The 72,089-nt window shown below is 44.4% G+C and overlaps 2 protein-coding genes across 5 annotated transcripts; both read left to right on the forward strand.

Annotated features, from left to right (window-relative positions):
• The first annotated feature begins 24,632 nt into the window (after positions 1–24,632).
• Positions 24,633–33,764, forward strand: LOC121581522 (aquaporin-4-like). The gene is made up of 5 exons (XM_041897020.2): positions 24,633–25,044; positions 25,327–25,491; positions 25,850–25,930; positions 27,504–27,581; positions 33,005–33,764. The coding sequence occupies exons 1-5, from the start codon at positions 24,661–24,663 to the stop codon at positions 33,200–33,202; spliced, it is 906 nt and encodes a 301-aa protein (XP_041752954.1). The 5' UTR covers positions 24,633–24,660; the 3' UTR covers positions 33,203–33,764.
• A 10,151-nt stretch (positions 33,765–43,915) lies between these two features.
• LOC121580996 (BTB/POZ domain-containing protein KCTD1) lies at positions 43,916–56,323 on the forward strand. 4 transcript variants are annotated; one of them, XM_041896271.2, is made up of 6 exons: positions 43,916–44,578; positions 45,194–45,345; positions 50,445–50,623; positions 52,107–52,251; positions 53,164–53,469; positions 54,530–56,323. In XM_041896271.2, exons 2-6 carry the CDS (start codon positions 45,316–45,318, stop codon positions 54,692–54,694), a joined length of 825 nt encoding a protein of 274 aa, XP_041752205.1. In that variant the 5' UTR covers positions 43,916–44,578; positions 45,194–45,315; the 3' UTR covers positions 54,695–56,323. The 4 variants fall into 4 exon arrangements, with proteins under 4 accessions (XP_041752205.1, XP_041752207.1, XP_041752206.1 ...); XM_041896272.2 differs by lacking the exon at positions 43,916–44,578 and adding an exon at positions 44,623–45,060; XM_041896273.2 differs by lacking the exon at positions 45,194–45,345.
• Positions 56,324–72,089: the final 15,766 nt, after the last annotated feature.

Consider the following 72,089-nt stretch of genomic DNA (forward strand, 5'->3'; position numbering starts at 1 on the left):
CTTGAAACCCCACCTCTTTAAGGAATAACTGGGATAGGATAAAGTAATCCTTCTACCCCCCCTTACCCCACCCCCAAAAAATAAAAAAATAAAAAATTTAAATTAAAAATAATAATTGTAAAGTGGTTGTCCCACTGGCTATCATAAGGTGAATGCACCAATTTGTAAGTCGCTCTGGATAAGAGCGTCTGCTAAATGACGAAAATGAAAATGTAATGTCAAAAATGTTATGAATTGATTTGCATTTTAATGAGGGAAATAAGTATTTGACCCCTCTGCAAAACATTACTTAGTACTTGGTGGCAAAACCCTTGTTGGCAATCACAGAGGTCAGACGTTTCTTGTAGTTGGCCACCAGGTTTCCACACATCTCAGGAGGGATTTTGTCCCACTCCTCTTTGCAGATCTTCTCCAAGTCATTAAGGTTTCGAGGCTGACGTTTGGCAACTCGAACCTTCAGCTCCCTCCACAGATTTTCTATGGGATTAAGGTCTGGAGACTGGCTAGGCCACTCCAGGACCTTAATGTGCTTCTTCTTGAGCCACTCCTTTGTTGCCTTGGCCGTGTGTTTTGGGTCATTGTCATGCTGGAATACCCATCCACGACCCATTTTCAATGTCCTGGCTGAGGGAAGGAGGTTCTCACCCAAGATTTGACGGTACATGGCCCCGTCCATCGTCCCTTTGATGCGGTGACAGGTTGTCCTATCCCCTTAGCAGAAAAACACCCCCAGAGCATAACGTTTCCACCTCCATGTTTGATGGTTGGGATGGTGTTCTTGGGGTCATAGGCAGCATTCCTCCTCCTCCAAACACGGCGAGTTGAGTTGATGCCAAAGAGCTGACCACAACACTTTCACCCAGTTCTCCTCTGAATCATTCAGATGTACATTGGCAAACTTCAGAAGGGCCTGTATATGTGCTTTCTTGAGCAGGGGGACCTTGCGGGCACTGCAGGATTTCAGTCCTTCACGGCGTAGTGTGTTACCAATTGTTTTCTTGGTGACTATGGTCCCAGCTGCCTTGAAATCATTGACAAGATCCTCCTGTGTAGTTCTGGGCTGATTCCTCACCGTTCTCATGATCATTGCAACTCCACGAGGTGAGATCTTGCATGGAGCCCCAGGCCGAGGGAGATTGACAGTTATTTTGTGTTTCTTCCATTTGCGAATAATCGCACCAACTGTTGTCACCTTCTCACCAAGCTGCATGGCGATGGTCTTGTAGCCCATTCCAGCCTTGTGTAGGTCTACAATCTTGTCCCTGACATCCTTGGAGAGCTCTTTGGTCTTGGCCATGGTGGAGAGTTTGGAATCTGATTGATTGATTGCTTCTGTGGACAGGTGTCTTTTATACAGGTAACAAGCTGAGATTAGGAGCACTCCCTTTAAGAGTGTGTTCCTAATCTCAGCTTGTTACCTGTATAAAAGACACCTGGGAGCCAGAAATCTTTCTGATTGAGAGGGGGTCAAATACTTATTTCCCTCATTAAAATGCAAATCAATTTATAACATTTTTGACATGCGTTTTTCTGGATTTTTTTGTTGTTATTCTGTCTCTCACTGTTCAAATAAACCTACCATTAAAATTATAGACTGATCACTTCTTTGTCAGTGGGCAAAGTACAAAATCAGCAGGGGATCAAATACTTTTTTCCCTCACTGTATTATATTTGTCACTGACTACTACCAATGTGCTATTGTGAGAATGATTATTGAGAGACTTCTTATTGACTAAATATATTCACTGTTCCTATCGATGTCCTACCAAAGGGTAGGTTTAACAGAGCCAATGAAATGTAACCATACTTTATAAGTCATATATCATCAATGATACTAGTTAGGCCTATAAAGCATTTACAAAGTCATCAACAGCTATTGTTTCAATTCAACCCAACGTTCAACAAAAAATAAACAATGCATATAGGCCTAAGGTTTCAAGCTTTGGTTGATTTCAAATGTAATCTTTAAGTTAATCATTAATATGTTGGATTCACGTGCCCATCTCAACCAAAGATCAAAGTTAAAGAATATGAATAAATCAAACTTAATTTAAAAGTGCATTTAAAGTTTTATTTGATTAGATTTAGTCATATTCTTTAACTTAGATTTTTGGTTGATATGAATCCAACATATCAATTATTAATTTGTAGACAACCTGTATATTGAATTGTGTTTGGTTGTCAACACAACCAAATATCAACATTTGAATGAGATGTATCTTCTGTTTGGATAGTTCTGTGTCACTGTCTTAGTAGACAAACCAGAATTAAAGCCAGATGTCAGTGGCACTAAAGAAAAAAAATAATATCTCCTTCAAATGTTGCACTGACAAGCAAACACAATTACATGATGTAATTTAATGCTAGTTAAAATTGGCTTGTGAAACTACCTCTAACTTCCTTCATACTGGACACAAACATAAAAATGGTATCCATGAGTTCATCTGACTCTGGAGAATTGGATAAAGGGCCTCATTGCCAAAATCCCAAAGTATTCCTTCAACTTTAGGCTATTTACTGTATTACAAAAGTAATGCAGCAGATACCCATAGACTTCTAGTGATTGCGCTAACGCTAGTTAGCAATTGCACTAGCGCTATTTAGCAATTGCACTAGCGCTATTTAGCAATTGCGCTAGCGCTATTTAGCAACTTCCTTCAAACTGCACGCAGACATAAAAATTGTATCCACAAGTTCATCTGACTCTGGGGAAGTATATTAAGGGCCTCATTGCCAAAATCCCGAAAGTATCCCTTTAAGTCTATCTTACAAACTAATGTAACAGTATTTATTCAACCTTAAAATGAGTAACACATCCATAGCCACATTTTGAGGTTAGCCTACTGTATGTCAAATGTAATCATAGAAAGCGTGCATGTTCAAGATTGCATGCAAAGGTCGCAGGTCTATGGAGATCTTCACGATTGCTGTAATAATCTGTGCAAAATCTCGAACAGCATTGATCACTTGCACTATATAATTTTTATGTAATCTCAACTGCAATCCAGGTCATTTGGTTGTGCTATTAGATGAAGCACAGTGATAACACATGAAGTTGTTGTATAAATACAAAATATCTGCCATTGTATTCCCACTGAACTTTGTTGTGCTTTTAAGTGGTTGAAAGTGCAGTGATAACACATTGGGAATTCAACAAACTTCTGGCTGTCTTTTTGAGTGGGTGAATAAAGGTTGAAATCTCATTGATTAATGTCTCAACCAAATATGACAAAATTTTCCACATTAAAATGATGTGGTGTGCCCAGTGGGATTGTACTATCATTGATTATCTCTAACCATAACTACAATCAACATTAATTCTCAGCAGATGTCTTGGTGTCTGTACTGTTTCAATATTAGGACAGAGTCACACTGGAACACCCATCAGTAAAGGAAGTGAGGATGTGCACTGATGATGCCAACAGAGAGCTGACAGCTGAAGACATCTCACATATTCCTGAGGGCCACTGGATCAATTTACGTATATTGTGCACACTTCAGCAGCACGCATCATCAATCTCCATCACTATCCCTCTAATGAGCCCATGCAAACTCAGACTGAACCTAGCCTACTGTATACAGTACATTGCTTCATACAACCTTTGAAAATAGATCACCACCCATTGACTATGATACAAAATTCGGTAACACTTTATTTGGATAGTCCATCTGTAGATGCTCTACAGACTATCAGTAACGTTTCAACTAACTATCTAGTAATCCTAGCCCTAACCCTAAGCCTAATTCTAAACCTAATCCTAACCGTAACTTTAGCAAGCAGTTGCTTATCAACAGATAATTTGTTGATAGAATGAGAATCTCTAAAGCATCTACAGATGGACGATCCGGACTATCCAAATAAAGTGTGACCTAAAATGCATTTTTTATGCTTCTCTGTAAGTAAATGTATTTTTTTCTTACATTACAATGCTAACATGGTTGCTATTCCCTGTGCTAGGGGAGATGAAGATGATGCTTTGCGACGGCCGCACCAGACTCCTGTGGGGGAGCAGCATGACAGCTTGTCTCTATGAAGGCTTGGTAATGAGAGAGAGTGTATGTTCACAATGCCTACATGTGTCAGGCAGACCCACTGATGGTTGCTCTTGTTTTTCTGAGCCTGTGTGTACGCTTTAGTTTTCCTTCATGACAGTCTGAAGAGCAAACAGTAAATAGAACAGCAGTTACAACAACTAGACATCACATCTACACCAGACATTTCACTTCTGGTTACAGTCTGGAAGTTCTATGTTTTCTCTATCTGCACAGTAATCTATTGTACGTTATTTTCACTTTACATACAATAAAACCATCTAGTTTTTATACACATTACCCTTTAGATATGTAGGAAAAAGATGTCCATCAACAATTTACATAGTCATAATGTCAGTCATACTTTGCTCTGTTAGTTATTTGCTTAGGAGACTTTGCTTGTGGTGTGGAGAGGATTAACCCAGGTAGTCACATGACTCGTGGAATGCAGGTTCAAATCTCAATAGGTCTAAAAGTAAATCTCTGAATCTCCTGCTGCCTACTGATACTTAGAAGCCATACAAATCACTATTAGGACTACATAAACTCATTAATGATACACTGCAACTACAAGACACTATGAAGCATCAGTTAAACTATCTGTTTGTGTAATATGTTGGATCTTGTGCTGTGTCTCTCCCAGCGGTTTGTCTCTATGTCCCAGTGCAGCCCAACAGGCAGGCTGAGTCTTTAATTACACCATGCTTCTCAGAGAACACAAAACACTAATTGCCTCACTAACGGCCCTAACTGCTTTGATGGGATCTGCTGAGAGGAGAGAGCAGTTTGTCATCATTGTGTGTATGTATGTGTGCGTGTGTCAGTAGCATCCCTCCCTCCACCCTACTTTACAGTACATCTCCCTTCAGGTAAACTGTTGCTTAGGAACAACTAAGTTAATGGAGTCATTGGTTGTGACCAATGGATCATGCCCTGAATCATGGTATGGGTCAGAGGCTCTGGAGGTTAGGTGCTGTGGTGAAGCCCTCTTGGGAGTACATGGTTAAGTGAATAAATGGTTAGCCAATGTTTTCGTCTTTATGGTAGTTCATGAACAACTCCATAACTCCAGAGATACAGTCTGAAAGCCTAACTATACACAAAATGATAGCCAGCATGCTCAGGACAAGGGGAAGTAACAATTTATCCACCTCTAATGTGCTTGTCCTGAACCAAAATGAGACATGGAAAGACAACAAAATGTGTATCTCTGTTAGTTACTATGATGGAGAGATATTTATGGTCTTTACTCACTGAGTGGTGAATTACATTAATACCCCAGAAGCACCGAGACATGCATGGTGCCACTGGTATTTCTCAGAACTGAGAGGGCAGCAAATATCACCCTTGGCTCTTGGATGAAGTATACCACGTAATAAAATACATAAAATATGGGTTGCATTGATGGAGTCTTTTTACTGACTGACCTTTACCCCAGATGGAGCAGCTGGCCCAATGTATGGGGATGGTTTACCTAAAAGGACATTACATTGTGGATACTACATTTAGATTACATCTACAACGTTCTGAAAATATTGGGTCAACCGGATGAAGTATAATGCACGTGCAAACAGAGACAGACCCTGGCTGGTCTTTAGAAGTGAGTCTTACGGAATGTGTGTCGAGTGAGCGTACGTGCTTGTGTGTGTGTGCATTTGTGTTATGGTGGGTGAAGGAGGGATAGTAGGACCACTCTTAAATCCCCAGCAGATGATGATACTTGATACACTGACAATGATGGTGATGAGATTTTCTCTGTCACATGAGTGCTTGAGCTGTCCAGTGTGATCGGGACCAGAGGAGGAGATCAGCCAGTTGAATACACATCCCTTTAACTATCCAAACACTGGTTGATGTCCAAGATTACATAGCCTCGAGGTAATCACAGGTTAAATAATTACTTAAATGTGATGTGACATACTGTATTGATCTATTGTTGATCGGCTATATTACTACAAATTAGAGGTCTTCACGGGTCCACCCGTACCCGAATACCCAACCCAGGACCCAAGCAGGTCCAGGTCCAAATTTCTAACATTTCCCTCGAGTCCGGGTCGGGTCCTGTTTGATTGTCAGCGGGTCACTACAACTGATAGACCCGAGTGGACCCGAATGAACCCGACCACAGCTCTGCATAGCCTATAGCATATTTATTTTACACTAATAAGGTGAATTTATTGACTTATACAAGGCCTAGAAACATATAAAAATATATTTCTTAACCAGAAGGCTTCTTAACCAGCTTGGCTGATAAACATGTTTTTTTTTATTCAGGTCCAATCGGGTCGGGTCTCGGTCTGGTTGTCATCGGGTTTATTCGGGTTCGACTCTGATTGTTCTCTGGTCCATTCGGGTCCGGGTCCAACTTTTTGGAGTCGAGAAGACCTCTACTAGAAATGTTTACAGGTGGAAAATAAATGTAGTGTCAGGAGTTGCTATGGTAGGTGTGGTGTGGAATCAGGCGCAGGAGGCAGAAGTAAAGTCCAACAAAAATACTTTAGTAGATATCACAATAAATATCCAAAACCAGCCCGGAGGCGAGAAAAGCGCGCACAGGCGTATACAAACGGGCGCAATCAACAAGTGCGTAATCTACTCCTAAAACACAAACAAGGAGGAAAGCACAAAATAGCGCACCAAAATACATGCAGCGCAGCAACACGACATGGAACAATTACACACAACACCTAACTAACAACAAGGAAACTAAATAGGGTGCTAATTGAGACATAACACAAAACAGGTGTGACAAACAGACAAAACCAATCAAACAAGAAACATAGAGCGGTGGCAGCTAGTACTCCGGAGACGACGACCGCCGAAACCTGCCCGAACAAGGAGGAGGGGGCCGCCTCGGCCGAAACCGTGACAGTACCCCCCCCTTGACGCGCGGCTCCAGCCGTGCGCCGCCCCCGGCCTCGGGGACGACCAGGAGGACGCGGAGCAGGGCGCGTAGGATGACCACGATGGAATTCGGTCAGCAGGGACGGATCCAGAATGTCCCTCCTCGGCACCCAGCACCGCTCCTCCGGACCGTACCCCTCCCACTCCACGAGATATTGGAGACCCCCCATCCGGCGTCTCGAATCCAGGATGGTCCGAACAGTGTACGCCGGAGCCCGCTCGATGTCCAACGGGGGCGGAGGAGTCTCCTCAATCTCAAAGTCCTGGAGTGGACCAGCTATCACCGGCCTGAGGAGAGACACATGGAACGAGGGGTTAATATTCTTGTAATCAATGGGCAGTTGTAACCTGTAACACACCTCGTTCAATCTCCTCAGGACTTTAAAAGGCCCCACAAACTGCCGACCCAGCTTCCGGCAGGGCAGGCGGAGGGGCAGGTTTCTGGTTGAGAGCCAGACTCGATCTCCAGGTGCGTACACTGGCCCCTCACTGCGGTGTAGGTCGGCGCTCGTCTTCTGTCGACGGATGGCTCGCTGCAGATGGACGTGTGCAGCGTTCCACGTCTCCTCCGAGCGCCGCACCCACTCATCCACAGCAGGGGCCTCGATCTGGCTCTCATGCCAAGGTGCCAGAACCGGCTGGTACCCTAACACACACTGGAAGGGGGTTAGTCTCGTGGAGGAGTGGCGGAGAGAGTTCTGTGCCATCTCGGCCCAGGGCACATATCTCGCCCACTCCTCCGGCCGGCCCTGACAATATGACCTCAGAAACCTACCCACATCCTGGTTGACTCGTTCGACCTGCCCATTACTCTCCGGGTGGTAACCCGAGGTAAGGCTCACCGAGACCCCCAACCGTTCCATAAAGGCTCTCCAGACTCTGGAGGTAAACTGGGGGCCTCGATCAGACACTATATCCTCGGGTACCCCGTAATGCCGGAAGACGTGAGTAAATAGAGCCTCAGCGGTCTGTAGGGCAGTAGGAAGACCCGGCATGGGAAGGAGACGACAGGCCTTCGAGAACCGATCCACAACGACCAGGATGGTGGTATTCCCTTGTGAGGAGGGAAGGTCGGTAACAAAATCCACCGAGAGGTGAGACCAGGGTCGTTGTGGAACGGGCAGGGGTTGTAATTTACCCCTGGGCAAGTGTCTGGGCGCCTTACACTGGGCACACACTGAGCAGGAGGAGACATAAACCCTCACATCCCTGGCTAACGTTGGCCACCAGTACTTCGTACTAAGGCAGTGCACTGTCCGGCCAATACCTGGATGTCCAGAGGAGGGGGACGTGTGAGCCCAATAAATCAGCCGATCCCGGACCTCGAGCGGGACGTACGTCCGACCCACCGGACACTGTGGAGGGCTAGGGTCGGTGCGTAATGCCCGCTCGACCTCCGCATCGACCTCCCACACCACCGGTGCCACCAGACAAGACTCCGGTAGTATGGGAATGGGCTCCACGCACCTCTCCTCCGTGTCATACCGCCGGGACAGGGCATCTGCCTTCCCGTTCTGGGACCCAGGGATGTAAGTGATCTTGAACACAAACCGGGCGAGAAACATAGTCCATCGAGCCTGGCGAGGATTCAGTCTCCTAGCTGCCCGAATGTATTCCAGGTTACGGTGGTCGGTCAGAATGAGGAAAGGGTGCTGAGCCCCCTCAAGCCAATGCCTCCACACCTTTAGGGCCTGTACTACGGCTAACAGCTCCCTGTCCCCTACGTCATAATTCCGCTCCGCCGGACTGAGCTTCTTAGAATAAAAAGCACAGGGGCGGAGCTTAGGTGGTGTGCCGGACCGTTGTGAAAGAACTGCCCCGATACCGGCCTCAGACGCGTCCACCTCTACTTGGAAGGGTAAAGTGGGATCCGGGTGCGCCAGCACCGGAGCCGAGGTAAACAGGTCCTTCAGTCTCCCAAAGGCCCTGTCCGCCTCAGCCGACCACTGCAAGCGCACCGGACCCCCCTTAAGAAGAGACGTTATGGGAGCTGCCACATGTCCAAAACCCCGGATAAACCTTCGGTAGTAATTCACAAAACCCAAGAACCGCTGCACCTCTTTAACCGTAGTTGGGGTTTGCCAATTACGCACGGCGGACACTCGGTCCACCTCCATTCTCACCCCTGACGCAGACAACTGGTAACCCAAAAAGGAGACTGACTCCTGAAAGAACAGACATTTCTCGGCACCCGGCACCATTGTGTACTGTCGAGTACCAACCCCTGACACCCGGCAGCGGTGCCGTCGTACGCCCTCGGGAGCGAGAGCCGAATCCCACTGGGTTCCGGTAGTTGGACGGGCGGGCTGTCCGATGGTGATGGTGCGATAGGTGGGGGTGTGGGTACCCCGCTGGTTTCCCATCGATGGAGGGTGTTCATTACGCGGTCCAAGGCGTGCCCGATCTGGTTGATTCGATCCTCTTGACCGCAAAGACGCTCCTCCATGATGTCGGTGGGTGCTCCTGCTGATTCCATAAGAGGTGTGTAATTCTGTCAGGAGTTGCTATGGTAGGTGTGGTGTGGAATCAGGCGCAGGAGGCAGAAGTAAAGTCCAACAAAAATACTTTAGTAGATATCACAATAAATATCCAAAACCAGCCCGGAGGCGAGAAAAGCGCGCACAGGCGTATACAAACGGGCGCAATCAACAAGTGCGTAATCTACTCCTAAAACACAAACAAGGAGGAAAGCACAAAATAGCGCACCAAAATACATGCAGCGCAGCAACACGACATGGAACAATTACACACAACACCTAACTAACAACAAGGAAACTAAATAGGGTGCTAATTGAGACATAACACAAAACAGGTGTGACAAACAGACAAAACCAATCAAACAAGAAACATAGAGCGGTGGCAGCTAGTACTCCGGAGACGACGACCGCCGAAACCTGCCCGAACAAGGAGGAGGGGCCGCCTCGGCCGAAACCGTGACATGTAGTTGCAGTCCCCATAAATTATAGATCAGATTTGAAGTATAGTGTAATAAAGCTGTCAATACCCATTGACCGGTTGTACCCCATAAGGAGAGGGGCATGCTCATGTACACCATGAGGGGAGGGTATGCTCACTACACATGGGACTAATGGAGCTTTATGACATGTACTTGCACCTCTCTTTCTCTGGACTAGAAAACATTGGGATCGTGTAAAGTTGTTTTTGTCCGGCAGCACACTAATCCCAAGATCTTCAGAGTGTGTACAGTATGTGTGTGTCCGTGTGTGTGTGTGCGCGCATATGTGTGTGTATACATAACTGTGTGTATGTGTGTCTGTTACCTTTCGTCATGTGAGCCTTCATGCGTATGTATGTTAGCTGTCTTCTCATGTACCTGCACGATGACCAGATCTGACAATTAACGGTCTGTTTTGGTCCGAGGGCCAATTACTGAGTGTGGGCCTGGGCTCGTACAAGTGGACAGTCACATTTCCTTAATTTTCTTCAATAAGAATCAACCTCGGGGGCTCTCTTTCAAGTCCTGTCTTTTCGAGAGGAGGCCAATGATTTGGCCCCATGTTAGACCTATAGATTATGTGTCCTTTGTTGGGGTGAGGAGACTGTTTGCCATGTGGGAAACCTGGCCGCGTGCAGTGGAACAATTGTAGCAAGCATGGTGATATTACTCAGCAGAATAGTCCTGATCAGAAATGCTCAACATTGTTTATCTCAGGGGGATTCCTCAGGACTCCGCTGGGATTGGATGTGTTCCTAATTTTAACATATTGGGAAGTAACAGAACTGCAATTATCAAGATGTACAGTAGTCAATGATAGATTGTTATGACTGACCTGTGAGTTTTGAGTAAGGTGTATTGTACTGAACATTTGTTGTGAATTTGCAACTATCTGTTGCAAAATCTTAATCATTAATTAATTCATAATTCAAAGGCCTAATAGCCATAATACACACTTGAGGACTAACCAGTTTAGGCATTTTTCCTTAAGTGATCCAGAAAAATTAGCAATGCAAAAATAAAGAGAAGAAAGAAATTACCATGCAAATGAAGATTTATTATAGAAAAAATACCTCAAGTTGAAACGAAACTAACACCTCTGGAGGGTGCTTCAGAAATCAAACAGAGTCCTTGTTTTATTAGCAACAGAGATTAGTTGACTCCACTATAAAGTACACAAATGCAAATATAAGGAATGAACGCTGAAAGCTTTTAATTTGTTAATGAGAGATGCCTCTGATGTGTGTTGAGCCCGGAGGAAAAATGAAACTTGTAGCAGCCAGGAAGAGACTTAACGATAATACTCATGAGTTACTCTATTATCACTATTAGTAGGACTCATTAATATTCAAGCTTAAATATACTATGGGTTTAAGCTGAAGATATACTATGAGTTTTCATATTTACTATAATATAAAGGTTTGTTAATCTAATAAATATCAAGGACTATAAAACTGGGTGGCAGCCTGTTCACCTTAGCTTTGTTTCGCTTTTCAGTCTTGAAATGTTCAACTGAGTTGCTATTTCTCAAGCAAACCGCCTTTCTTAGATTTGGTTTTAGATCAGTAAAGATTGACCCAATAGCAGGCATATTGCCACACAATAATGACACTATGACAAACTGTATGACAGAATCCTAGAACCAGGGTTGGGCTTTGGAGACCTTCCACGCCTACTCCCTATACATGGGTGGGCCGTAAAAGTAAATTATCATTGATGTCTAAAGAGAAGGGTTATGTCTTTACATCCAGACAGAGACGGCACTCAATCAAACAGTGATAATGGACACTTCTCATCTCTCCCTAACAATATGTTAATAAGATGTAGCTCCTAGCTAACTTTACAGTATATATTTTTTGTGTGTGTTATTTCTTACATTATTTGCTCAGAATGTTTATTGCATTATTACATACAGATGGAAATACGTTTTGGATATTAGATCGGCGGTCACTCACCAGCATCAGGAAGCGTGCATACCTTCCACCGCTTCCGAGTATATTACTCGATAACGTTCAGTCCCTGACAATAAAGTAGACGAGCTTAGGGCGAGGATCTCCTTCCAGAGAGACATCAAGGACTGTAACATACTCTGTTTCATGGAATCATGGCTTTCTCCAGATAGACTGTCCCAGTCCATTCAGCCAGTGGAGTTCTCCATTCATCGAGTTGACAGGAAGAAAGAACTCTCTGGGAAAATGAAATGTAGAGGTGTATGTTTCATGATTAACTACTCATGGTGTGATTGTGGTAACATACAGGAACTCAAGTCCTTTTGTTCTCCAGATCTGGAATACCTCACCATCAAATGTGTACCGCATTATATACCATACCGAGAGAATTATATTCGGTCATCGTCTCGGCAGTGTATATTTCCCCCATGTCGACAATGTGACGGCTCTCAAGGAACTACACTGGACTTTGTGCAAACTGGAAACCGCATATCCTGAGGCCGCATTTATTGTAGCTGGGGACCTAACTAAAGGAAATCTGAGGAAAATGCTACCGAAGTTTTATGCTACTCGCTCATCAAGCACTCTTGACCATTGCTACTCCCTCTTCCGGGACAGCCACAAGGCCCTCCCCCTCCCTCCCTTCGGCAAATCTGATAATGCAGCCATTTCGCTCCTCCCTTCCTATAGGCAGAAACTTAAACAGGAAGTACCCGTGGTAAGGACTGTTCAACGTTGGTCTGACCAATCAGAAGATTGTTTTGATTATGTGGACTGAGATATGTTCCGGGTGTTATGATTTAACTGGATAGAACCCAAATGCAGACAAGTACACCAAGCCAGAGAAGTTTTAACAGGTTTATTATAATGTTCAATAGTCCAGGTTTCCAATAAATGGGGAAGAGCAAGTCCAGGTTACAGGGAGGGTACAGATCCAGGTCAGGGCAGGTGTGGTACCGTAATGTCCTAGTGTCCGTGGTGAGTCCAAAGGAGAGGCCCGATAGTGGAGAGCAGGATGGTGGTGGCAGGAGTGAAGCGGAGGCAGGAGTCAGGTTCCAAATATCTGTGGCACAGGAGAAAAAGTAAATAAACAGTCCAAAAACACAAGAGCGAAAACAGACAGGTTGAGTCGGCAGCGAGACTAACATGGTTGTCTTGACTATGATCTGACGATGAGTGGAAAGTTTGACCGGGTCTTAAAGGCTGAGGTGATTATGGTGAATGAGCTGCAGCTGGAACCCTGACTCCCGCACACCAGACTTCACTCCTGCAATCAAGGACAGACAGAGGGGAGGGGGAGAGCAGAGAGAGAGAGCTACCTAGCAGCAGTAGGCCTAACAGTACCCCCCCCTCTACGGACGCCACCTGGCGGCCGACAGGGTTTATCAGGATGTAACCTATGAAACTCACGAACCAGAGCAGGATCCACAATGAAGCTCCTGGGCACCCAGGAACGTTCCTCAGGACCATAACCCTCCCAATCCACCAGGTACTGGAAACCACGACCCCGGGCGGCGAACATCCAGAAGTCGCCGGACAGTGTAGACCGGACCCCCACCCACGATCTTGGGCGGAGGAGGGGGACGAGAGGGCGGGCACAAAGGGCTAACCGACACAGGCTTAATCTGGGAAACATGAAAGGTGGAATGAACCCGTAGGGAGGCAGGAAGCTGTAGCTTAACCGCGCAGGGGTTAACAATAGACAGTATCTTGAACGGTCCTATAAAACGAGGCGCCATCTTCTTCGACTCCACCTTCAATGGAAGGTCCCGTGACTTCAGCCATACCTCTTGACCAGGAGAGTAACCGGGAGCCTGGGACCGGTGACGGTTGGCTTGCCTCTGCATGTACGCCGAAGCTCGGGACAGAGCTACCCTGGCCTTCCTCCAGACCTTGCAGCAGCGGCGCATGTGGGACTGCACCGAGGGTACCGCAAGTTCCCTCTCTTGGGAAGGGAACAGGGAGGTTGATAACCCAGAGCACACAGAAAAGGAGACAAACCAGAGGAAGCGTTAGTCAAGGTGTTATGAGCATATTCCACCCAGGGGAGCATGGAGCTCCATGACCCAGGGTTAGACCCAGTGACACAGCGAAGTGCGGTCTCCATCTCCTGGTTCGCTCTCTCGGCTTGCCCGTTGGTCTGGGGGTGATATCCAGAGGACAGGCTGGATGTAATGCCCAAAGCTTTACAGAAAGCTTTCCACACCTGGGAGACAAACTGGGGACCCCTGTCAGAGACAATATCCGTGGGTAGACCATGAGAGCGGAACACATGTTCAACCAAAATATCAGCCGTCTCTCTGGCAGTGGGCAGTTTAGGTAGGGCCAAAAAATGAGCGAACTTAGAAAACGATCAATCACCGTAAGAATGACAGTCTTACCAGATGAGGGGGAAGTCCAGTGACAAAATCCATAGCGATATGCGACCAGGGCCGGCTGGGTATAGGTAGAGGTCGTAGATGACCAGCGCTGGCCTGGGTGGAGTTTTTACTTCGTGCACATACCGTACAAGCAGCAATGAAGGCTCGAGTGTCCGCCTCCATCGTGGCCCACCAGAACTTCCGTCGCACAAAGTCAAGGGTCCGCGAAACTCCAGGGTGACAGGTAAGGGGAGACGAGTGAGCCCACTGAAGTACCTGGGAGCGAGCAGACTCAGGGACAAACATCCGGTTAGGAGGACCCCTCCCAGGGTCAGCTTGATGATGTTGAGCCTGTCTAACAATCCCCTCGATGTCACATGTGATGACTGCAATACTGCAGGTAGGAGGCAAAATGGGTTCAGGGTTACTACCAGTATCAACAGCCGAATGAACACGAGACAGGGCGTCAGGCTTGACGTTGCGTGACCCAGGACGGTAAGACAGAGAAAAATTGAATCTCCCAAAAAATAGTGCCCACCTGGCTTGACGGGGGTTGAGCTGCTTCGCTGACTGGAGGTAAGCCAGATTCTTATGATCCGTCCAAACGATGAAGGGTTGTTCCGCCCCCTCCAACCAATGTCGCCACTCCTCGAGAGCCAGCTTAACGGCGAGCAGTTCACGATTTCCAACATCATAATTCCTCTCTGCCTGAGAAAGTTTCCTTGAGAGAAAAGCACAGGGATGCAGTTTGTTATCTTCAGGAGAACGTTGTGACAACACTGCACCTACCCCAGTGTCGGATGCATCCACCTCCACGACAAACTGGCGGTCGGGGTCCGGCTGCATCAGAATGGGAGCCGAGGCGGCGATGTTTCAGTTCTTCGAACGCTGATTCGGCCCCTTCATTCCAAGCGAACGGTCGTGAGATGGAGGTGAGAGCGGTGAGTGGCGCCGCAATGCGGCTGTAGTCCTTGATGAACCTCCTATAGAAGTTCGCAAACCCCAGGAATCGTTGAAGTTGTTTTGCGGGTAGAGGGAGCTGGCCAGTCCGTGACAGCAGAGATCTTAGCTGGGTCCATCCGCAGCTCCCCCTGAGCTATGATGTAACCCAAAAGAGGTCTCAGACACATGAAATTCACATTTCTCCATCTTCACAAACAGTTTGTTCTCCAACAACCTTTGCAACACCTGGCGCACATGCAGTTCATGTTCCTGGGAGGACTCTGAGAAAATCAAGATATCATCCAGATAGACAAAAACAAACCGATTCAACATGTCCCGAAGGACATCATTGACTAGTGCCTGAAAAACAGCAGGGGCATTAGACAACCCAAAAGGCATAACCCGATACTCAAAATGTCCCAAGGGTGTGTTGAAGGCAGTCTTCCATTCATCACCCTTACGAATGCGCACCAGGTGATACGCATTTCGTAGATCCAGTTTCGTAAAGATGGTAGCACCATGAAGGAGGGAAAAGCAGAATTAATCAAAGGCAGAGAATACTTGTTCTTAATGGTGATGTTGTTAAGTCCACGGTAATCAATACAGGGTCTGAGGGTCTTATCCTTCTTAGCAACAAAAAAGAATCCCGCTCCTACAGGTGACGAGGAAGGACGCATAATACCTGCCGCCAAGGAGTCCCGAATGTAGTTCTCCATAGCCTCCGTCTCCGGCCGGGAGAGATTGTACAGGCGACTGCTGGGGAGCGGGGCTCCTGGCTGGAGGTCAATGGCGCAGTCGTAAGGCCGGTGAGGAGGAAGAGAAGTAGCTCTGTGTTTGCAGAAAACGGATGCCAGGTCATGATACACGTCAGGAACAGCAGAAAGATCCATGGACTCCAGTGGAGGTTGAGGCACAGTACTGGCAGGAGTCTGAGCAGAACACAAACAATTCACATGACAAAATGTGCTCCATGAAACAATGCTACCTGTCACCCAATCAATGTGTGGATTGTGTTTTATGAGCCAGGGGATACCAAGGACCAGGGGAGTCTGTGGGCAGTCGATAATATGGAATTGAATGTTCTCCTGATGATTTCCCCGACACTCTAAGACAAACAGGAACAGTCTGATGGGTAATGCGGGTCAACAATTGTCCATTTAGACCCTTAGCCTGCAGCGGACAGTCCATAGGAACAGTCTCCAAATCCATTTGTTGAGCCCACTCTCTATCCAAAAAGCTTTCGTCGGCACCAGAGTCAATCAGCGCACTAACAGAGAAATTCTGGGACTGCCACTGGAGGGATGCCTGGAGCAGAATGCGGGGAGAAGAGGAAGAATCCGCTGCTCGGCTCACCAAAACTTCTCCCATAAATGATGAGCCGGCCCTTTTCCCCGGACGAACTGGGCAGGAAGGAACGAAATGACCAGCTTCTCCACAATACAGGCAGACCCGAGCCTGAATACGACGTGCACGCTCCTCTGAGGACAACCGTGCACGACCCACCTCCATGGCTTCGGGTTCAGTGCTCCTCGTATCGACTTCGGGAAGACACGGCTCTCTCCGTAGGGACGATGCAGGGAGGAGTTTGTTGATGACAGACAGGTTGCTTGGAACTAACACTCCTCTCCCGGCGGCGCTCCCGAATCCGATTATCCAACCTGATAGTGAGTGAAATAAGATTATCCAGCGTAGGAGATTCATCATATGACACCAATTCATCTTTTAAAGTCTCAGACAAAGCATTGATGAACACTCCTTGTAATGCCTCGTCATTCCAACCACTCACTGCTGCTAAAGTCCGAAACTCCACTGCCATCTCCGCCACACTACGAGCCCCTTGCCGAAGAGAAAACAACCGTTTCGCAGCCTCCTTGCCTCATACGGGGTGGTCAAAAACCTTCCTCATCTCCGTGGTGAAGGCCACGTAAGCGTTGCAAATGTCCGACTTACTCTCCCAGACCGCGGATCCCCAGGCACGAGCGGAACCGCTAGTAGAGTTGATAAGGTAGGCAATACGGGCTCTTTCTGAGGCGTAGGTGAGGGGCTGTTGTTCAAACACTAACGAGCATTGAGTCAAAAAATCGCCACAGGTTCCCATGTTCCCGTCATAGCGCTCTGGAGCAGGAACAAAAGGCTCTCTGATCTGGGCTGAAGGGGTAGTAAGGGCAGACACTTGATTGGTGAGTAATTGAACCTGATTAAGCAGCACCTGACTGTCCTCAGCAATCGTCTTAAACAGGGTATCATGTTGGCCAAGTAGAATGCCCTGATTGGCTATGGCAGTCCAAATTTGAGTGCACTCTGGGGTGGTATCCGAGCTACTGTCTGCTGGGTTCATGTTGGTCAGATCATACTGTTATGATTTAACTGGATAGAACCCAAATGCAGACAAGTACACCAAGCCAGAGAAGTTTTAACAGGTTTATTATAATGTTCAATAGTCCAGGTTTCCAATAAATGGGGAAGAGCAAGTCCAGGTTACAGGGAGGGTACAGATCCAGGTCAGGGCAGGTGTGGTACCGTAATGTCCTAGTGTCCGTGGTGAGTCCAAAGGAGAGGCCCGATAGTGGAGAGCAGGATGGTGGTGGCAGGAGTGAAGCGGAGGCAGGAGTCAGGTTCCAAATATCTGTGGCACAGGAGAAAAAGTAAATAAACAGTCCAAAAAACACAAGAGCGAAAACAGACAGGTTGAGTCGGCAGCGAGACTAACATGGTTGTCTTGACTATGATCTGACGATGAGTGGAAAGTTTGACCGGGTCTTAAAGGCTGAGGTGATTATGGTGAATGAGCTGCAGCTGGAACCCTGACTCCCGCACACCAGACTTCACTCCTGCAATCAAGGACAGACAGAGGGGAGGGGGAGAGCAGAGAGAGAGAGCTACCTAGCAGCAGTAGGCCTAACACCGGGCTGCTTCTGAGAATAGTATTGACTTATACACTGACTCGGTGACTGAGTTCATCAGGAAGTGCATAGAAGATGTTGTTCCCACTGTGATGATTATAACTTATCCAAACCAAAAACCGTGGATAGATGGCAGCATTCGCGCAAAACTGAAATTGCGAACCACTGCATTTAACCATGGCAAGGTGACTGGAAACATGGACGTGTACAAACAGACCAGCTATGCCCTCCTAAAGAAATCAAACAGGCAAAACGACAGTACAGGGACGAAGTGGAGTCGCAATTCAACGGCTCAACATTTACATTTACATTTTAGTCATTTAGCAGACGCTCTTATCCAGAGCGACTTACAGTTAGTGAGTGCATACATTTTTCATACTGGCCCCCCGTACAGTATGTGGCAGGGACTCCAGACAATCACAGATTGTAAAGGGAAAGCCAGCACGTCGCAGACACAGACCCCTTGTTCCCGGACAAGCTAAACACCTTCTTTGCCAGCTTCGAGGAAACACAGTGCCGGAGACGTGGGCCACCGCCACTCACAAGGATTTGGAGGCTAATTAAGGATCACATCATCAGATCATTTATTCTGGTATTGCCCATATGTAGCTTGATTCTGGTTACAGGTTCAGGAATGGTTTTTAAAAAATTAAAGAGCTTATGTTTGGTAATGTATTATTGTTATCTGATTGCTGTATATAAAAGTGCCATGTATGTAAAATGTATGTATACAGTACCAGTCAAAAGTTTGGACACACCTACTCATTCCAGGTGTTTTCTTTATTTTTACTATTTTCTACATTGTAGAATAATAGTGAAGACATCAACACTATGAAATAACACGAATGTAATCATGTAGTAACCAAAAAAGTGTTAAACAAATCAAAATATATTTTAGATTCTTCAAATAGCCACCCTTTGCCTTGATGACAGCTTTGCACACTCTTGGCATTCTCTCAACCAGCTTCATGAGGTAGTCACCTGGAATGCATTTCAATTAACAGGTGTGCCTTCTTAAAAGTTAATTTGTGGAATGTATTTCCTTCTTAATGCGTTTGAGCCAATCAGTTGTGTTGTGACAAGGTCATAGTGGTATACAGAAGACAGCCCTATTTGGTAAAAGACCAAGTCCCTATTATGGCAAGAACAGCTCAAATAAGCAAAGAGAAACAACAGTCCATCATTACTTTAAGACATGTAGGGCAGTCAATACGGAAAATGTCAAGTTTCTTCAAGTGCAGTCGCAAAAACCATCAAGCGCTATGATGAAACTGGCTCTCATGATTACATTTGTGTTAGTTCATAGTATTGATTTCTTCACTATTATTCTACAATGTAGAAAATGGTAAAAAATAAAGAAAACCCCTGGAATGAGTAGGTGTGTCCAAACGTTTTACTGGTACTGTATGTAGCAGAAAAGCTGTAAAAAACCAAAAAAGATATGTGTCCTCCGAAGAGTGGGGGTGGTGAATGGGTTAAAAAAAAATAAGAACAAAAAATTATTAAAGATCATATCACCTCGACCTTACCCGACACCCTAGACCCACTATAATTTGCATACTGCCCCACGGATTACGCAATCGCCATCGCACTGCACACTGCCCTATCACATCTGGACAAGGGGAATACCTATGTAAGAATGCTGTTCATCGACTAAAGCTCAGCCTTCAACACCATAGTGCTCATCACTAAGCTCGGGGCCCTGGGTCTGAACCCCGCCCTGTGCAACTGGGTCAGGGACTTCCGGATGGGCCAACCCCAGGTGGTGAAGGTAGGCAACAACACCTCCACTACGCTGATCCTCAACACGGGGGGCCACAAGGGTGCGTAGCATCTTCAAAACTGGATGTAGCTTGGGACGCGGGACACATGCTGCTAGCAGGTACAGTCATTGGGCCATAACTTGTCTCGCACGCTATCACTATGGAATGCCCTTAGATCTCGTCTTAGTAAAAGCTTTTTTTCAGTTCCTAATAGGGGAGGCACAGTTTACACTCCCTTACATATTTATTTAGACAGTGAAGCAAACATTTTTTAATTTGGTTCTATACTCCAGCATTTTGGATTTGAGATCAAATGTTTCATATAATGATCGACAGTACACAATGTCACCTTTTTATTTGAGGGTATTTTCATACACATCTGTTTTACTGTTTCTAAATGAAAGTACTTATGTATCTAGTCCCCCCATTTTTCATAAGTATTTGGGACAAATTCACTTATAGTGTATTAAAGTTTGTGGCTCTACAAACTTGTTGGATGCATTTGCAGTTTGTTTTGGTTGTGTTTCGGATTATGTTTTGCCCAATAGGAACGGAATGATGAATAAATAATGTATTGTGTCATTTTGGAGTCACTTTTATTGTTAATAACAATATGTTTGTGAACACTTCTACGTTAATGTGGATGCGACCATGATTATGGATAATCATGAAAGTATTGTGAATAATGATGAGTGAGAAAGTTACCCAGGAACAAAGATCATAGCCCCCCCAAAAAATATTTATAAGATATGTGACTCACCACCTGGATTTGGTCTTATGTAGCAAAATTTGAAATGCTGTTTTTTACATTGGATAAAAGTAGAGACTCAGAGCTATAAAATGTTATATCATACACTGCATTTTTTAGGAACAATGGGAAAGTAATTCTGCTTTGAAAGTTGATAAACTTGTAAACTCACTTTTGAGAAAATGGCCTTTGAATGTTTTTGTATCTACTATAGTGAAGAGCTCTTCTTTGTCGACACCCATTCTGCATCGTTCACACCCTCTTAAGCTTTAGCCTCACCCATCTCGTTTCGCTCTCGGAGCGGTCAGAGCGCACATTTGACGCTCTGGCCTATGATTTGTTTACCTCTGGATAACATGAAAACAGCCTAACCAGCTCTGCTGGCAACAATTTCATTATGCTTTTTTACCGACGTTTTCTGACACCGGCCATATTCAACAGGTCACATATTTGTATATGTGAATTCATAACTCTTGCTGCTGGTGACTCTCAGATCCACCTCTACGCAGACGACACCATTTTGTATACATCTGGCCCTTCATTGGACACTGTGTTAACAAACCTCCAAACGAGCTTCAATGCCATACAACAATCCTTCAGTAGCCTCCAACTGCTCTTAAACACTAGTAAAACGAAATGCATGCTTTTCAATCGAACGCTGCTGGCACCCGCCCACCCGACTAGAATCACCACTCTCGACGGGTCTGACCTAGAGTATGTGGACAACTACAAATACCTAGGTATCTGGTTAGACTGTAAACTCAACTTCCAGACTCACATAAAGAATCTCCAATCCAAAGTTAAATCTAGAATCGGCTTCCTATTTCGCAACAAAGCCTCCTTCACTCATGCTGCCAAACATGCCCTCGTAAAACTGACTATCCTACCGATCCTTGACTTCGGCGATGTCATTTACAAAATAGCCTCCAACACTCTACTCAGCAAATTGGATGTAGTCTATCACAGTGCCATCCGTTTTGTCTCCAAAGCCCCATACACTACCCACCACTGTGACCTGTACGCTCTTGTTGGCTGGTCCTCACTACATGTTCGCTCGTCAAACCCACTGGCTCCAGGCCATCTATAAATCACTGCTAGGCAAATCCCGCCTTATCTTAGCTCATTGGTCACCATAGCAGCACCCACCCGTAGTCTGCGCTCCAGCAGGTATATCTCACTGGTCATTCCCAAAGCCAACACCTCCTTTGGCCGCCATTCCTTCCAGTTCTCTGCTGCCAATGACTGGAACGAATTGCAAAAATCTCTGAAGCTGGAGACTCTTATCTCCCTCAATAACTTTAAGCATCAGTTGTCAGAGCACCTTACCGATCACTGCACCTGTACACAGCCCATCTGAAATTAGCCCACCCAACTACCTCATCCCTATATTGTTATTTATTTTGCTCATTTGCACCCCAGTATCTCTATTTGCACATAATCTCTTGCACATCTAGCATTCCAGTGTTAATACTATTGTAATTATTCTGCACTATAGCCTATTTATTGCCTTACCTCCATAACTTGCTACATTTGCACACACTGTATATATATTTTCTGTTGTATTTCTGACTTTATGTTTTTACCCCATATGTAACTCTGTGTTGTTGTTTTATTGCACTACTATGCTTTATCTTGGCCAGGTCGCAGTTGTAAATGAGAACCTGTTCTCAACTGGCTTACCTGTTTAAATAAAGGTGAAATAAATAAAAATAAAAAATATTGTGGGTAATTTAAATACTTTTGAGTGGCTTTGTTATTGTGTATCACTTTCTATTTGCACTATTTTGTATTCCATTATATTGTGAAAGGTATTTATCTAATTGAAAGTATTTTGTATTCCATTATATTGTGAAAGGTATTTATCTAATTGAAAGTAATTTTATATGCCTAATTCCTATTAATTCATTTATTTAATCTATTTATATTTCAACATTGGTGCCTTATTATACTATAATGTATTAGCTATGGGACTACGTCTCTTTTAGATTGTATTGTTATCATACATTGAGATTGAAAGCAGAGCTGTTTCCATCTGAACAAGAAGAGGCATAGTTTATGTATGATGTCCAGTCCAACTGATGTCCCCTTTCCTTACCCCCCTGTGAACCAGATTGAATAAAGCCAAACCTCAGACCCTCAGAAGGATTCATCTTAGATTGAATAAAGCCAAACCTCAGACCCTCAGCAGGATTCATCTTTTAAGCGCCAGAACACAACACAAGCAAGCATACAATCACACACCTAGGCGCAGCACACAGGCTTCTTTGAATCTGTGTGTGTCTACTCACATGATGTATTTGACATGGCACTTCCAAATGTTGGAGCTTTTTTAGCCTAACCGGGTTACTACAATTGGCAAAATAATTTTTGGGTTCAGCAGGTTTACAATTCAATAGGCTATGATTACCAAAACAAAATTGAGCTTGGTCACGTCTCCCTCTATGCAATTTGTATGCACGAGTTATCTCGTGGGCGGGAACTGCTCTAACCTCGCGCTGAAGTACAGACCCGTTTCTGTGTTTGCAACATTGCTGCACGAGGGGATTGCGCAAGTTAGTGGAGGAACGCCATTTACATGTTGCTTTTGAGTGCATTTCACACTACCTTTTCAATATAATTGGATTTTAAGGCTTTTATGAATGTCCTGCTTAATATAATATGTGTGTCATCATCACAAATCAACTGCATTATACTTAAAAAACACTTAAACTTCAACCAGTAAAATGGCTCTTTGGCAAGCTTTTGCTACAGCCTATGTCAATGAGCGTTCTAGCTAACAAGCGTTCTAGCTAACAATTGCAGCATCCAAAATAGTTATTTTGCAAACATTACAAACAAATATAATCAAAGCAACTGTTCAAGCAAGAATCAAAACGTCATTGTAAGCGTATGAGAACCCCCAAACGTTATTTTGTTTAGAAGTAATAAAAACGTAAATCTAGGCTATGTTGAAGGGGCGCAGATGGCGATGGCTTTCTTACTGCAGCCAAGAGTCGCGCACATCTGTGCGCGATGTCAGTGTGTGGTGTACTGGAAAGGGGTCTATCCTGTGGGTAATGCCCCGTTACTAATGCAATAAAGCTCCTGGAAGCGATCCAGGCACAATGCGTGGATCATTTTTATCTGACAGACCCACAACTACTTTCTCCTCCACTCTCGCGCTCTGTCATTACCAGCCAACTGCTGCCTGTCTGTAAGTAGACCTTTTGGGACTTCATATATTTGATTGATTGTTCTTTATTGTGTGCAGTACAGAGACATTTCTCTCATTCAGTCAGATTGTTGCAGAATGAGTGAAGAGAAAGCACAAGCAATAGAGGAGAGTGGGAGATCTTGTATTTGTTTATGGTAAGTTTTAAAATGGAATTAGGACAATAATTATTAGAGAAATAATACCTCCATAGGATACAATGCAAACCTGCCTTCTTAATGCATGTTGTTTTAATAACACTGAATGCAATTAAATACTGAATACAATATGATTTTTAGTGAGTTGATACATATCTTCAGATCATACATAAAAACATTTTCCACACTTTTATCCCTTAATACATTAATGTTATTCATGAAATACTGTATGTAACTTGTTAGACTTAAATATGATATACATTTAGTTGTCAAATGTTTTATTGTCTGAAATATAATATAAACCAAATAAGTCATAAAAGTTGAATATGAGTTCTGGTCAAGCATTGGGTCACTGGATTTAGGTTGTCTAGGTGTCAAGAATGTGACATATTGCAACTTCCAAGAGTCACCTGTTTTACTTGAGAACTCTCTCTCTCCTCTCTCTCTCTCATTGAACCTAGTCCATTGTTAAAGTGTACACATTGATTGCAAAATGGCATATTGCATCCCTCAACTGTATGTCCTTAGCATAGTGTGTGCTGTGCTGCCTGGCACAATGTGTGATGAAAAGTCACTGACTCAATTCCCTAGAGTTTTAAAATGTTGTGCCCAGCAGCAAGTTCCCTTCCCTGGAAGGGTTCAGTGAATTTCCAGTCACACAGACGGATGGAGAATAACTAACTGGGATAATCATTTAATTAATTTATTATTATTTTGCCAGGAGTTGCCTGTCTTTGTGTAACCAGCATCCCATCATGGTGGCGTTCAAAGGAATCTGGACCAAAGACTTCTGGAGAGCTGTGTCAGCCGAGTACCTAGCCACCCTGATCTTCATCCTCCTCAGCCTGGGCTCCACCATCAACTGGGCAGCCGAGTCGGACAACCCTCCCCCCGCAGACCTGGTCCTCATCTCGCTGTGCTTCGGCCTGGCCATCGCCACCATGGTGCAGTGCTTTGGACACATCAGTGGCAGTCACATCAACCCAGCGGTCACAGCGGCCATGGTGGTGACCAGGAAACTGAGCCTGGCCAAGGGTGTCTTCTACCTGGCTGCCCAGTGCCTGGGGGCGATCACTGGGGCAGGGCTCCTCTACCTCGTGACACCAGTGTCTGTCAGAGGGGGCCTTGGAGTGACTATGGTAAGACATATAGTTGAGCCTTAAAATCAGAGAATCTAGTTTATAGCCACACAAGTATAGCAACAGTCAGAGTTGACACTATGGATAAGATAGTATTTGAAAATCTATTTTTGCTATTTTGGGACTATTCCATCAGGCAAGCTCAATCAAGCACAGCTAAAGTCGTTTATAAAAAGAAACGATTTGAACCCAGGTCTGGTATGGATTGATGTCATGAAAAGTATTGTTGATTCACAGAGGAAGACATACTGACTGTTGCTAACTCTTACTCTTGTTTCCCAGGTGAACCCAAAGCTCAACGTGGGCCAAGGCCTGTTGGTGGAGCTCCTGATCACCTTCGAGCTGGTATTCACCGTGTTCGCCACCTGCGACCCCAAACGCTCTGACCTTAACAGCTCGGCTGGGCTCGCCATTGGACTCGCTGTAGCCATCGGCCATCTGTTCGCAGTGAGTGGGGTTCTATCTCTAACTTGAGTTAGGTAAACTAGAGGACAGGCCACATATTGTAGTGGTTAGAGCACTAGGATTATAGTGAACCTGAAGGCCTCAACAGTCAGACAGTATATTTAATTCAATATATCCTATGGAAGAAAATGTATACAGTGCATTGATGTAGATTGATGATGTAGTTTGTTCTTTAATCATCATAATGGTAGAATAGTACAATATAGTACATTAGTTCCCAGTACATCACAGTTAGTTCAGAGCTCACGTCCTCATTGGGTACCGCTGTTCCTCCTCCATGGCAACCAACTCTCTACAGTCCCCTCATGTTAACATCTCTATGCCATGCTTTGTGTTCTAGATCCCATACACAGGAGCCAGTATGAACCCCGCTCGCTCCTTTGGGCCTGCAGTCGCCACCATGAACTTTGAAAACCACTGGGTAAGATAGAAACTGCTGCCGCCTTCTCACCCTCAAAGGGCTATACTCCTACACAGTTGTCGGTGAAGGGTGAATATCTAAGCCATGTTGTCCATATCTAAGCCATTGGTGGCTATTTGCCAATATAAGGGACACATCTGTTTGATGTGTTGAAACCATATCTCAATGAATTCAGACCTGCCATGTTGTGAAGCATTATTGATCATACACTGAGTGTACTAAACACTCTTTCTATGACAGACTGACCAGGTGAATCCAGCTGAAAGCTATGATCCCTTATTGATGTCACCTGTTAAATCCACTTCAAATCAGTGTAGATGAAGGGGAGGAGACAGGTTAAAGAAGGATTTTTAAGCCTTGAGACATGGATTGTGTATGTGTGCCATTCAGAGGGTGAATGGGCAAGACAATAAATTGAAGTGCCTTTGAACGGGGTATGGTGTTAGGTGCCAGATGCACCGGTTTGAGTGTGTCAAGCACTGCAACACTGCTGGGTTTCTCATGCTCAACAGTTTCCCGTGTGTATCAAGAATGGTCTACCAGCCAAAGGACATTCAACCAACTTGACACAACTGTGGGAAGCATTGGAGTCAACATGGGCCAGCATCCCTGTGGAACGCATTCGACACCATGTAGTCCAAGCCTTGATGAATTGAGGCTGTTCTGAGGGCAAAAGGGGGTGCAACTCAATATTAGGAAGGTGTTCCTAATGTTTTATACACTCAGTGTATATCATTCATTATACAGTTGAATAATGAATAGTAAACTCATTGCTTAAAATATCGGGTCAGATATGTGTTTAGATGTGATTTTGTGATAAGTGTTCAGGTTGTCACTGTTATTCAGTAGCTAACATTGTTGATATCATTAATAGTGGGTGGCTACAGCTACAGGGCTATGGACATATTGAAACCTAATAAGGTCACAGTGCAATTATTGCATATCACCATGCCATTGCAGCTGAAGGATCCCATCTAGTGTCGTTCAATGACGTCTTTACCCCCCACAGAGGACGGGAGTGCTACAAAGATTAAAACGGAAAGGAAATACTCACCTGAAGCATGCGTATTTAATAGGTTATATAACCCTCGCTACTAGGTAGATGCATGCATTGTAGCTTGCTATTGCATAATAAAAGGAACAGCACAGACCAGTTATAGACAGGTGTTATGGACTGTACACAGCATGTGCTTCCTTAATTCAGTATCCAGGCCAATCATTCTCACGGAGCTGTTCATAGTTTTTACTGACTCAGTATGGCACAGTGGAACTGCATGGTGTGTGTGTGTGTGTATATGGGGGGGTCTGGGTCTTGGATGTAATTAGGATAGGTTTTCTCACTGAGAGTGGTGTCATTATCTGGCGGGTGTTCGCTCTCTCTTGGTAACAAATGTTTGACTTGGCAGAACCACTGAGGATGCCCATAAACAATGACTGGTGCCCCTTTACAGACATGACAAGACATGACATCTAGTCTAATAATGCATGGCAGCTCTGTCAGAATAGGGTATCCTCTGCTGTGGTATTAGGTTCATATTTGTCTGAACTGGGTTTTACTTTACCTGTCTTGCAGGTGTACTGGGTTGGTCCAATCCTGGGTGGCATCATAGCGGCTGCCCTCTATGAATACCTGTTCTGCCCGGTGTCACGAGTTGCTAAGCCAGAACCCAGAAGCAGACCAGGACAAGGTAAGTTGAAACGAAGGTGAGTGTTTATTACAAATTCAAGAGTGATGCTGAATAATCCAGGGAACAGAGCGGGCGGCGTTGATTAGTTGTTGGGGGTGCAGTGGTTGATCCCATCCTGGGTCGGCAGCCGCCGACCACCAGGCAGAGGTTGGATGAAGGTTCCGGACGGGTGACTGCAGATGGAACAAAACGGGGGTAAGTAAGCAACAAACCAACAAGGTGCAAAAACAACAAAACTAACGCTAGGCTCTAAGACTGATACTCTGGTAAACCTACTGTTCATGGCTAACGATCCGGCAGGGAATGGATGTTAGGCCAGAGCCTAAGAAGGGTGATGATCAGGACCAGGTGTGCAGATTGCTGATGGGATGCAGGTGCGGAAATCAAGAGAGCTCCCGAGCGTTCCCGAACCCTCGGGAAACTGGAGATCACGAACAGAAAAACTAGTCACCAGACAGGACCCGACTCAGACTGCCGGGATCGTTACAGTACCCCCTCCGACGAACGCCACCGGGCGGACTCCCGGAGCGCCAGGATGGAGGCGGTAGAAGTCACTGATGAGGTCAGCATCTAGGACCTGTCGCCGCGGAATCCAACTCCTCTCTTCAGGACCATACCCCTCCCAGTCCACGAGATACTGGAAACCCCGGCCCCGCCGTCTGGAATCCATGATGCGACGCACCGTGTAGGCAGGACCACCTCCGATCATCCGAGGAGGAGGAGGAGGAGGCGGAGGAGGCAACAGAGGACTGAGGAAAACAGGCTTGAGGCAGGAGACATGAAAGGTGGGATGGACTCTGAGCGTCCTCGGGAGTTTGAGTCGAACTGCCACCGGATTGATCACCTTCTCCACCACAAACGGACCAATGAACCTCGGTAACAACTTCCTAGACTCAGTCCGTAACGGAAGATCCCGTGTGGCCAACCAGACCCTATCTCCGATGGAATAGGTGGGAGCGGGGATCCGGCGACGATTCGCCTGGAGCTGATACCGGTCCGAAACTCTAAGGAGTGCCTTTCTGGCCCGATGCCAGGTCCGGTGGCAACGACGAATATGGGCCTGAACAGAAGGCACTGAGAGCTCCTTCTCCTGAGAAGGGAACAGGGGAGGTTGGTAGCCATACAGGCACTGGAAGGGAGACATCCCAGTGGCAGATGTAGGGAGAGATATTGTGGGCATACTCAACCCAAGGCAACTGAGAGACCCAGGAGGTGGGGTTGGAAGAGACCAGGCAGCGTAGCGTGGATTCCATCTTCTGGTTGGCTCTCTCCGCCTGACCATTGGATTGGGGGTGAAAACCCGATGTGAGACTGACTGTAGCTCCAATGGCCAAACAGAAGGACTTCCAGACAGCAGAGGTAAACTGAGGGCCACGGTCGGAAACGATATCACTGGGCAAACCGTGGACCCTGAAAACCTCCCTAACCAGGATCTCGGACGTCTCCGAGGCAGAGGGAAGCTTGGCAATTGGCACAAAGTGGGCGAACTTGCTGAATCTGTCCACGATAGTCAGAACGACCGTGTTCCCCTCAGAAGCGGGCAACCCAGTGACGAAGTCCAGGGCCAGATGCGACCATGGTCGCCGGGGAATAGGAAGGGGGTGAAGTAGTCCAGAGCTGGGCCGATTGGTACTCTTATTCTGCGCATACACTGGACAGGCAGCAACAAAACCCCGAGTATCCTCGGCCATGGCAGGCCACCAAAAACGTCTGCGAAGAAACGCCATTGTCCGAGCCACGCCAGGGTGACAAGCCATCTTGCTGGCGTGGGACCATTTGAGGACAGCAGGACGAACCGACTCAGGCACAAACAACCGACCGGGTGGACCGTTACCGGGACCGGGCTGAGTCCGAAGGGCCGCCAGCACCTCCTCCTCAATCTTCCACATAACTGCTCCCACGACGCAGTTCCGGGGGAGAATTGTCTCGGTCTTGGACCCACTCTCCTCCGTCTTGGAGAACATCCGGGACAAGGCGTCCGCCTTGCCGTTCTTAGATCCAGGTCGAACGTCAGGGAAAACTTGAATCGTCCGAAAAACAACGCCCACCTGGCCTGGACGGGAGTTGAGACGTTTAGCCGATTGCACGTAAGCAAGATTCTTGTGGTCAGTCCAGACAATAAACGGTTGCTCCGCCCCTCCAACCAGTGGCGCCACTCCTCCAAGGCAAGTTTCACCGCGAAGCTCCCCGGTTACCCACATCGTAATTCCTCTCCGCAGGCGAAAGGCGACGAGAGTAGTAGGCGCAGGGATGGAGTTTACTGTCCGTGGAGCATCGCTGCGACAGGATGGCGCCAACTCCCACATCAGACGCGTCCACTTCAACGACGAACTGACGGGCCGTGTCCGGTTGAGAGAGAATCGGTGCGTTGGTGAATCGCCTCTTCAAATCCAGAAACGCTCGATCCGCCTCCGGATTCCACTTGAAGGTCCTGATACTGGAAGTCAAGGCAGTTAACGGAGCGGCCACACGGCTGTAATCCCGGATGAATCTGCGGTAGAAATTCGCAAACCCCAAAAATCTCTGGAGCTGCAATCTCGTACCGGGCTGGGCCCATTCCAGAACCGCTCTAACCTTCTCCTGGTCCATCCTAATCTCTCCCCTGGAGATGATGTACCCGAGAAAGGATGTCGTGTGGGCGTGAAACTCGCACTTCCTCGGCCTTCACGAACAGGCGATTCTCCAACAATCGCTGCAGAACCTGCCGGACATGCTGGACGTGGTCGGAAGGTTCCTTCGAGAAGATCAGAATGTCATCCAGGTAAACAAACACAAAGAGACCGATCATATCTCTCAGGACGTCGTTCACCATACTCTGGAATACCGCTGGAGCATTGGTCAGTCCAAACGGCATCACCTGATACTCAAGTGACCCATCGGTGTATTGAAACCCGTCAACCACTCGTCCCCCTCTCTGATCCGGACCATGTGATACGCATTGCGTAGGGTCTAGCTTGGTGAACACCGTAGCACCCTGTAAGGAGTCGAAGGCAGAACTCATCAAGGGCAGGGGATACTTGTTCTTGACCGTGATGTCATTCAACCCCGATAATCAATACACGGTCGAAGAGAGCCATCCTTCTTACCCACAAAGAAGAATCCTGCCCCCAGGGGTGATGACGAGGGACGAACGAGACCAGCAGCTAGGGACTCCTTGATGTAGGTCTCCAAAGCCTCACGTTCAGGTCGGGAGATACTGTATAACCTTCCCTTGGGGTAGACAGCTCCAGGGAACAGGTTGATGGCACAATCATATGGTCGGTGGGGAGGGAGTGACAGAGCCTTCTGCTTACTGAAAACTTCCCCAAATCGTGATATGTCTCGGGAACCAGGGACAAATCTGGGGGTTTAGCCTCAATCACCTGACTGGGAACCGAATGGGGGCAGGCAGTCTTGAGACAGTTAGCATGACAATCAAGGCTCCAACTCGTTACCTTGCCCGTCCACCCAATCGAACGTGGGATTGTGTTCCTTCAGCCAGGGGTATCCAAGGACCAGAGGAACATGGGAAGACGGCAGAATGAAGAATGAAATCATCTCAGAATGATTCCCCCGACAACCGCATCTTAACCGGTTCAGTCCTCATCGTGATACGTGCCAGACTACTGCCGTTCAGAGTGGTCGCTTCAATGGCTTCCGGCAATTGCTCCTTGGAAAGCCCCAGCTGTTCCACCAACTCGGCATCAAGAAAGCTTCCATCGGCACCTGAATCGATAAAAGCGTTAATCGCTAAGCTCTGATTCCTGTTCACAAGGGTAGCCGGAAGCGGGGTCTGACAGAGGTACTGAGAGGTTGAAACTGGCTCGCTAAAAGTCCTCCCAACTTTAGCGAGCCGGGCAGTTTGACGACCGCCGGGAACAAGTGGAGATGTAATGTCCCGAGCTACCACAGTAGAGGCAGCAGTTGGTCTTACGTCTATGTTGACGCTCCTCCTTGGTTAACCCGTGCCGCCCCCACTTGCATGGGTTCAGAATCGGGAGAGAGGACCTCTCCACTAATCCTTTGTGGTGGAGAATGATCGACGTGTTCTGGTCCACCACCCGACCCGACTGGGAACTGAGAAGCTGATCGATTGGACGGACCCCATTGCTTCTCCCTCCTTCGCTCTCGGACTCGATTATCCACCCGAATAGACAAGGCTACCAAGCTGTCCAGGTCACTAGGCTCCGGATAGGAGATCAACTCATCCTTGAGCTGCTCCGACAGACCCTGGTAAAAGGCCGCTTGCAGAGACTCCTCGTTCCACCCACTCTCCACAGCCAACGTCTTGAACTCGATCACGAAGTCGGCCACGCTGCGAGTTCCTTGGTGAAGCGAAAACAGGCGCCTAGCTGCGTCCCTCCCCTCGGACGGAATGGTCGAAGAGCTTCCTCATCTCGGCCGTGAACCCCTGGTATGAAGCCATGCAGGGGTCTTGTCGTTCCCAAACGGCTGAAGCCCACTCCAGCGCTCGACCACGCAGCAACGCAATCACAAAGGCTATCCTAGCCTTGTCTGTGGCATAAGAGTAGGGCTGTAGATCGAACACTAATCCACACTGCATAAGGAAGGAACGGCATCTTCCCAGCTCCCCCTCATATTTATCCGGCGTCGGAACCTTGGGCTCACGGAAGGACACAGCTCCAGAAGCGGCAGGCGAGATGGGTGAAACCGGTAGTGGATCCTCCACCGGAAACTTGCGTTGGTTCTGGACCTCCGTCAGACCGGTAGAAAGGTTCCGAACTGACAACGCGATCTCCTGTAGTACCGTGCTATGATGGCCCAACATCTTCTCCTGATGGGTAATGGCATGGCGAACAGAGTCCAGGTCCGCTGGGTTCATTACTGGCCGGATCGTTCTGTCACGAGTTGCTAAGCCAGAACCCAGAAGCAGACCAGGACAAGGTAAGTTGAAACGAAGGTGAGTGTTTATTACAAATTCAAGAGTGATGCTGAATAATCCAGGGAACAGAGCGGGCGGCGTTGATTAGTTGTTGGGGGTGCAGTGGTTGATCCCATCCTGGTCGGCAGCCGCCGACCACCAGGCAGAGGTTGGATGAAGGTTCCGGACGGGTGACTGCAGATGGAACAAAACGGGGGTAAGTAAGCAACAAACCAACAAGGTGCAAAAACAACAAAACTAACGCTAGGCTCTAAGACTGATACTCTGGTAAACCTACTGTTCATGGCTAACGATCCGGCAGGGAATGGATGTTAGGCCAGAGCCTAAGAAGGGTGATGATCAGGACCAGGTGTGCAGATTGCTGATGGGATGCAGGTGCGGAAATCAAGAGAGCTCCCCGGAGCGTTCCCGAACCCTCGGGAAACTGGAGATCACGAACAGAAAAACTAGTCACCAGACAGGACCCGACTCAGACTGCCGGGATCGTTACACCCGGACCCTGAGCTGAAGAAGATGCTCCGGGACTTCTTCCAGAAGGATCCGGCGTCGACCAAGTACAGGGAGGTGGAGGGCAGCGTGTACCAGGGGGAACCAGATGACCTGATCACCAAGCCAGGCTCCATCCACCACATCGACCTGGAGAAGGGGGAAAATAAGGATCCTTTCCGGGACTCGACGGGCGAGGTGCTGTCATCCGTATGACTACCACAGGCACTGGAGAGGGAGACCAACCTGTAGAGCAGGGTGAGATCCAGAGAGAGACACTTTCAGTCTAGGTACTCCACCACTGCAGCCCCTTACTCCAAGCCCCCCCATGCCTTAACCCACACAGACTCACTTCTCAGGCAGAATATGATTGCTGCATGTCCTCTCAATGCAGGTGTATTATTGTATATGGAGGTGAGCCTCCCTCAACATTTGTGAACTAACTGGATAATATAACTTTGCACACTGCTCCCACCAATTACCCATATCATATGACATCTATTGATCTCTGCAATCTTGTCCCATCATCTTCTGGACCAGATGTGTTTGCTTGTGGCACTCTACTACACTGCAGGGTGATAACAATACACTATACTTCAGGGATTTCTGTCAGGGAAAAATGTCCAGGTCAACCATTTACAATGGGTCATCACACTGAAATTGGAAACTGGAGAGAAAACTTCAGGCTTATTCTTTTTGGATTAGTGTCACAAATTGTATAAGATATATTATTTACATTTTAGTCATGTAGCAGATGCTCTTATCCAGAGCGACTTAGAGTTAGTGAGTGCATACATTTTCGTACTGGCCCCCGTGGGAATCGAACCCACAACCCTGGCGTTGCAAGCGCCATGCTATACCAACTGAGCTACACGGGGGACATACGGTTGTTAAGCACATTAGAAAACCAATGCTATGAAGGAAAAGTTCTATTGGACATTTAAAATCTTCAGCCCACTCCTATATTGTTCGTATTTATTCTGCATTCTCAGTGCACATTGGTCAGGGAAGAAAACAATTAAGCTTTACCTATAACATATTTTTATTTTAAGTGCATAGCAACAGATCATAGACAAACCATCAGATAGCAGTTATAGATTTGCCTGGCTACCTAGACTCCTTGCTCTGACCAAATGCTACACCACACCCACGGACATTAGTTTCTTCTCTAATTGGTCCAGAAACCGATGGGTTGGGCCAGAGCCAGAACACACGTGGGTAAAGCAGCAGTTCAGCAGTCTCAGACTAAAGTATGTAGCAAACGACAGAGCAGTGGAAGAATTTTGTGTGAGTCGTCAGGCTAGATTTTCATAGCTATAATCAGAAAAGATAATAATCTCTTGATACATTTGGAATGATCACATTAATATACAATACATGACCAAAGGTATGTGGACACCTGCTTGTCGAACATCTCATTCCAAAATCATGGGCATTAATATGGAATTGGTCCCCCCTTTGCTGCTATAACAGCATCCACTCTTCTGGGAAGACTTTCCACTAGATGTTGGAGCGTTGCTGCGGGGACTTCCATTCAGCCACAAGAGCATTAGTGAGGTTGGGCACTGATGTTGGGCGATTTGGCCTGGCTCGCAGTCGGCCAGATGGTGAAGCATCATTCATCACTTCAGAGAACGCGTTTCCACTGCTCCAGAGTCCAATGGCGGCAAACTTTACACCACTCCAGCCGACGCTTGGCATTGTGCATGGTGATCTTAGGCTTGTGTGCGGCTGCTCGGCCATGGAAATCCATTTCACGAAGCTCCCGACGAACAGTTCTTGTGCTGACATTGCTTCCAGAGGCAGTTTGGAACTCAGTATCGAGTGTTGCAACCGAGGACAGACGATATTTACGCGCTTCAGCACTCTGCTGTCCCGTTCTGTGAGCTTGTGTGGCCTACCACTTCGTGACGGTGCCACATTGAAAGTCACTGAGCTCTTCAGTAAGGCCATTCTACTGCCTATATTTGTCTATGGAGATTGCATGGCTGTGTGCTCAATTTTATACACCTGTCAGCAACGGGTGTGGCTGAAATAGCCGAATCCACTAATTAGAAGGGGTGTCCACATACTTTTTTATATATAGTGTATCATTGACTGTATTTTCATACTAAAATTATTATTGTACTAACTTATTTATGAAATGATCTGCCTGCTGTATATTGCTTGGTCTTGAGAACCAAGGACCCATGAGGGAAAAGCTTGCCTCCATACCCACCACTCTGGATTTGAGTATTGCATAGATTTGAATGTTAGGCTTTCTTTCATACTTGAAAACTGTACCTTTATGCAGTTTCTGTGTTGATTTAGAATTTCATGAAATAAATTGTTATTTCCAAGTCTTTAGTGTAAACAATTTTGTGATTATGGTGTACATGCATGCCTTTGTTTGGCTTCTGTTGGTACCTCACAAAACACAAACCATAACTCTATCATATACCAAATAGATACAAAAGTGTTTTTCTGTCTCTGACATAACGCACTTCTCATAATACAGCTTTTAATAAAAGTTTGAGTTTAAGGCCAGAACCTGAGCAGAGAATTGCTCCTGAAGAGTTGTATCATCTCACTGTAGAGGGCAGTAGCAGTTTACAGTCTCCGCCATGATGGATAGCCTCATCTCCCTCTAGAAAGTGTCTCCTCATAGCCAGATGGATGGGGATGATGTGTGTTCTTTCTGAGACTATAGGTTCATATAATCTCATTCCATCAGTGGAACACCACTGGAAACGCTGGGGCACTTTGTTATATAGAATAGATGTGATCTGTCACAATCTCACTTTATGTCCTTTGAAGAAATAACAGGGACAATTTCATGTGGAGAGTAGCCAAGCCGACTGCATATACTGCTAGGTGATAAAAAAAAAACTAAAACTGGTTGACTTAGGTTGACTGATTGTGCCACTGTTAATACAAAATGTAAAGCTAGGGAATTAAACTCTCAAATGTACAGTGCAATAGAACCCATATTATACTAAGGATTAAATCATATACCATTTTGTTTTTTCTCCCCGTACCTCCCTCTCCAACTCTGGGCCTTCTGGGCACCATTGTTTTGTGGGGAAAATAAGGTATGGTTTCATCAATATCTGCCATTAGACTGTTGACCAGAGGAGGGCAGTCACGAGCCTTACAATAAACTGTCAGGCCTGAGGAGGTGAGGGAGACAAGGCAACTTGATTCCAATGCCTGTTTATGAACCGATTCCTGTTGAAAATTGTCATGTTCCAGCAAAAAAAAGCAGAAGATAACATAAATTCCCAACCTAACATTTATACAACTACCATAAGTGGCCTCATGACATTACAGAAGGTAATTTACTCTGTAGCTGATTTGCAAGCAGGCTGGGCAGTAGGTCATAGTACTACAACCCTCCACTCTTCTCCCCAACCTATGGGCATCCCTCCAAGGCCTGAGTAAAGGCCACAGGCCAACACTCTCTCAGCGCGCCCAATATCATCTTCATGGCCCAAATAAATTAGCACTTAAATCTGAGGGCAACCATTAACTATTTCCTCATGGAATAGGGTACAGGGAGAGCTCTGTCTGCCCCAAGTACTAATTTACAGACCTGGCTCATCATAGGACCAGGCTGAAGGAAGGGGAGGGGACAGCACAGGTGGATAACCGCCCAAATTGTGATGCTGATGCTTGTGTAATTTAATGAGATTTATTTGTGTTCAACCTTAACTGATATGAATAGATTCCACTGCAAGGTTTTGTATTCAATCACCTTTCCACATAAGTGAATAGTTAGAACTATCTTGAGTATTCCTTCTCCTTCCTCTGCTGCATTTGATGTTCCAGACCGTAACACCAAGCTTGCTCCAGTTACCAACAGTTGCTCTGGACCAACTACACTATACAAAAATATAAAACGCAGCATTCAACAATTTCAACGATTTTTACTGAGTTACAGTTCATATAAGGAAACCATTCAATTGAAATAAATTCATTAGGCCCTAACCTATAGATTTCACGACTGGGAATACAGATATGCATCTGTTGGTCACAGATACCTTTAAAAAAAGATAGGGGACGTGGATCAGAAACCCAGTCAGTATCTGGTGACCACCATCTGCCTCATGCAGCGTGACATCTCCTTCACATAGAGTTGATCAGGCTGTTGATTGTAGCCTGTGGAATGTGAGGTGATGGCTGCGGATGAATGACATGACAATGGGCCTCAGGATCTCGTCACAGTATCACTGTGCATTCAAATTGCCATCGATAAAATGCAATTATGTTCGTTGTCCGTAGCTTATGCTTGCCCATACCATAACCATGGGGCACTCTGTTCACAAAGTTGACATCAGCAAACCACTCGCCCACACAATGCCATCTGCCCGGTACAGTTGAAACCGGGATTAATCCGTGAAGAGCACACTTTTCCAGCATGTCAGTGGCCATCAAAGGTGAGCATTTTCCCACTGAAGTCGGTTACGACGCCAAACTGCAGTCAGGTCAAGACCCTGGTGAGGATGACGAGCACGCAGATGAGCTTCCCTGAGACGGTTTCTGACAGTTTGTGCAGAAATTCTTGAGTTGTGCAAACCCACAGTTTCATCAGCTGTCCAGGTGGCTGGTCTCAGACGATCCCGCAGGTGAAGAAGCCGGATGTGGAGGTCCTGATCTGGCGTAGTTACATGTGGTCTGCGGTTGTGAGGCCGGTTGGATGTACTGCCAAATTCTCTAAAACGACATTGGAGGCGGTTTATGGTGGAGAAATGAACATTAAATTATCTGGCAACAGCTCTGGTGGACATTCCTGCAGTCAGCATGCCAATTGCACGCTCCCTCAAAACTTGAGACATCTGTGGCATTGTGTTGTGTGACAAAACTAAACATTTTAGAGTGGCCTTTTATTGTCCCCAGCACAAGGTGCATCTGTGTAATGATCATGCTGTTTAATCAGCTTCTTGATATGCCACACCTGTCAGGTGGATGGATTATCTTGGCAAAGGAGAAATGCTCACTAACAGGGTTGTAAATGAATTTGTACATACATAGAGAGAAATACAATTTTTGTGAATATTGAATATCTCTGGAATCTTTTATTTCAGCAAATGAAACATGAGACCAACACTTTACATATTGAGTTTATATTTTTGTTCAGTATAAATATAAAGTGACATTGAATAATGGGTTTGTGCTACTTCTACTCAACTGCTCAGGTGATGAAATGCCTAATGAGCCACCAGCAATATTTCATTTAAGATGATGGTTCTTCTAAAAAAACATATGTTAGGCTAAATTACTTTATTTATTTTATGTTGATGCCTATGTGAGGTGGCAAGGGTGGCCTGGACAAGGCTTTTATCAACTTTATTTGATTATAAGGCTGATGGGCATTGTTAATATACAATAAACAACAAAGTCCGAAATATAACGTAAACATTGAACAAAAGCACATTTGTGAAAATGCACAAAAACATGTTTGTCCTACAGTATACCCGACTGAAAGAGAGGTTTATTTGTGCTATACAGAACCAATAAACCACATCATGCATATTATACAAAAGGAAAGGCATTATCTCAGGCATTATCTTTAATTCATTTCCTCATCTAACATTCCTCACATTTACTGTATGTAGAATTTTCAAAAGTTAAAGCTTCTGATGCAAAATGCCTCTCAGCAGCTGATACAACTTAGGGGGGCACCAAGATAAAACACACACCTTAAAGATCATTAGCAATTAATATTTGGGGATTCATGAAGAAAAACAGCGTTAAACACTTGTTTAATAATTCATACTATAAACAAGAGTCTCCCACTTCCTTAATAATTTAGACGTAAGCTAATGTTGATTTATTCAGGAAGGTCTCTGCCACCAGCGCTGCCTGGAGTTCCCAAATTTGAATTAAAGTAGGACAGTAGCAGGCAAGTCTGTAATAACATTTGTATAATTGTATTATTGCTCTGGGCTCAGTTCATTTCCTCCTCCAGTAGCTGCGTGAAATTGTTTGATTCTGGAAACCGCCTTGAGTCTGCGGCTCTGGGGTTGGAGGGTGGTACAGGAACAGGAAGGAATGCGACACTCTCTCCTTCTCTCCCTCTTTCTCTCCATCTCTCTTTCTTTCCCCATCTCTGTCTGAGTCTCTGTCTGACGTATGCACACACACACACACACAGCAACACAGATAAATAACGTTTGTTATTCTGAGTTTCATAATACTGTTAGTACACTGGCTCACTTAATAACTCAATCTGTCTGGAGAATATGATTGATATCTTCACTCACCTTGTCGCTTCGGATAGATATTTTGCTGTATTTGCATGAGAATGCTGAGAGACTGAGTGCATTTGGCATTTTGCACAAACCTCATTTTGGCGTTATTTGATGAACACAGTTTGCCATTTTCAGTTAACATTGGCCCCAGAATTGACCAAGTTCTACCAGTGTCAGCCATTCTAGGATACAGGTTTCTAGGACACAGAGTACACCTCACATGTCTAGGATAGAGAGTACACCTCATGTTTATCCTGTAGCTCATACAGCAAGTTACAGAATGATCATAATGAGAGTTGCTATCTTCATCATTGGACTGCTATGCCTGTTGTTGTTGCTCATTGCAATTTTGTTTGTCATTGATTGGACTTACATTTTTTTCTAAATGCTAATTTACAAAACCCAGACTATGCCATAAGACAAACAATCAAGTTTAAGCGCTATTAGCCCGTGTAGTGCACACCTGAGACCCCAGTGGCTTAGCGACAGGAAGAGGGTGGAGAATCTGATTGGTTTCCTCAGGGCTCGGTTTATCTCAGTTCCCAACCCCACATTCCCTCACTCCCTCCCTCCTTCATCCGCCTTCCTTCTATGCAGAACAACCCAAACTCTACTTTGATGAAACACATTTGTTTGGCTTAACTCTTCCATTGCCATCACGACGGCCATATCTCGGAGGCGTAACTTGGCTCATCAGCCATGTAGCGAATGAGAGGATATATGTAGGACTATGGGACTTCACCGGAGGACCTGTTTTCCATTTGGGTCTGGCCTGAACTGCCATGTTATTAGGAAAACCTTTATTATTGTTGCCCTCTAGTGGGAACCATGTAATAGGATTACATTTTATTGGAGCCTCCCAGCATTACCCAACCAATCCCCCCTCCTCCTCTTGTATCTCCTCTCTTCCTCTTATTGCATTGTCATTACCTCTTCTGTCCACTGTGGGTGGGCTGGCTGTATGGCTGGGTTTGGGATGGGAAGAACTGGATGTATGTATGTAAAGAACTGGATGTATGTATGTATGTAGCTGTGATAAGATCAGAGTATTAGTGAAGATAGGAGTGGTCCTATTCAGTCTGTTTGAGCACCTGTCTACCATCTATCTGAGGGCTACCTCATTGTGTGAGGGTATGCTGCTATGTTCAGTCTTGTTATGTGTAATCCTTTACTATGATATTTCTGGTATATTCCAACATCGAAACCATCATGGGGGCTAAACAAAAGAGAACATTTTCATACAGATGCAAGTCATGAAGTCATCAAAGTTTCTTCATTATAGGTACAGTACCTTGATGGTACCAAACCCAACATACGCCAACCGCACAGTACACTTTACCAAAACAAGCGGACTCCCGAGTGGCACAGTGATCTAAGGCACTGCATCGCAGTGCTAGCTGTGCCACTAGAGATCCTGGTTCGAGTCCAGGCTCTGTCGCAGCCGGCCGCAACCGGGAGACCCATGGGCGGTGCACAATTGGTCCAGCGTCGTCCAAGGTAGGGGAGGGTTTGGCCGGCAGGGATGTGGGTTCGTTTCCCACGGGGGGCCAGTATGAAAAAAATATATAAAAAAAATGCATTCACTAATGTAAATGTAGCTGCTACAGAGCCTTCCTTAAAAGTGATATGTCCCAGTGCCAAAAATACAATTTGATGATAAACTGCAGGCAGGCCTAAACTATACATAGCCGTAGGGCAGATTGAGTCAGATTCACGAGCAGTCGCAACCCTCACCCTATCCAGCCCACTCCCTTACATAACCACGGGCCATTACAGGGGTGTGGTGTGCACAGCAAGAGTCATTAATGTGGTCCGAGGCAAAATAACAGCAAGATCTCTCAGTATGTTCTGAATGAGGATAACTGTGGCCACTGTTGATTGAGTTAATTAGAACTATGGGGAGAGCTGGCAAAATCAAATCAAAGTTTATTGTCATAGAATGAAAGAGCCATGGGCATATACTGACTGAGGGAAATGGATATCAAGCCACCAGTACTCAGTACACACTAGTCTGAACTAAAGATTCAAGAAGAAGAACAAATTAACTTCTTACTGATGACACATTCAGAAGTTATGAGTAATTCAACAATAGTGAAAACTCATAGTTTAGACAGGAGGATAAATATATCTTGGAAAGAACCAGACTAATAAAAAAGAGTGCCATCTGCCTCAAAAAGGAAACAAGTGATATAGTAATTGTGAGATAAAATGAATAAAGACAAAGAAACCATGGCTATGTATAACTGTGGCTCAGTTGACTGTTTTCCAGAGAGTTGGAAAGTAACTCAAGCCTCCATACAGTGCATGCATGTATAACCTTAGGCATGATGTCATCAGGTACTGTAGCCAGGCTAGGTTTGTTTGGGGCAAAATCACATCTGCAAGCCATTTCACTAATTTGTCCACCAAAATATAGCTTTGACAGAGCTCTCCCGCTGTTGATGCTGCAGCAGCTAGGTTATTTTCCAAGTAAAACATACCACACAACCACAGTATTAGAACAATGGAATTGTTTTTGGCCCCCGAACACCAGGCAAGAGTATTCAAAAATCACCACTGGCTAGCTGGTTTTCATTTCTACAACATCTAATGCATATCTTTCATACTGAATCGGGAGGGCCCATTATGACTTGGCTCCATTTGTGTGGAAAATGGGGAACGTATGAGATTGAGGCCTTGGGTGCTCTCAGTTTTGCTACAGTTTGTCAGCCTGATGGCAAAGATTTATAAAAAAATGAAATAAAAAGTGCAGGAGGATGGGGAAAACAGAAAATGCAAGGCTTGGTGTTTGTGCGCCAGCCGGCAACCTCCAGGGCAAATAACTCCATAACACTTTCATCCTGTGTTTGTTTCCCCCAGGGACATGTTGGTCAAACAGTGGAAAGCTAAAAAGGCCCCTGTGCTCTGGATGGGCTAAGGATGGCTGGCCCTGGCCGTTCCTCGAAAGCAATCTCTGGTGATGATCTCTTTAGGATGCAATGGGCAGACGAAAACTCTTTTGATCTTGGAAACTGGACTTTCAGAGTTGGTTAGTGGCCAACTTGCTACAGTTGGTTGTTTGCCTGATACAGCCTCAGCCAGAGGAAATGGTTATGAGGGGCCAAACTATGAGTGAGATGGAGTATATTGAATTATCTGCACAGGCCTACTCCATCCTGGATAATGTGGTTCTCTTGTTTCCTAAATTATTTGTTTGTCCACACAGACCATGGTATGATGATTACATCTAGCATGTTTGAGTATATGGAAAACTGAAAAGGTACCTGCCTAAACCTCCATCTTCAAACAATAACTATTCTTATGATTTGTGTCCATGAGTCAATCACTTGTTACACAAATGCAACCATCTTCTCTCTAGTGTTAGTGTTTTGAATGGCTTAGTTCAGGAAGGACAGACACAGCAGATGAAAATCAACATCAATTGACATTTCTGGTGCGGATATGGATCAATTAATGCATATTATTTTGAAACCTATGAAGGTGAATAGAGCCCCACAGTGGAGGTGTCATAATACCCATAAAACCTAGCGGTCAAACAGGGAAATTGTTCCAATTGTTTTCCACCATTATTTTTTATGGGATTTTAGAAACACTTCAAATAAGGGTTGTGTTTCGTGTAGGCTTACCCTGGCTAGACGTTTTGATACCCTGGCTAGACGCTTGTCTCTCGGACAAGGTGACTTTTAGCAATATATTTGGCTCTATTTACTTTCAAATTAGAAAATGTTAATTAGCATCAAAGTAGACATCATGCAAAACTACAAATTCCTGAAAGCTATTGCACCTAGGGGACACCTTTGCTAACAGGTATTGTGTCCATTTAAAACTTGCACAAGACAGTTCACAGAATAGTCCATTTAAAGAAATGATACCCACATTAGCAGCTAATTAGCACAGGTGAATATATTGATAAAAGTCACCTTGTCCTAGAGAGATTTACATGGTTATCAAAATGACTAGCCAGGGTAAGCCTACATGAAACATAGCCCTTATTTGAAGTGTTTCTAAAATCCCCTATGGGAAAAATAAATGGTGGAAAAACGATTGGAACCATTTCCCTGTTTGAACGCTAGGTTTTATGGGTATTATGACTCATACTGTGGTACTCTATGTAAATCTATAGATGTAAGAGCTTTTTATTCTCCATTCATAGCAACTTGTGCTTTTAACAGCAGGGGGCGAAAGAGAGGATGTAAGAATTTCTAATTCTTGTGCTTATTTGTAACAGGAGGGTTTGTGTGTTCAACAGCAGTAGATTAGACAAATGAGCAGGTCCACAGTTGAACATGTCAGGCATGTGGCTCTGTTTGAGTGAAAAGCCATGTAAAAGATATGGGTAACAAAAATATATTGCATTTTTTTTGCATTATGTATAAATCAATGAAAGGAAGAACTTAACCTTAGCTGTCAGTATGCCACAGTTTGAAACTTAAATCTTCAATATTCCAGGGCCCGATTTCCCAAAAGCATTTTAAGGCTAAATTCATCAGGATATATGGTTCTAACGATTAATTTAGCCTTAAAATGATTTTGGGAAACCGGGCCCAGAGATTATGCATGGTTGAACATTTGAAATGAGCTCGTGCATCAGCCCCAGGCGCTGATTCAGACTTGATTGGGGCTAGGCAGGCTGCAAGTACTTATTTATATAACTATGTCATTTGGGAAGTTGGCCAAAGGGAATGGAAGAAGAAGAAAAAAAAACGTGTCGATTTTCTTTTAGAATCCATCCATTGATTTGAGTTTATTGTAATTCAACAAGTTGTTTGATGCTGTGACCATTTATGTTCGAGCTCCAGACCATAGAAGATACACGTTAAAAAAAACAAATAATCAAAAGACAACCAACAATCTATATAATTATCACCATCTGCTGCTTTTTCTTCCTGGCAAAGAAACACTCCGTCCATTTGCAGAAATCGCCTGCGGGAACGTTACATCAAAACTAATCATAACGATTAAAATCAGCTTTGCTGTGCGAGAGGAAGCCAATAGGGAAGTTGGAGACAGGCGTGAGGATGTTGTATGCCGAAAAAATAGCAAGATTTTTTAATACGATTTTATGAAGAAATATAAAATAAATGTTCCATAAAGTCCGAAGCACTGCTGTAGTGATCTGTTTTTTTCCTCGGAATTTTACACTGCAGATTGGTTTAGACTGGGGTAGAGACATGAGCTAATTGTATCCTGATCTTTGCCTTGAGGGGTTTGGAGCCCTGGAGCAAGTATTCTCTGTATTTTGTTCTGTCTACCTTAGCCAGGCTATTGCATTTCTCACTGGTGTAGGAAGGGAAGCAGATCGCAGGCGAAATCGGAGGGAAAGGGTTCTCAAAAATATACTTTATGCCCATCCATGTTTCAGGTAAGCGGAGATTTATTTGGTTTGCTATTATTTCCTATGCTGGTTTGACTGGGACATTCAAGGCACAGCTGCTTTTACGCATGTGCCAGGCGATGAGCGCCACAGTCTAACACATTTAACCACTTCCTGGATATTGTTAGGTGTTTAACAACTGTATTTTTTTTCTTTAAGTGCCGGCGAGTGACTTAATGTTTATTTGTATTTTCACCGAATTTTACGACCTTCGTTCAGCAAACACCGTAGTTATCCGTCCGTGTGAATTCGCTCCTGGCGCATTGTTTCAGCCCGAACACATCGTCGCCGTTTTCCCCGTCGGACGTCTTGTCACACACAAACCGAGTTTAGGCATTTCGATAGAAAAAGCCTCTATCTTCGTTTGTCCTAAACCAGTTTCATTTCCTGAGTGCCCCAGATCTGGCTAATGAAAGACGCCATTGTGGAGTAATTTTGCCGGAGGGTTTTTTTATGTTGTAAGACCGGAGGTACCTATTTTACACACGTCAATGCAAATTCTGTGAATAATATTTGTATTCGGCGTCGCTTTGTAACGACAACCATATCTATGTAAACCAAGAGAAAATGTAGGCTACAGTATCTTCCTTTTGCTTCCCATAGATCTCTTGCGGGACTGACCTATACCCGTGCGCAGGGAATTCCACGGTACAGACGCGCCACTGCAAATAATTAGATACTCCCGGGCGGAAGTCTGGATCTATGTTTGCATCTTTGTAGCTGTGATGTTATGGAGACAAAACATGATATATATGGTTAGTATTATGAGTGTACAAATTCGAATTTTAGGAATGATATTCATCCACAATGTTTGTAATAAATTACTAGCGAGATCTATGGTTGCGCATCAGGATGTGGCCACAATGGATATGTACACACTATGCAACTTTTTGGATTTATACTTGCCATTTCTTAAAATCTAACTGTATACAGGCTGCTGGTGATAACTTATCCCCACCCTTTTTAATGACAAAGTAAAACGCGCACATGTTATGTAAAAAATGTAATTATTCCTATTCCTTACTTTTGAGTGAAATGCGTGGCACTAGGAGCATTCACTGGAGGGCGCTGTTATGACGAGCAACATTGGCATCCGTCCGTAAAAGGGCACCACAGCTCACATTGCTCAATGTGCTTCTCACTTTGTCACACCCATATATACAGTCATTGGTCACACCTGAGAGGATCTCCAAATGTACAATGAGGGCACCTTTAACAATTTTTGCATGATTAAACAGTGAACACAACAGCAGGCTATGTCCAGATGAAAACAGATTCCTACCATAATGCTTACTTGTGCATGCAACTTTTTATTACATGTTTTGTTCACACAGACACAATGTAAAATATTTGTTGAACACTAAACATAGAAACTGACTGCAACTAAGCGTTGATTAATTGTGCCAACTCCAGATTTGTTTTAACATGTTGCGGTGTGGATACAGTCAACACAATTACACCAGACTAGGACAAACAAGCAAGTCACTTGAGACAGAACAATTTGTTTAGCATGTTCTTGCAGAATTAAGTCTAAACTTGAGTAGCAAGGGAATGCTGAACCACTAACAAATGGTAGAGCATGTGTTTTGTATACACAGCCATGTGGTTGGCCTACATTATTCAAAATGGCAACAGGTGGGAAGACTGACTGCAGCAGTTCTGAAAGGAAAGGGGATTAAGGGAATGGGATGTAGTATCAGTCCCCACATACAGATAACTGCCAAAATAATGGAAACACTTGCGTAAATGAGAGATACAAAGTATATTGAAAGCAGGTGCTTCAACACAGGTGTGGTTCCTGAGTTAATTAAGCAATTAACATCCCATCATGCTTAGGGTCATGTATAAAAATGCTGGGCAGGCCATTATTTTGGCTACCATGGCTATGCCCCCATAGGATGACAATGCCCCCATCCACAGGGCACGAGTGGTCACTGAATGGTTTGATCAGCACTAAAACGATGTAAACCATATACCATGGCTATCTCAGTCACCAGATCTCAACCCAATTGAACACTTATGGGAGATTCTGGAGAGGTGCCTGAGACAGCGTTTTCCATCAACAAAACACAAAATTATGGAATTTCTCAGAAGAATGGTGTTGCATCCCTCCAATAGAGTTGTAGACTCTATGCCAAGATGCATTAAAGCTGTTCTGGCTCGTTGTGGCCCAACGCCCTATTTTAAGACACTTTATGTTGGCGTTCTTGCGATGCCTTGCAGTGTTACTTGTCAGGTTCTACTGATGATCTTACCACCTGGGTATTCTGGGTCATACAGCTAGGCAGATTTCATCTGGTGGTCCATGCCACGATAGGTATACGTTTAGATGTGTACTGTATGGGTTGAAGTGTGCTCCTGCTGTTTGAAAGTAGGAGTAGTCAAGCTGAAAAAGAATCCCCAGGAAATGGTTTTAATTTGAGTTGGGATGAAATGGTCGCGCTACATGTACTCAATCCCATGCTCCTTTTCTCCTCTCCCTCGCTCAATGACATGCGCGCGCACACATTTTCATGATTCTTCTAAGCAGATTCTCCACTCCATCCATCTTCATGATGGCAAGGCTTTGAGGAAAGCCAATTCCAGCGAGCTGGTTTTCAGAACTTTTTACACACACCATCTCCCACAAATTAGTCAGGGAACAAATTACCTGCATTCTGAGTGTGATCCCACGCACTTTGCCGGCTGCCGTACACAGGTCTCCCTTTTGAAGAGCGGCCGTGTGATTTCTCCCTCTGTTCGCCCCGCGGGCCCCTCTGCCTTCTGCGAGAGGGATTCTGGAGTTGAATTTTAAAACGATGAATGGCGGCTTGCTGCCTGTGCTTATCAGCGCGTGCACAAGCGAACTGCATGCAAATCAGGGCAGGATCCCACACCACAGTTGAGGCCTGCACTCAAAGGCAGGCTTAATTGCTAATTGGGTATCTAGGTGTGAAACCCACACTGCCAAAACTGAGAAGTAAAAACATGAATGTTTTAAGGCGAGTTTCGGTTGTTTTTAATTAAATTATTCAATTTTAACTGATTTTAAAATGAGTGGATTGGATTTCCTAAATGTTATAGGAAAATAACCCAGGAGAGTGTAGTATGTGTCAATACTTCATGTAGTTTGGATTCTGTTTATTATACAACTACAATGAGCAGTCAGATGTGGTGGATTTAAAGTTACCATCATGGTGTGTATTATGATCTTTTCTTAGTGCTGTTATCATGGAAAATGTTGGATAGGAATATATTCTCCCTTTCTACTTTTTGAAAGATAAATAATAATTTCCTGTGGATCTCTGATATGCCATTAGATTAGATCTAGAAGTGACATTGAAGTCTGCATATTTCTGGTATGGGCCAAGACCATACTGCTTTATAGGGGGAGGCACTTTAGGACTGTGTGTGGATGGTAGGTACCTGTAGGAACTATGAAGGGCACCTGCATAACTGTTAATAAAACGAGATGAGGCTAAATATATAACCATAACAGACACTGCGAAACAAAGTGGAAATGTGTCCACAACATTGACCAACATTATCCAGCTAGTTTATGTAAAAATGGGTGGTGGGGTGTCACTGTTTTAATTTGATCATCAAATCTAAACTACAATCTTAACAGCCCTCCTGAATACAGCCCATTGTTTTGGGAGAATAATAATAATAATTTATTCAATTTTTTTATAGCGCTATTCATGACAGAAATAAATCTCAAAGCGCTGTAAAGCAACAAAAAATAATCAATTTAAAAACAACATTAATCATCATGAGTAGATCGACGGTTTAAGAGACTGAAGGTTGAGAAAGTTCATGGTTTGATTGAGGTCAGCGGAGGGCGTACGTACACTATCAATACTATTAGTGTCTGCTTTATGTTAGTAAACAGGTCTGGAGACAGTGTGCTGCGGAGACTAAAAGGGTCTGGGAAAGGTTAAGCGTTCATCCAGGGTCGCCAATGCCCTGGGGGCTAGTGTGTGTGTTTAATCTAGAACAGAAACATGAGGTCTCAGCTGCATTTTGATGATGTAATTTGGTTAGTCACGGAATACTCTGCACTGTTATAGTGTTACATTAGTTACTGAGCTTTGAGTTTTTTAACCAAGGACTTGTTGCCAGACTTCTGGACAGGGTTTAGCTTCAGATGCAGGCTAAATGGAAAAGTAATGTTCAGGCTACATGTTAGTGCTTGAGAGGCAGCTGGAACAAAGGATTGCGATGAATAGAAAGGGCAAAGGTCAGGGCGCAAATCCAGATGTGCGTCATCATTGGGATATACTGCGCTTTTGGGGTGGTCCAAAGATCAACCTGGTGTCTGCTTTATAGAATACACCTTAGCAGACGCGCAATTCTACGGTAAATGTGACAATACCTTCCTTTATAACAGCGACAACCCTAAAAACTCAGGGGCACCAGGATGCAAATGTTGTCGGGGGGCTTTGACTTATCCCAACAACCATTGCCAAAGCGGCACAGTGACTGTCCGCCACAGAAGCATCGCTCTTGTTTATGGTGTGCTGCTGCCCGCCATTTACCGCTCTCTGGAGTCTGCAGGTGGAAACCGACAGCATCTCCGGTTTTTAGTGCGCCAGGTTTGATAATGGAAGCAACAGATATCATGGATTTAACGCATCAGAAACCGAGAAAGCACCCGCGTCCAATCAATTCCGTGGATGAGTCCGTACTACACGCGTCCCTGAAACGAATCTCAATGCGAACAGGAGCGGAATGCGGAGACGCTCCGTTCATGTACTCGAGAAGCGACCCCTCACCTGCAGCATCACTAAAGCAGAATGATAATTCTGTATCTTCCTCGTCAGCGCAGGTAATAGAGATTTATTTTGTCCAATTCGTCTCGAACTGTAGTCAGTTTGCGTCCAGACAGTCACTCACACATGGTTGGTTTCCACTTTGGCATACTGTCTGTAGATGCTTTGTTTTATGTCGGTTGCCTAGCCACCAACAGTGGAAGTTGTTGGATTTATTTGGTGTGAATCAATGCAAATGTTTTGTATCAATTTTCCCACATTGATACAATCGGTTAAGCAGAGCTAATGTAATTTAAAACTTAATCTAAAGTTTTCAATGAAGGTGTTCTACATCCCTTTGTCATTACTACTGAATTAAAAGTAGAACATCTACATTTCTCCCTCCAATGACAATGTTGGCATGTTGTGCAGAGATAGACGTTCTGTATTTTTCCTTTTCTCTTATTGGCTCAGAGGAGGGTCTTGAACTTGTGATTGGGAAACTCAATTTGTTCTGTGTGCCATTAGAGATATTGCCAGCTAATTGTGTTTTTAGGTTAACAGGGAACATTTCTAAATCGTATTACATTATTCAGATCTAGACTGATTATTGCTCATTTACAGTCTGTGTGAGATTGCTGCTCCAAATTAATTTGGTTTTGGAAGATGATTATGCCCAACAGATATGGAAGGTTGTGCTTGGTAACATTCAGGTCAAGGTCAGGAAATACTAGGCTAGTGTAACACAGAGAGAGACATCTATTATCCCAGTCCTGACGAAACAGAATAGTTGGACCTTGGCCAACTATTTGACCATAACTTTTTTTCAGAATGATGACAATAATATTGTCTGGCCAATCAAAGTCCTTCAATGTTGCTATGATGAGTTCTTCATTTCCAGGTTTTATTTAAATGTAACCTTTTTAACCTGTGTGTACTAACACACTTCCTGTTTGGTGTAAATGTAACTGTTTTAACTGGATGCTGTTCAGTCAACATTTATCAATGGAAAAATAGATATTTACATATTATGAACAAATAATTTTAATGGCTTGTCTATTCAATCTGTACTGTCCACCATACTGATAATCATTTAAGATGATTTGTCTACTTGTTTGTGACAGGATAACCGTTCCAGCATGTCCAGGCCAATGATCACAAGATCGCCAGCATCTCCCCTGAGTAACCAGGGCATCCCGACACCCGCCCAGCTCACCAAGTCCAACGCCCCTGTACACATCGACGTGGGCGGACACATGTACACCAGCAGTCTGGCCACGTTAACCAAGTACCCAGAGTCCAGGCATGTGTCCTCTGCTATTGATACAGTTCCTCAATTACAATTTAGTAAACCTATGTCTTAGTTTTAGCACTTTTGGTACGCAGCGCCACAGAGTGTTTTAAATCTATGTTGTTCGTATGTGGCTCTAGAGGGTGTTTGGGATGATTCAGGGGTTGAAAGTGAAATTAGGATGTAGCTAGTATCCTAGCCCATCATTTCAGCTGTGTTCATCTGCATTTGCTCTCTGACTGCTTAAAGATGCAGTCCGGGATCTTAAGCACAACAAATTCCTAACATATTGTACGAATTGGATTTGTAACATATCATACGAATTGCAATTTTAAAAAATTATAATAATTTTGGGTAGGACGTAACATATCATACGAAATGGATGACGCAGTACACAATTGGATGACGTAGTACACAAACTTGGACCCGTTTTGGCTCGTGAACACCCCTTTCAAAACTGCTGGCTGAAATTATACAAAAGTTCTGCAGGATTACTTTAATGTCAACCTCTGACAGCTCAGCTCGGACATGTCAAAGTTCATCCAATCACAAAGATGCAGCACTCAAATGGATGAATGAGGTGGGAAAGACTGGATTCAAACACAGGGCTTGATATTACTGAATGTTTCATTATTGAGGCTATTCTACAATACAGTGATTACAATTACAATCCATCATAGCAATATTTCCCCACTATACCAAATACAAAATGGCCTCCTTTTTTCAAACCCGCCCCAGAGATATTTTGAGCAGTAAACATTTGCATGGCTCAAAAGTCTAAACTGCAGACAAAAGCAGCTCACTAATTCGGACAGATGTCCCAGCAGCAGTAAAGGGCACGGAGACATCTGGAGGCAAGAGGGCCACGCTGCAGCCTGGGGCCAGGCCCCCAGGGCAGCACCCTGCCTCAGGTACCTCTCTATCAGCTGGCCCTGACCCCTCCATCAGACCAGACCACAGCACAGCTCTTTCCTCTCATCCATACCACTTCATTTCTCTTTCCCTCTGATTCTATCCCTCTGTTTATCACTCTCTTCCTGTCTTTGTCTGTTTCTCTCTTTCATTCTTTCTCTCTTTCGTTCTCTCTCTCACACATTGTCTCTCGCACTGTCTCTCTCTCTCTCTCTCTCTCTCGCACTGTCTCTCGCGCTGTCTGTGTGCATGGAGCAGAGTAATGTGTGCATCACTCAACAAAGGTGTGAAAGAAATCAAACACTCCTGAGCTCACCCACATCCAGTGAGTCATTGCACAGAGTCGCTGTCCTGAGTACTGTCAACTCAACTGTACTGCTCAACAGCTCAACTCAAGAGTAGCAGCAGTTTGTTGGGCCCTATAACATATGATATATTGAACATGCATGGAAGGAAAACATTATCTACACATTGGCTAGATTAGCAACCGAGAATTTAATCATCAAGCATTTTGTTCCAGGTCATATGTTTATTGATCTCTCGCTCTCGCTCTGTGTTTCTCTGTTTCTCTCTCTCTCTCTAGAATCGGCCGTCTCTTCGATGGCACAGAGCCCATAGTGTTGGACAGCCTGAAGCAGCACTACTTCATAGACAGGGATGGACACATGTTCCGCTACATCCTCAACTTCCTCAGGACTTCCAAGCTCCTCATCCCAGATGACTTCAAAGTGAGTGTCTGACTTTCCCCTCCACTGTAGTGTCCAATCATCTGGTCAAACCCATAGCAATAGTATATAGAGAGTGTATGGCTCTAGTCAGCATAGGTGCAAAGTGCAAAAAGCTGATTTTTGCATAGCCAAGCTTGACCACCGGGGGAATTATATTGTATACTCTCCATTGACGCTTCCAAGATGTTAGTGAAATAAAAAAAACAGCAAACATGTTGCTGGCCACAAATTACAGGGCCTGTAGACTTTATGACAGAGCTGTGTGCAGTAGGTTTGTTGCTTGACTCTAACCCTTATATTTGTGTATGCCGTGCACTGATGTTCAGTGTGTGACCAGAAGAGTGCAGCTGATCCTCACTGTATGTGACACATTTGCATTCCGTTTGCTCGCTTTTTATATGTCGTTTAGCCCTTAATTACAAACTTGCCCCGAGAGAAAACAAATAATCACATTATCTGATTGACTGTCCAAACACAGTGTGAATCAATCAGAGGGAAAGTATGTCAGCTAAAATAAGCAAAGACAAAAGACAGGCCCAAGTTCAGACGGAGGCTAAATTCACCCTGACAGACATGCTGATGTGAGACTGAGTCTGAGAAAATTAGAAAGGGCAATTAAGCCCTGCTGCCTTCTGGGCAAGATACCCCCACAAGCCTTGTTGGGGTTTGTGGTAGACCTAGATGTTGAAGAGAGACTAGTCTTGCTCTGCATATTTGTAATACAGTGAATTGTGTCGCTGCCTTGGTTTCACACAGCTTGTGATAGTATGGATGTTGACTCTTCTCACTCCTGTTATGGTGGAAAGAACCCATCCACTTTCACCCAAACAGGGACATTATATTGAGATGCTGCCCTTGTGTCAACTTGTCCTAACCTGACAGACCTGGTCTCCTCTGTGCTGCCCTCTGCAGGACTACAGCCTTCTGTACGAGGAGGCCCGGTACTTCCAGCTGCAGCCCTTGCTGGCCGAGCTGGAGCGCTGGCGCCAGGACCGCGACCTGGCCCGGGTGTCACGCCCCTGCGAGTGCCTGGTGGTACGTGTGGCGCCCGACCTGGGAGAGAGGATCACGCTGAGCGGAGATAAGGCCCTCATCGAGGACGTGTTCCCGGAGATCGGAGACGTCATGTGCAACTCGGTCAATGCCGGCTGGAACCACGACTCCACACACGTCATCCGCTTCCCGCTCAATGGATACTGTCATCTCAACTCTGTCCAGGTGAAGACACATACATACACACACGCCATGGTTAGTCTCTGGGGGCACTGTATGTTCACTAGATATGAATGTTGTATAGAAGGCTAGACGCAAATGTTCCTTTTATGTTCCTCAGTTATGATGAAACCATTGCCTCAGTCAAATATTCATCCATAAATGAAAGCACAGAACCATTATTATAAAAAATGTTGGACGTTTATCCATTCTTACTGTATATTGACGAAAGCCTTTCTCACATACATACACACAAATAAACCACTCTCAAGTGTATGCAGTGGAGAGAGGGGGAGAGAGAGCGAGAGAGAGGGTGAGAAGTAAAGAGAGAGGGAGGGAGGGAGAAAGAGAGAGAGCTACACTCCATTCCCTGGCAGGTTGTCCTGAGGCAGGGCCCATAATCCTGTTTGGTTATTAAAGCACGCCGGAGGTGGGTGTTGTATCTAGGCCTAATGGAGGCAGGGTGGGGTGGCGGGGGAGACTGCCAGCATTGGGGGGACCTTTGTAGTTCTGGTGGGGGCTTTGGCCCGGAGCTGGGGGGAGAGGGGGGCGAGCTGAGCCAAGTGGCACAGAGAGGGAGAGAAAAGCCCTACTGCCCCCTGGGGTCTCTGATGGAATGTGATCCTGCCGCCCTCCGGACACGTTTGTAGATGTTTGCAAGGCTGCTGGATCGGGGACAAATCTACACACACACAGAGACACATGCAAACAATGAGAATAAGTCAGGTAGTGAGAATGAGAAGCTCTTGGTTTTGGGTAAGAAGGGATGGATGAATGTCCCCTTTCTTCCTATTTATTCCCCTTCATTGATCTTTGTCTTTTGTCATCATTATTTTACTATATAATATGTTCTTCTCTGTTCATTCAACCCTGAAGCCTTTTTATTGTGCTAGACAAAGGAGCATGTTGTCATTGAGTCTGATAAGAGCATCGCGCCTCTATGTGAACACTGTTTCTCAATCTCCTCCCTCTCTTCAGGATAGCTAAATATCCTCTGTGTGTAACATCTAAAAACAGTATTAACAATGTTACCTCAACACCCCTTCTCTCTGTGTGTGTCCACCAGGTGTTGGAGCGTCTGCAGCAGCGTGGCTTTGAGATTGCTGGCTCCTGTGGTGGGGGCGTGGACTCGTCCCAGTTCAGCGAGTACGTCCTGAGGAGGGAACTGAGGAGGGCAGGCCAGCGAGGAGGGCCTAACTCAAACAGGATAAAACAGGAGCAGCTGGACTAGACTAGAGACCTCGCAGAAACTGGGGGGCGCTAGACTCTTTTTCGGTGGCAGCCAAGCGCTCGACGGGACACAGCGGAACTCTGTGGACTCTGTGGGGCTATTCTTGCAAACATTAGAATAAGTTTAAGTTTGTCTCAAAATTTGCATCAGCTAATTAAAATCATTGACGATGTTGCACGTGTTCAAATGCTACATATTAGCTTTTCCCATCAGATAACCTGCCCTATGCTAACCTAGGCCAGCTGGCAGTGATTGTTACCTGTAACAAATTCTGCATCAGCCTATCAAAGATCTTAAACTTAATATCCATCAACCAATGGCATTTCTTAAAATATGTCAACTTGGCCACCAGAGGGATATTTTTCAACCACCGAGGTTTACTTTTGTTCCTCTTAGTCTGTCTCAAGTGTGGAGTGCCAATATTGCATGATGCATCCTTGATTAGGCTACTAGCTAGGTTATCTGATGGGAACAACTAACATATAGCGTTCGATCACGTGCAACTATGTCAATGATTTTAATTAGCTGGTGCGCATTTTGAGACCGAGAAAAAGTTTAAACTTAAATGTATTCTAATGTTCGCAAGTATGGCCCGATGCAGCGTGTTCTCTTTTTGTTTTGTTTCTTTGTCGTTATATTTTTTACAACTTGAGAAGAACCACTGAGAAAGAAAGAAAATAAGGCGCGACAGGATAATTTTTTTGCCGTAAGAGATACAGAACATTTGATAAGATTATATCTCAAGGACATTTGTGAATGTTCAAGCCCCCCACATTGAGAGATAAGAGGGTTCATATTCTTTTCGCAGGGTCCCTAAGTGAAGTTTGTTTTAAAACTTCAAACCTACGGTTAGATATAATTTCCATGATTAACAACATGCAACATTTTAATGGTTTGACTGCACATGTAGTGCAAGGCCTCTCACCAGTGATTTGTAGTTTTTCATTTACCCACTGGCATATTGGCCAAGTCAAATTGTTCTGCCATACTGTAAAAAGTTCACTGTAATATGTTGCAAGATCTCAGTTCACATAAACACCATTATTTTGAACTGAATATGATGCATTCGTATCCACACTCTTATTCACACAGGATGTTAAGTATCGTGATACATACAAATGAAGTGGTTTTATCGAAGTTAGCTTATTGGATTTTATGCTATGAAATATAGTTCACAGTATTATCAAGATTTTATGTCATAGACCATTCTATACTCACTAAATGAAAATTATTAAGTAAATTATTATAAGAAATGGCACTGAATTGCCTCTTTTAGGGGACTAAGCCTAGAGAACAGTTGTGATTTAATTTAGAGGATCACAAGATCCTATTGAGTGACATACTGTAAATGAGATTTGCCATTGTATATGTGTTTGTGAGTATTTTTTATGTTGAAATGGACACCTTTTTAAACTGAATAATGTTGCCTCATTAATGACTGAATAGGTGAGGCTATTATTATAAGACCCACATTTAAGAATTACTCTTAGGACATATTGCTGATTATGAATTTTGATGATCATAAACTATTTCTAACGCGATCTACCTACGCTCCCTAGATTTGAGTAATAAGGAATGTAGCACTAAAATGTTAAATAAATCTTCAACTAAAGTTGTACTGATGACTGACCTTTGACTGTGTCTTGTTATGTTGCTAGGGAGATTACCGGTTATGATTGCACATAATATCATGCAATATGCTGGTGTTGATTCTTGTTGTGTGCAATCTTTATGCATGTTCAACACCAGCAGGTGAACAAAAATCAAGTTTCGCTTTGTATTACATACATTTTACACAGAATGTTTAGATATACAGTATTAAGTCAATTTCACCCCCATTCTCCAATGCTTTCTCTCTGTCCTCCTCTGTCATCTCTCCCTTTCACTACTGTGGCATTTTCTGTATACTTTGTGCTGGCTATAGGCACATAGAAAGGGAAAGGGGGATACCTAGTCAGTTGTACAACTGAATGCATTCAACTGAAATGTGTCTTCCGCATTTAACCCAACCCCTCTGAATCAGAGAGGTGCGTGGGGCTGCCTTAATCGACATCCACATAGACAGACCCCGCTTTACATCATCAGTAAGAGTTAGAAAGGTAAAGCTTTGCTTTGCTTCAGACTCTGAAGCAGCACCTCCAAGGTTTTCTTTGGGGTAGATTGGTGACTCAATTGGGCGTTCTTTACTTGGTTATATTGAATTGAGCCGACTGCTCCACGCAAGTCCTGTCAGTTGTGTTTCCACATATCCCTCCAGGACCACAATACAAAGTGAAATCCCACACAGAGTGCTGTCGTACTGTCTTCATCCCTCTTGGCAAGATCTCAACTTAATTTTCTATTATAGCCCTGTTGGTCCAGATTCACTTCTGACTGACCGTTGTTCTTATAGGTTAGAGGTAATACTGTGAATTGCTCCTATTGTGCAAAGCATGCTGCTCACAGACTTTCAACTCTTGTTAGTATTTTGCAGGTTCGTTAATAAATTGCAATTGTAGTATTTAGGGAAATTGCCAGTGTCACATAAATACCACCATACATCTGAAGTTTACTTCAAAAATTTAGTTTTGCTCCATAAGTAACCAGTGACAATGACGGTACTCGTATCTAAATAATGTTAAGTCTACCAAAAGTGTTGTGGTGGGGGGAGCTGAATGAATGCTGCAACTTCTGACGCAAAATGACAGTTGGTGAAATTCCACTTCAGAAGTCTATTCTGAACTAGCATGGTACAGACAGAGCAGAGGTACTTTTTGTGCACCCTATGTGATTTTTTGTGCACCCTATGTGATTTTTTAGTTTGCACTTGTAGGGCATCAACATCTGTAATGATACCCTGTCCAGCCCTATCTCTTCATTTCTTGAATTCACAAGAGTTGAAAAGGAATCGCAGATTGCCTCCTCTCAGGACATTGCCTGTCGGAGGAACAAGATGAATGGTATTAAGAAGCAAGACTGGCGTTTCCTCTCTCTGTGATCATGTCTCTCTCTAGTGATTAGTCCCAGTCATCAAAAGAAGGGCAGTGTGGCCGGTAGACACTCCTCGAAGGGCTCTGGTCCTCCCCAGGCCTTGCTTACTCACCACTAGTGAAAGTCAGTGTATGGACTCTCTCACCTCGCCACCAAATCATCACTGGCTTGGCAGCTTACGGTAGCCAGTAATACAAGCCACTGTGACGGGCTGCTAATGAGTGCCCTGGCATACTGTATCTCACTAATGAGAAACTGTACTTTGTCTAACTTCTTCTTCTCTCATAGGTGCCTTAAACCTGTATTGGAGAATACAAAATCTTGGAGGCTTTTAAAAGCCAGTGCGATGATAATTACAAACGTTAGACTTAGTCCTCACTTGAACGACAGAAAAACACATTTAATAGTATTGAAAGGAGACATCACTACATCTGAAATATTGAATAAGAGACCCATACATGTCCCTTAATTTTCAAGATCAAGTTTAAAGTCCTTTGATGTGACTAGCCTTTGTACATCAATCGAGACGCCAATGCATTGGTTCAGTTTGGTAATAGTTTTTGTAATTGTGCTCTAGAAACAACCACATTGCCAAACCTCAGACCCAGCAGTTTCCCAGTTGAGCGTCTGCTAATACAGTATCTGTGACAGCACTCCAAGTGGAGGTCGAGGAGTAGTACTACTGAACACGAACACGCTGAGCTCTGTATTGTTTTATTTATCAGTCTAGCCTTGAGTTAAGATGCGCTTGCGGTGAGGAATTTTAGGCTGGACTATGGTCGCTGCGGGCCCCTTGGTATCCACTGTACACTGAGAGGGAATCATTTATATTCCACATAAGAGGTAAAAGAGGAACATGAGATTGGGAAACAGCTCCAAACTCCACTCTGCCTGTGTGTGGGTCAGGGCATAGAAAAGCCATGCAGATTTCAGGTTGCGGGAGCATATTCAAGCAGTTTTTTTTCCTTCAATTTTTTATGATTTCTCAAATCTGCCCATATGTATGCTACATTTTCCACTCATTCTCCTCTCATTCTGATACGCACACAAACTAAATTCCAGGTGTATTGCTTGATTATAATGGAATGGAATGTTCACTTTGGATATCTCTTCCCAGTAGTGAAATCCGAGAACCAGAGAACCTGACTATAGATATTATAGGTGCCTCTCTCTCTGCTCTCAAACCTGTATTGAAAAAGCCTCGAGGCCTTTTAAGCCACTGAGATAATTACAAACGAATCCTTTGGCAAAAGACACCAGCAAGGCTTTCTCTCTTTCTCTCAAGCACACGCACGCACACAGTCTTGTTTTACTAACCTTGTGGGGACACATAATTGATTCCCATTCAAATCCTATTTTCCCTGACCTTAACCTTAACCCTAACTCCTAACCCTTAACCCAAATTCTAACCCTAACATTTAACCCTAATTCTAACCCTAACCCTAAACCCCCTAGAAATAGTATTTTTCCTTGTGAGGAATAATTTTGTTGCTTGTTTACTATTCTTGTGGGGACTTCTGGTCCCCACAAGTATAGTTAAAAATGTCCTTCACTCAGTCTCTCACACTCTCATTTACTCACTCAATTTCCTCTCTCTCAGTTGGGAGTTAATAAGAGCTATACCCTGCCATTGATTAAAAGGTCTAAACCGAACTGCATTGCTCACCAGCCCTCTACTCCTCACCCCTACCTTCCTGCCATCCACATTGGCAGACCTGCATGTTAGGAGTAGTGCTCTAATGATTCGGGAGAGCTTGCCATTCGGGGGCCACCCATCCATCATTGCGGTAAGGCCAGGGGCTTTATTATAATACAGAGGACAGATGTGCACTGGGGCTATGTTGGACACAATAGAGGTCTTTCAACAGACCTATAAATACATGATCTGTCAGAGCCGCTGTCCTGGGGGCGCTCTCAGCCAGGCTCCAGCCCTCCGGTCGGCCATCACTTATGCTAAGATATGCGCTAGCCCTCGGGGCTGAGGCTAAGGCTCAGTTCATTTCAGCCCCTCATCAACCATCAAGCGCATTCTACCTCCAGCCATGAGAATAAATAAGAACAAGATGAAAAAAAGTGATTCATTATAATGGAGGAGAGTAGTGAAACCTTAACAAAACAAACAAATGGAGGAGTAGGAACTGAAAATAGAAATACAATTGAGCCTTTTGAAGTAGCATCCAAAGAGTATTATAGTATGTTGAGCTACCTAACCAATAAAGGATCTAAGGAGTGGTTGCTTACTGAAGACTGATAATGTGAAGACTAAGACACCAGATAGGAATACATGGTTTGTAGACCCTACCATTAGCTTATCATTGATGTGAAAGATGTGTTCAAGACTCTGAATACACCTGTAACTGTGCATCACCTGGGGGGCGGTCACGTGTTAGAATAATAAACAGGTGTACATTTGAACCCTATTTGCTATCTATCTGTTCCTAATATATTAAAATGTTATTCCCCCTCAGGGATGGAAACCAGTGGCAGATTATGATTATGTCCAACCTGTGGTGAGTGGACAGAAACTCACACTGCTTAACACAACAACAGTGATAGCCTGACTGACCAGGTACAGTGCCTTGCAAAAGTATTCATCCCCCTTGGCGTTTTTCCTAGTTTGTTGCATTACAACCTGTAATTTAAATGGATTTTTATTTGGATTTCATGTAATGGACATACACAAAATAGTCCACATTGGTGAAGTGAAATGAAAAAAATTACCTGTTTCAACAAATTCTAAAAAATAAATAACAGAAAAGTGGTGCATGCATATGTATTCACCCCCTTTGCTATGAAGCCCCTAAATAAGATCTGGTGCAACCAATTACCTTCAGAAGTCAAATAATTAGTTAAATAAAGTCCACCTGTGTGCAATCTAAGTGTCACATGATCTCAGTATATATACACCTGTTCTGAAAGGCCCCAGAGTCTGCAACACCAATAAGCAAGGGGCACCACCAAGCTAGCGGCACCATGAAGACCAAGGAGCTCTCCAAAGAGGTCAGGGACAAAGTTGTGGAGAAGCACAGATCAGGGTTGGGTTATAAAAAAAATATCAGAAACTTTGAACATCCCACGGATGGAAAGAATATGGCACCACAACAAACCTGCCAAGAGAGGGCCGCCCACCAAAACTCACTGACCAGGCAAGGAGGGCATTAATCAGAGAGGCAACAAAGAGACCAAAGATAACCCTAAAGGAGCTGCAAAGCTCCACAGCAGAGATAGGAGTATCTGTACATAGGACCACTTTAAGCCGTACACTCCACAGAGCTGGGCTTTATGGAAGAGTGGCCAGAAAAAAGCCATTGCTTAAAGAAAAAAATAAGCAAAAACGTTTGGTGTTCGCCAAAAGGCATGTGGGAGACTCCCCAAACATATGGAAGAAGGTACTCTGGTCAGATGAGACTAAAATCGATCAATAATATAATAATACTTTTAGAAAAAGTGTTTATTTTCAATTTACAATCTGTAGAAACAATGAGAATAGAAAGGTTCAGCACTTTTGTTAAACATCACAGTACAGTTGAAAAATATATGGCAAATAGAAATCCAATATGGATGGTGTTAAGAGATAGGTGGGAGGTGTTGAATGGAGCTGAAGGATGGGACTAATAACAACAACTAATAACAACAAGATAACTAATGTAAAGCATAACTAATGTAAAGCATACTTTGTCCATAATAAGTATATAGGTTATAGGTTGAGAGCTTTTGTGAAAGAGCACAGTTAGAAAAATATGGCATATAGAAGCAAACCAGATGGACATCATGAAAATGATCGGAGGAAGTTCAGGAGTAAAAACAAACAAAATATAATTATTGTAGAATTTGAGTGTGTCCATAAAATGTATATAGTATGTATGGGCTGGAAGTAGAGGCCTAAGCGTTGTTGTTCACTAGTTTACTCCAATTGGGGAAGGGGTGGTGGGGTTGGAAAGTAATGAAGGGAAATATAATTTAAAAAGGGATATGTGTGTGTGTGTATGGATGTATGTACAGTGAGGGAAAAAAGTATTTGATCCCCTGCTGATTTTGTACGTTTTCCCACTGACAAAGACATGATCAGTCTATAATTTTAATGGTAGGTTTATTTGAACAGTGAGAGACAGAATAACAACAACAAAAAAATCCTGAGAAACGCATGTCAAAAATGTTTTATATTGATTTGCATGTTAATGAGGGAATATATATATATATATATATATATATATATATATATATATATATATATATATATATATATATATATGTATGTATATTTATATATGTGTATGTATATATGTATGTATATATATATAGTTCTGTGTAGCTCTGTTGGTAGAGCCAGGGTTGCATCGCCAGGGTTGTGGGTTCGATTCCCACAGGGGGGCCAGTATGAAAATGTATGCACTCACTAACTGTAAGTCACTCTGGATAAGAGCGTCTGCTAAATGACAAAAAAAAAAGAAAAGTAAAAAAATATATACATGTATATGTTTGCAAAAAAAAACACAAAAAACTGAAAGATAACCCGGAAGGAGCTGCAAAGCTCCACAGCGGAGATTGGAGTATCTGTACATAGGACTACTTTAAGCCGTACACTCCACAGAGCTGGGCTTTATGGAAGAGTGGCCAGAAAAAAGCCATTGCTTAAAGAAAGAAATAAGCAAACACATTTGGTGTTCGCCAAAAGGCATGTGGGAGACTCCCCAAACATATGGAAGAAGGTACTCTGGTCAGATGAGACTAAAATTGAGCTTTTTGGCCATCAAGGAAAATGTCTGGTGTAAACCCAACACCTCTCATCACCCCGAGAACACCATCCCCACAGTGAAGCATGGTGGTGGCAGCATCATGCTTGTGTTGTTTTGTATGCTTTGTACAAAATAATAAAATGCATTACGACAGGATTTTTATAAATGTAACTCTTTATTAATTAGCGATAACTGGCATGTTCATGTGTCTCCGGACATGATCATCTTGAAGATGACCTCATCACCTGGGTTGACCAATCATAGTGCAGTATGATACGATGGTAGAATCCAATTACATCCAATTACAATTCAGTATGCTGACACATATAAATATTACATCCCCCTTAAATAAAAATGTTCTACATATTTTAAGTGTTTCTTTTGCATACATGCTCTGTAGTTTGAACACGAGGTAAGTAACCATTTATACTGCACCAACTGCATCAACATAACAGACTCTGAAACAATGATTCAACATACTGTTACATTTAGAACAAATATTTCTCAGCAACTCAGCTTTTCACTGTAGCAATGACATCTCAACATTTCAAACAAATACAATACCAAAGCATTTCAAGTTAACTTTTCAATAACAAGTTTACAGTCCGGAACTCTTTTATGGCAGCGATCCACCTACACCCTTTGACATTTCACAGGTCTAGGACAGCTCTAGACTTTACCTCTCTTCCTGACCTTGTGTGATATGAAGCTGAGTATGCTTCTGTGTCAGTCAACAGTTCTTGTGGTGTTGCAGGTAAGTATGGTGTATGTTGTGTTGTGTCTGTGTTTAGTCCATCCCGTTCTCTTTCAGGGGACCAGTTCATCTCGTCAGTGTGTTGTTCTTTTGTGTCCAGCGGAACCCATCCAACTTGAAGGAGTTGGAGCAGTTTTGCCTTGAAGAATGGGCAAAAATCCCAGTGGCTAGATGTGCCAAGCTTATAGAGACATACCCCAAGAGACGTTCAGCTGTAATTGCTGCAAAAGGTGGCTCTACAAAGTATTGACTTTGGGGTGGTGAATAGTTATGCACGCTCAAGTTTTCTGTTTTTGTGTCTTATTTCTTGTTTGTTTCACAATTTTAAAAAAATTGCATCTTCAAAGTGGTAGGCATGTTGTGTAAATCAAATGATACAAACCCCCCCAAAATCAATTTTAATTCCAGGTTGTAAGGCAACAAAATAGGAAAAATGCCAAGGGGGTGAATACTTTCACAAGCAACTGTATGGGGGTGTTTTCACAATCTCAGCCCTAACATTGTTGATAAGCCCAGGAACTGTATTGGTTTTGAACTGTCAACCATGCTGATGTGACCCAGCCATGTGGCACTAACCTCACCCCATATCTGCAGCTCATGCCTTACCCACTTCACTCTGTAGTCTGTGCCCCCACATTTACACCCCCAAATCTTACCCGTTCCCCTCCAAACCCCACACCCACTCCTCTCCATACACTTGACAGCAGAGCCAGGTAGGGGATAGAGGGATGACATTGGCTGGCATTGGACGGATGTTGGTTTACCCCCACATCCCCTCCACCCCCTTACCCTCTCTTCCTTCTCCCCCATCTCCCTCCCTCTTCTCCTTCCCCGCCACAGCTGCCTCCCCCTGGCCTAGCCCCCAGCCTTCAGGAGGCTTCCCTGCCTCCCTCTCTCTCCCCCAGCAGCCAAGAAGGAAAAGCAGGCAGAGGAAGAAAATAAAAACTTCAGGCACACCATGCAAGGCCATCTGGGTAATCTTGTTTAAAAGTCTTGAGGTGATCGTTGAAATTTACAGCAAAAAAAACTAATTTCCATACCTACCAGCCTCAAGGAGACTGAGTTTAATAAACCAAGAATTAGAAAAAGAATTACACTAAAACCAATACAGAATATTCAACATTAGTTGCATTTTGTTCCTTGTAACCCTCCCTGCATGCTCCCCAAACCCTGTGTATACTTTCTAATTTACTAAAGAAGAGAAGAACAGTTGGACAAACATGGAAGCTATTTGGACAAACTAACATACACGTGCAAACACACACACACAGAAATTCTGCCATGGGGGCTGAATGAAAGCAAATCAAACCGAAATCCAACGCGTTAAAGTCAAATTGATTAGTAGAAAAATGTAAAACCCTCTTCAACTGGCATATCCCACAGTCATAAAATGTTAATTTGCCACTTTATAGCTGAAAGCAGAATTCTGCTTATATAAACCTTGAAACACTCAGCATTTCTAAAATGTGCCTTAATTTAATGAAGTAAACACAGCCACAAAACAATAAATGCCCCAATTAAAGAACAGGCATGAAGAGAAGTGTCTATTTCCTGTTACGCCCCTGCGGTCATAATGTACCCAAGCGTGTCTGTGCATTTACCCACATGCAGGAGCATATGCATCATGAGTAGCTCGTAAACATCATGCCTTCATGTTTCACATTAGCATATGTGGCTTGTTTGTAATGTAGGTTATCTGGTGCTAGATCCAGGCTATGTGTTTGTGAGAATATGGTGTGGGTGCATATGTGTGTATGCATGTACTGTGTACATATTGAACGTGTGTTTCTGTGTGTGTGTGGGTGTGCGTGTGCGTGTGTGTGTGTGTGTGTGCGTGCGTAACTATTCTTGCGGGGACCAGAAGAAAATTTGACCAACTGGGGACATTTTGTTGGTCCCCACAAGGTCAATTGCTTTTCTAGGGGATTTAGGGTTAAGGTTAGAATTAGTGTTAGGGTTAGGGTTAGAATTAGGTTTAGGGTTAGGGTTAGGAGCTAGGGTTAGTTTTAGGGTTAGGGTTAGGAGCTAGGGTTAGGTTTAGGGTTAAGGTTAGGTTTTTGGGTTAAGTTTAGGGTTAGGATAAGAGTACGGGTTAGGTTTAGGGTTAGAGATGAGGGAAAATAGGATTTTGAATGGGACTGAATTGTGTGTCCCCACAAGGTTAGCTATACAAGACTGTGTGTGTGTGTGTGTGTGTTTGTGTGCATCAGTGTTATTGTATATGGGTGAATGGCATTGTGGTTTTGCTGCTGATCTATTAGTGTGTAAGTAAAATACAAATATTCTATGTATCACATTTATGTATGTGTACCAATCTACATAGTATGTGTACATTATGAGTGTGTATGGGCGCGATGTGCCTTCCTCTCTACTCTCACTCCTTTCTCTCACTCCTTTCTCGCACCCCTGGGGGGCAATTCCCATCAGGCTTGCTGTGCTCCGATGTATCCCGAAAGACCTGATGTGATCTGAGTGGCTGATGGGTCTGTCCTTGCTGTCCGCTGTCTTTTCTCCTCCCCGTATTGCAATGCGCTGCGGAACACACACACATACCAAGAAACACACAGATGCGCACACACACATGCACGAATGCATGAAGACACACACGCATGTAGAAACACACATGTACTGTACGCACAGAAAGAAACACACACACACACAGTTTTAAGTGAGTAAGTATTTCACTGTTAGTCTACACCTGTTCTTTACGAAGCATGTGACAAATACAGTTTGAGTAGATTTTAATGCAGCCTGAAGTCACACATCCTGTTGAGAGAGCCCAATCAAAATATTAGCATTTTATCATCTTTGATATTAATTGATTTGCACTAAGGAGCCATACATCTTGCTGCTGTAATGAAGTGTGGTATGATACTGTAACTCTGGTAGAGTAACAACAAAATATTTCATCTCCTAGTTCTATGAATCGATCTAATACTTTTGTATTGGGCATTGGAAGTGGACCTCCAGAGTTTTGAATGCATATGATTATGGCTGCTTTTGTGCGCACTGGTGTATCAGTGAAAGAGTCTAAATGTATGTGTGTATGTGAACACTGAGTGGAGAAAAACAATGCCTTCTTGGTTCAGTAGCCCTGTCACACACAGAGAGGAGCCTGAGGGGATACACAGAGAGAGAGGGAGTGGGGGTTGGATACCATGAGATGAGGGCATCAAAATGGGGCTTAGCAACACAAAGATATACCAACTGGAACCTTACACCTGCAGGGGATGTTCATGTGTGTGTGTGGAGGTGGGGGGTGCGTGTGTGAGCGTGTGTGTGTGTTGCGTGTGTGTGCGGATAATCTAATTGCATCCAGTGAAGAAACACTGCCTGCAGGTCTAACTATGGGCTGTGCCAATTAGGACTGGTCTGATATCTCAATCACCAATCAGAGATGCTGGGCCACTCTTGTTGCATCTTATAGGGATAGTCTTCAGACCAAAAATATACGACTCAAAGCTCATCTAAATATGGTGACCAAATTCATGTCATAACCTGTATGTGTTGTTGATCGTCAATTCGATGAAGTGCCCTTTCCAGCGATCATCAATAGCTGAAAGACAAAGAAAACACGATTTCCCACAGTCAAGCTTTCAAATACAAGATCAACATCAGTGAAAAGGCTTGGCACTTTAATTAAAAGACAGAGGGGATATTTATTGATATTTGGTCACATACTTCAGGCGTCAGTCTATAACGCCTAAAGTACACAGTAATGTTTTCTTGATCAATGATTAACTCTCCTAGTTGAGATCTTAGATCACTCTGGCAACATACCTGCCGGTGGTCAACAGTTTGCTGTGTTTCTTTAGGTCATAATGAAGCTCAGCAGGGAGGAGCGACTGCTGAAATGGTTTTGGGGAGGAGGAGAGGGAGGAGTGGGATCTAGAGGTGACAGGTATTACCCAGTTTTATCCTGCCCATTCAAGCAGAAAGAGAGAACATCTACTTGAGCTCAGTAAAAGGTGCAAAATGTAGGTGCTTTCGCTCAGTAATTTGGTCCCTGTGACAAGCCTTAAAGTGATGGCTGTGTGAATTATGTTAAGCTTTATTCCACTTAAGTTTATCTACAATGTTGTATTATGATGATGACTCTACGTAAGCTCAGGGTTGATCATTTCTGACATAGTGTTCTGACACTTTGTCAGCCCAGCCGCAAATCCTTCCCTCGGTGGCCCAAGGACGTGGGTGCCATTTTGGAAGGCAAAGATGACCCTCAAGTTGTCCCTGACTCTACAGACCAGTCTCCTGTCCAACTGAGAGGTAGGGGAGGGAAGGGAGGTGGGGTGGAAGGGTTCTGAGGAAGGGGGACAGAAAGGTCAGGGGAGTCATATGACCACCCCAGGGGCTTGAGAAGGGGGTAGTGACGAGAGAGAGAGAGCGTGTAATATTTACTGTTAATTTTTTATTGTTTATTATCTGTTTCACTTGCTTTGGCAATGTAAACATACAGTATGTTTCCCATGCCAATAAAGCCCTTTGAATTTAATTGAATAGAGAGAGAGAGGCGGTGGAGGAAGGCTGTGAGCCGGGCCCAGGGGTGAAAAGGAGGTCAGTGCCACAGGAAGCGGTGGAACGGAGAAGAGCCAGAGGCCTTAATGACAACAGATCCCCTGAGGCTGTCCCCTCCCTGCAGCCCAACAGCCTCAAAGGGCAGGCTAACTCTTCACAGTCCATAAAGGGTAGAAATTGCTGGAAGGGAGAGGAGAAGCCATTTTCACAATGGCCCATTCCCAAGCCTAGCCAGGGGCTATCTTAGTTACGAGGTAAACAAGTCTAACAAGTAAAAACATGTACAGTATATCTTTAAAAAATAAACTACCTTTCAAAAATACAAATTAAGTAATCTTTAGAGATTCCTCACTCAAAAAGACACAGACTTCACGCTCTGGGCATTATTAAAAGACTATTGAATTATATAAATTATTGTCTACATTTTTCAATTGAATTAACTGGATTAATCTTGATGCACAAGTCTAAAAACCATGTAACCCACCAATGCATCCTAAATCGGTTTATTAATAAAGTTTGTAAGCCGTTAAAAAATAGAATCTAATCGAGGTGCGAGGCGCGAGGCGGGAAACATGTTTGAAAATAAACTTTGAGTAACTCATTAAATTAAGAAAATTATAAGAATAATGAGCCGGAGCGCTGCCTGGGGAGAGAAATCTCATTAACAGGTTTTTCGATTCCCCTTTTTCAATACATTTGTTAGAAGTGCCAGAGAGCGCTCAATTATCACCCGCCCTTTCACCTCCGAGACATGTGGGTGACGAGAGGCCCCAGAGGACCCTGGAGCCAGCCAGGCCCCCATTCACAGCTCACAGAGCAAGGCGGCTCCAGACTGCAGTGGGGGACACACTGACAGTTCACTCCCCTCTGAGGTATGGACATACTGACCATGTGTTTAATACTGTCAACACCCTAGTCTAGAGCTGCAGGGTTGCTTAGTCAATAACATTAACACACTCACACCAACATATAACGGTAGCTAACGCACTTTTGTACATCGCGCTGTTCTGAACATTTGACCTTATTTTAGCGCCCCAAAACGTAACACTTCCAGGTCAACTGTAATATGAATACCATTGTAAAACACAATTTCTCCCCTTTCCAGCAAAATCAACGACGAGACCTTCATTCTGCCCGTCTCTGCATGATTGAAGAAAGCAATGGAGCTCCGCCGTGTCTTTTTAAAAATGGCGGGTGGGGATGCGAAAGCTACTGTGTCATAGTGAAAGGGGGAGATATGTTATGTGGGGAACCGGCTTTTTTCACCAGATTTTTCCAACTTATCACTTCTAAAATGTAAATAAAGCACTATAAAGAGTTTATATAATGTCTCATTTACATACCTATTTGAAGGTTTGTTTCGAATTTGAAATCACATTTTATTTGTCACATACACGTGTTTAGCAGATGTTATAGCGGGTGTAGCGAAATGCTTGTGCTTCTAGCTCCGACAGTGCAGTAATATCTTACAATTTCACAACATATACCCAATACACACAAAAAAGTAAGGAATGGGATTTAAGAATATATACATATATGGACAAGCAATGACAGAGCGGCATGGACTAAGATACAGAATAATATTATAGAATAGAATGCAGTATATACATATGAGATGAGTAGTGCAAGATATGTAAACATTATTAAAGTGACTAGTGTTCCATTTCTTAAAGTGGCCAGTGATTTCAATAGGCAGCAACAGCCTCTAATGTGCTAGTGATGGCTGTTTAACAGTCTGATGGCCTTGAGATAGAAGCTGTTTTTTATTCTCTCGGTCCCAGCTTTGATGCACCTATACTGACCTCGCCTTCTGGATGATAGCGGGGTGAACAGGCAGTGGCTCGGGTGGTTGATGTCCTTGATGATATTTTTGGCCTTCCTGTGACATCTGGTGCTGTATGTGTCTTGGAGGGCGGGTAGTTTGCCCCCGGTAATGCGTTTGGCAGACTGCACCACCCTCTGGAGAGCCCTGCGGTTGTGGGCGGTGCAGTTGCCGTACCAGGCGGTGATACAGCCCGACAGGATGCTCTCAATTCAATTGTGCATCTGTAAAGGTTTGTGAGGGTTTTAGGTGATAAGCCAAATTTCTTCAGCCTCCTGAGGTTGAAGAGGCTCTGTTGCGCCTTCTTCACCACACTGCCTGCATGGGTGGACACCATTTCAGTTTGTTGGTGATGTGTACGCCAAGGAACTTGAAGCTTTCCACCTTCTCCACTGCGGTCCCGTCGGTGTGGAGAGTGGGGTGCACCCTCTGCTGTTTCCACGATCATCTCCTTTGTTTTGTTGATGTTGTGAGAGGTTATTTTCCTGGCACCACACTCTCAGAGCCCTCACCTCCTCCCTGTAGGCGGTCTAGTCATTGTTGGTAATCAAGCCTTCTACTGTTGTGTCGTCTGCAAACTTGATGATTGAGTTGGAGGCGTGCTTGGCCACGCAGTCTTGGGTGAACAGGGAGTACAGGAGGGGGCTGAGCACGCACCCTTGTGGGGCCCCAGTGTTGAGGATCAGCGAAGTGGAGATGTTGTTTCCTACCTTCACCACCTTGTGGGACCCAGTTCCACAGGGCGGGGTTCAGACCCAGGGCCTCAAGCTTAATGATGAGCTTGGAGGGTACTATGGTGTTGAATGCTGAGCTATAGTCAATGAACAGCATTCTTACATAGGTTTTCCTCTTGTCCAGATGCGATAGGGCAGTGTGCAGTGTGATGGCAATTGCATCGTCTGTGGATCTATTGGGGCGGTAAGCAAATTTAAGTGGGTCTAGGGTGACAGGTAAGGTAGAGGTGATATGATCCTTGACTAGTCTCTCAAAGCACTTCATAATTTGACAGAGGTGAGTGCTACAGAGCGACAGTCAGCCACGTCGGCGTCGGCGACGTGGCTGGTTTTCTTTTTGTAGTCCGTGATTGTCTGTAGATCCTGCCACATACGTCTCGTGTCTGAGCCGTTGAATTGCGACTCCACTTTGTCTCTATACTGATGTTTTGCCAGTTTAATTGCCTTGCAGAGTGAGTAGCTACACTGTTTGTATTCTGCCATATTCCCAGTCACCTTGCCATGGTTGAATGCGGTGGTTCGCGCTTTCAGATTTGCGCGAATGCTGCCGTCTATCCACGGTTTCTGGTTAGGGTAGGTTTTAATAGTCACAGTGGGCACAACATCACCTATACACTTCCTGATAAACTCAGTCACTGTTTCAGTGTATATGTCTAAATTATTTTCAGAAGCTACCCGGAACATATCCCAGTCCGCGTGATCAAAACAATCTTGAAGCGTGGATTCCGATTGGTCAGACCAGCGTTGAATAGTCCTTAGCATGGGTACTTACTGTTTGAGTTTCTGCCTATAAGAAGGGAGAAGCAAAATTAAGTCGTGGTCAGATTTGCCGAAAGGAGGGCGGGGGAGGGCCTTATAACCATCCCGGAAGTTGAATAGCAATGGTCGAGGATTTTAGCAGCGCGAGTACAACAGTCTATATGTTGATAGAACTTCGGCAGCCTAGTCCTCAAATTTGCTTTGTTAAAATCCCCGGCTACAATAAATGCAGCCTCAGGATATGTGGTTTCCAGTTTGCATAAGGTCCAGTGAAGTTCTTTGAGGGCCGTCGTGGTATCGGCTTGAGGGGGGATATACACGGCCGTGACTATAACCGAAGACAATTCTCTTGGGAGATAATATGGTCGGCATTTGATTGTGAGATATTCTAGGTCGGGTGAACAGAAGTACTCGAGTTCCTCTATGTTACTACAATTACACCATGAGTTGTTAAACACACACCTCCGCCCTTCTGCTTCCTGTCTGCGCGATGAACTGAGAACCCATCTGGCTGGACCGATTCCGACAGAATATCCCAAGAGAGCCATGTTTCCGTGAAACAGAGTATGTTACAGGCCTTGATGTCTCTCTGGAAAGAAATCCTTGCCCGTAGTTCGTCGACTTTGTTAACCAAAGATTGAACATTAGCGAGTAGAGTACTTGGAAGCAGTGGGTGGTGTGCGTGCCTCCTAAGTTGGACCAGCAGGCTGCTCCGAGTGCCTCTCCTCCGCCGGCGATGTTTTGGGTCAGCCGCTGGAATCAGTTCGGTTGCCCTAGGGAGAGCAAACAAAGGATCTGCTTTGGGAAAGTCGTATTCCTGGTCGTAATGCTGGTGAGTTACCGCCGCTCTGATATCCAATAGTTTTTCCCGGCTGTATGTAATGATGCAAAACACATTCTGAGTTAATAATGTAAAAAATAATACAGAAAAAAACAAAATACTGCAAAGTTTCCTAAGAGCTAGTCGCGAGGCCGCCATCTTCGGCCGCCTATATAGGGTTTTTAGGGCGCCGCTATATTTATCTTCACAATTAAACTGTGGGTGTCACTGTTTTTGAGAGTCATGATGGCTCGCAGTGATTACGCAAAAAAGTAATAATTAATT

Source organism: Coregonus clupeaformis, chromosome 14 (genome assembly GCF_020615455.1).
Source record: "Coregonus clupeaformis isolate EN_2021a chromosome 14, ASM2061545v1, whole genome shotgun sequence".
Lineage (NCBI taxonomy): Eukaryota > Metazoa > Chordata > Actinopteri > Salmoniformes > Salmonidae > Coregonus > Coregonus clupeaformis.

Bases quoted from the DNA above. Each gene is read 5' to 3' on its own strand.
- LOC121580996 (XM_041896270.1), top strand. From the start codon at position 48,990: ATGCAAATGTTGTCGGGGGGCTTTGACTTATCCCAACAACCATTGCCA. The intron at 49,398-50,444 runs GTAATAGAGATT...TGTTTGTGACAG, and splicing joins TATCTTCCTCGTCAGCGCAG to GATAACCGTTCCAGCATGTC. The intron at 53,470-54,529 runs GTGAAGACACAT...TGTGTCCACCAG, and splicing joins GTCATCTCAACTCTGTCCAG to GTGTTGGAGCGTCTGCAGCA.
- LOC121581522 (XM_041897020.2), top strand. From the start codon at position 24,661: ATGGTGGCGTTCAAAGGAATCTGGACCAAAGACTTCTGGAGAGCTGTG. The intron at 25,492-25,849 runs GTGAGTGGGGTT...TTTGTGTTCTAG, and splicing joins CCATCGGCCATCTGTTCGCA to ATCCCATACACAGGAGCCAG. The intron at 25,931-27,503 runs GTAAGATAGAAA...CCTGTCTTGCAG, and splicing joins TGAACTTTGAAAACCACTGG to GTGTACTGGGTTGGTCCAAT.